The following is a 52,023-nucleotide window of genomic DNA, read 5'->3' as shown; positions in this document are numbered from 1 at the left end:
CATGAGCTCACTGCCACCACCACCATCGTCATCATTATCATCATTATGGGTTAAATGTCTGGGTCAGGTTCTGCTTTCTGCAGCCGTCTTCTGGTCAGTGTTTTGTTATTTGGTTCTGGGGAAGGCTGTGTTAGCTGGTTTCACTTCTTTCAACATCATCATTTTTCAATCTGACCTCATACTTATTCTCAACAACAGCCAGTCAGTGTATTCTCATCTGTCAGCCTGTTATATGGTGCATTTATCTAAAATGAATACAGTCTAATGCAAAACAACCTACTTTCATGATCAAATTACTACGTTTATAATGTTCAATTTTAGTTGAAACTGACTAAGAGAGGTCCTGAATTAACTTTACGGTTAACGTTGGAGGCTGCAGCTGAGTTGTGTTAAACAGAGAGTTGTTGCTATATCATATAAATGATGTGATATATGAAACCGTCTTGTGAGGCTGGAAAAACAGCAGACATGGACAACTTCTAAAGTCAAGAAGCACTGAACTGAAGTCACTTTTTCTTCCAGCAGGTGGCAGGAAAACATCAAATAACCTCCTCATCATGTTGAGTCACACCTGATGAACCAACACTGATCACACAGGAAATGGTGTTTCCCTCGTTGAAAAATACTTGGCTGAAAATCTTCTCTTACAGGGAGATGATGATGATGACGTCTGACTGTGAACTGTGTGTTATGTTAGGTTCAAACAGTAGAGGCTTTCACACATACAGACACTTAAAAACTCACTATTGTGCTTAATCCAGGGAAAAGACCTGTTAGTGTCCAGTCAACCAGGAGCTGAACAGTGGTGATGTGTGATAAATATACAATACAGATTTACAGTTTATATATATGAAAGCTGAAGTTGTTCAGAAAAAAGGAAACAAAGAAAATATTCACCAGAAATAAGCGGAATGTTTGTGTTAATATAAGTCTTAAATAGTTCTATCTTCCGACAGCAATCACTTCTATAGAGTGTTTGGTCTGAAACACGGGTCTGTCAGTCACTCTGCTCTGCTCTGAGCCGAGGAGAAAACTTTCCTTGTATCCTACAACCTTTATCCAATGAGGAGAGAGAACGGCATAAAGGGGCAGCCCTCTCTGTGTGTGCAGCCAAGGGATGCGCGTGAATGTGGTGACGTAGGGACGAGGACGGGGACTGCTAACTCCATTGGCTGACACACTGCAAAATCTCAAAATCTTTCCAAGAATATTTGTCTTATTTCTTGTCAAAATGTCTCATTTCTCGTCAAAACTAATCTCTTTCCACTTAAAATAAGACTCATCACCTAAAAATGTACTTGTTTTTAGATAATTTTCACTCGTTTCAAACAAATTTTCACTTGAAATAAGTAGAAAAATCTTTCTTTCAATATTTCAAGTGAAAATATGCTTGAACGAAGTAAAAAGTGTCTAAAAACAAGCTACTTTTTATGTGATGAGTCTTATTTTAAGTAGAATTTGATTTGTTTTGACTAGAAATTACATTTTGACTAGAAATAAGACAAATATTCTTGGTAAGATTTTGAGTTTTTGCAGTGCAGGAAGTTAGCCAAAACCACCGGATTGCTTACTTCTGCTTTAACACAGTTCAACTAAGACTAAGGAAAGCTCAAATCCAAATTGCAGTCACAGTGGAGAACACAAATTCATACCTGGCTGTGGATGGATGGTCAGGTGTGCTGCAGGGGAATCTGGACTGGGGATGGGTGGTCAGGATGGAGACAGGGCTGGACACAGCTCAGAAAGGGGTGCAGATTATTCTGGGATGAGGAAGCAGAGGGATCAACCAAGGGCGCATGACGTCTGTCCGACTACCCATTTCTCCGACCATACATTTCTTTATTTTTGCGTCCATTAGTCCGACCTCCCACTTCTCCGACTTAAGTAGCCCTAACCCTTAACCTTACCCTAAACCTAACCTTAAAGCAGAAGTGAGTGATATATTTGTGTTAATATAAGTCTTAAATAGTTATATCTTCCGACAGCAATCACTTACATAGAGTGTTTGGTCTGAAACACGGGTCTGTCAGTCCCTCTGCTCTGCTCTGAGCCGAAGAGAAAACATTTATCGTATCCTACAGTTTTTATCCAATGAGGAGAGAGAACGGCATGCAGGGCTGTGTGTGCAGCCAAGGAACGCCGTGAATGTGGTGACGTAGCGACGAGGACTGTTATGGTGCGTTCAAGGAAACTCGTATTTTTCCGACCGTGAAGTGGTACCAGTTCGATCTGGTACGAGTTCACGGGTCGGAAGTTACGAGTGGCCGTTATAGTGACTTTCACCGGTAAAACAGGTCGGAAAAACACGAGTGGGTTGCCTGGAACGCTACAAAGTCGTAAGTTGTGACTTGAAGCTGTAATTTACGATTTCAAAAGCCTGCCTGGAACGCAGCATTAGCGAAAACGACCGGATCACTCACTTCTGCTTTAACACTGTAGAATGGGTAGTAAAATGAGCCGTCGGACTTTTGGCCAGTCGGACTGATGTATGCTCCCCATCAACCAAACAGAAGGGAGGCAACAGAAAACCATACATCTTTTTATGTGCCGGCCAAGTATACGACAGGACAGTAGAAAACAAATTGGTGAGGAATGGAGGTGAAAACTGGGATCAAGACCTGCAGGTGATTGGTGTGACGGCAGAAAACTGGAAAGAATCCACAAGGACAAACCTCATATTGTAAGATGGAAAGGGAACGGAGAGCCAATGATCCCAATAATTGGTTTCTGATTTGCATAATTCTCTAGTTCAGAACAGTTTCAGGCTTCAGGCATGTATCAATGTCAGATAGATAGAAAAGATAAGGAGATAAAACAAGAATGTGCAGTTTCATTGCACCTACTTATACAATTAGAGGAAATGCCAGTAACACTTGCAGAACACTAAGTCCTGGAAAGTCCTTTCCTGGAAAGTGCCTACAGTAATTACTTTAATTATTTCCCACTATTAAATACTTAATAATTATTAGAGATCGTGACTTATAATACAACATTTAGAAGACGGAAAACAGCTGAGGTTCTGGTGTCATTATCTCCAGTGAGTCACTGGCAGGTTTATCTATTGACAGTTTGAGTATCAAAAAATTAACGTCACGTTTCATAGCTATATGCTACAGTTATATTTCATATAGTATTAGACAAAAGTAAAAGATTAACATAGAATTTACCTAAACGTTGCATTCCTAAAGACACTGATAAACAGATCAATAAACATTGATTTCTACTTCCATCACAAAATCCAAAATCCATCACATTAGATATTATCAGACAGACTGACAGTGACATTTGAGCACTTATATTCTGGTTCCCCGTTTGATTCACGAGATCTTCTGCAAATCATGTGAATGTCTGGCACAAATTTACAGACAAATGTTACAAAAACTAATGCATTTATTAAAAGAACAAATGGGGGCCACTGCTTGTCTGAAAAGTAGACAACACATTTTAGTTATTTTCTAACAGTGAATTTCTCAACTTAGACAGTCACTGATTTGAGTGTGAAACAAAAAGAAGCTTTAAAGTGCTTTATTTTTTATTCTATTGTGTGATTTTTCAAAATGGACTTGGTATAAGAAATGCATTTCAGAAAATCCCTGTGAAAAAATCACCACATGAATTCATTGCCTGTAAAGTATTAAGCATACCAGACCCACATAAAATAATACATATATAGTGCAATATTTAAAACTGCACGCTTGTCATGTCTTACTTATTCCTGTAAAAATGTACCTAGTTCCTCCTTTACCTTTTTTCTGGACTTTCCAACATACCAGAATGAAAATCTGAGAAAAAAAACAAAAAACATGGAGCTATGACCATGGAGAAAAGAAAGAAAAAAATACAGATTTGAATGCAGCAGTGAAAGCCAAACTGGTGCACTGCAGGGCATGTGTTGACAACTCCTCTAACAATCTTAAGAACATCAGTAGTCGTAGTAATGTTGCCTCCAGGGCTCAGGCTAGTACCTGCAACACAAGCACAATGACAGGCCAACATAGTTTTCTCACCTCCACCTCAGTTTGATTGACAGCTTCTTACAAAAACACCCTGAAAATCCCCATTAATACACTTCACCTGAACAAAAGAGGAGAGATACTTTGATGTGATAGCGGTTGAAGAAATACTCTGGTCTTTACGCAAAAGTACCAATATCTTACTGGAAATCTTCTTCAAGATACCCATTGTTCTTTATTCCATAAAGTGTAAAAAGAACCATGTATCTCCAAGAAAAAGAGAAAGAAGAAGCCTTGTTTTTTAATCAAGTTTATTAGGGGCTTTTAAATGACTAGATGAGAGCTCTTGGTTAAACCTTTTTATTTATCCTTTTAACACCTTGCTTGAGACTGCCATGGTTCAATGCTTTGATACGAGGAATAATGTGTGTGTGTGTGTGTCAGACACAAAGGAAAGGAAGAAAAAAGAGATGAAATAGTCGTGTTTAATGTCTTTAACACACTTGGACTCTCTGAAATCCAGTACTTGTTAAGCTAAAGTTTAGTCTTAAAGTTTAATCTCAGTCACAAATGATGCTGATATCACAGTTTGTAGATGACGTGTCGTGTGTCATTGTCAGGTTACATTATGAACAGTAACATGACAACATTCTGATCTCCTCCATTCCCAGTGTATAAGTAATGATTACTTTTAAATTAAAAGTAATCATAAATAAATAAAGGAACATTATTTTGCAGACCTCAAAATGTTAAGGAACTGGGGGAGCATGGAGGTTGACTGGTTGAGCACACGTCCCTTGTTGGCCCCAATAAATGTCATTCCCCTAGTCTCTCTCTGATTTACATTGATTAATTAACCAACATGTTTTTTTTCCCAAAGATATTCTTGGGGTATTTGGCTTTAATGGATGGGAAAGTAGGCGAGAGACACAGTGCGGCACAGTCCGGAACCGATAAACCGATCGCTGCATTCATCAGGTTGGGGGCAAAGCGGACCCAAATGCAGACAACTTGGTTACTTTCAACAAAAGATGTCTATTAAATAACTAACGGACAAAACTCAGGGAGCAGGAACACTGGAGGAAAGGTATTAATGCAGATGATCACACAAAGACAAAGGGAGACACTGAGGCTAAATAAACAAGGGAAGACACAGGTGGTGCAACCAAGACAGGTGAAACACATTGGGGGAATCACAAGCAGGGAGCACACAGGAAGACAGGACCCCAAACTTCAAAATAAAACAGGAAACAGGAACTCAACAGGGACCAAAAGACACAGACCATTAAAGCATTAAAGCATCGCCAACATGGGACATGCTCTTAACCAGTTTGTTTATTTTACAGTTTTGGTGCATTTGTTTGTATTTTACACATGTCTATTAATGTTGTCATTCATCCAGGTCATGAAGTTATTGCTATGTTCAGCTGACCTAACCCATGTGAAACATTGTTAACTATTGAGATGGTGTTCATGTTGCTGCTGAGCTGAGAGAGACTGACGTGTTTGCAGAGGAACAACCTGCCATGATCAAGATTTATATAAAAGTCTTAAGCTGCAAAACTGTCCTCATGTCAAACAAACACATTTCCAAAAGATGTGAAATGGGGCGAATGTAGCTACAACAAGAGGAAAGTGCTGTGCTGTGTTCATCAGGAGAGGGCGGAGACTCCCGACTCCGGAGTCTCTCTCCCAGTAAAAGGAAACCCGAGCAGGGTCAGTACCGCACTGGAATCTACCACACTGGCATCTGCCTGAGCCAAAACCTCATTCTGGAAGTTTGGAAAGCAGAACGGAGTGACAGCATTTCCTGCATCCATTTAGAGTCCCACAATATGGAAAACATTTAGACCTCCTCAAGAAGAAAAGTCAAGTAGTACATTGGTTTTGTTATGATATTTTTCTGGTGGCATTTTGGATGAATGCAAGTTTTTTTTTTTTTTTAAAGGAAACCTTTTATCCATGAACAATAACAAATTGAAGACAGAAGGGGAGTTGGTTTGATACTTGGATTGTGCGGTTTCCGGACAGAATTGTTTTATGTTATGCATTTGTAAAATGAATCACATTAAAACTTCTATAAAAGTTGTCAAACATCCTCTGTGTCTCTGGCAGTGTGCTGCCGCTTTTGTTTGGGTGGTGTGGCCCAGAGCCAAGATAACAAGGCATGATATTTACACTAGCCACTATTGAACCACTATTTAACTTCCATGTTGTCAACATTTTCATTGTTTTAAAAACTGAAACTACATCCATTTCAAAAGTATGCAGGCAACACAAGAATGAAATGTTGGTTCTGCACAGTGGAGAAGAAGCTTTCTGCTGATTCTATAACCTCTGAATCATCTCTGCTCATTCCCAATTTTATTCAATATGCTGCAGAGTGTGATAGGTATAACACACACAAAACATTTCCATATAAAAATCTATTACTGGTTATGGCCACACTATTATAGAGAGCCTAAAATACAGGTAAATGTTTTAAGTTTTATCTGCAGTAGTTTTTCCCAGCAGGTGAATAATTCAAACCAAAATCTAAAACAATCAAAAACTATACACATAAAGATGCATAACATTTCTAAAGAAAATTGCAAAACACTCACAGCCAACATAGTTTTATTTGCTCATCCTTCAAATCCCTCTCCTGGCAACTAAAGTAGGATTCACATTTTTGTGGTTGTGCTTAGGTATCTCAAATCATTAGGTCAAAGTTAGGCAGAGGAAACATTTTCTGCAGGTGACATGGCTTGTTTAGGGTTAGGGTTAGGTAAGGATAAGGATAATGTGTGACGTTTCCTGTGCAGTCAACATTGAAGGCTAACTTGTGTTAAGGTTTCACAAAGTTATACTTCTGACCAGGGCCGTTGCTAAGAATTCTGGGCCCCCTTAAATAATACTAAAGTGGGCCCCTACCCCCTAACTTTTCCAGTTTTTTTTTCTTAGACTACGTATGTATTATCATTTTTTATTTAGCCTTCTTTGTTTTGATGCTAATGCAGCATTACTATGAGTACTAGTCAGGGTCTTATGCAGAATAAATCAGTAATACAAAGACTACTGGGGTTTTTTATGGGCCCCACTTGGGCCCCTAGAATTATTATCACCTTTCTCCCCTATACAACGGCCCTGCTTCTGACATATTTTGGCAAAAATTGAATTAAAAACGAATTAAAAGATTCTTAAAAAAATCTTAAGGCAGAACAATAAATTAAATGCAGCATTTCAGGTTTCATGACTAATTTAAGAACTAAAAGTTGGACATTTTTAGACATGGCATACAATTGCTCATGTATAGACCGCTCCAATAAATGTTGTGTCACTTACTTTCCATGACCTCTTGCAGTTTGTCTCTGCCCCTTAGAGCTATTTTGAGGAAACTGGTGAATTGGGGGGAAAAAAGAGCTCTCTGGGAGATCTAAGGGGTTAAACAGGAGTCGAAGAGTCTCTTGGCTGCTGTTCAAGAGGTGAGCAGCTTCAGGCAGTACTGGTTGGTTGCGGCTCACAGCAGCTGAAAGACAAGGCTGTCTCCAACACCCTGAACCCCCCCACCCTCCGTCTTCTGAGTCCCTGTCTCCATATAATTACACTACGGCTGACAGACACGGTGCTTAAAGTAACAAAACAAAGACTGCCTGGAAAATAAATAGTACCTCACTCATTCATTCATTCATTCATTCATTCATTCATTCATTCATTCATTCATTCATTCATTCATTCATTCATTCATTCAAAGGTTGAATCTGAGATGTGTACATTGCTGAGTTTTTATACCAATAGTTAAGTGGAGACGGAAAATAATTTACAGTGAAAGCAATGTGGCAGAATGTGCTTGGAGCAGCCATAAGGCAGCAGCAGCTCAATGACTGACTTACATGTGTTAATGAAGTAACAAATATCTCAACCACACCTACTAATATTATTTTATTTCCAATGACATGTGGATCGTTCGTCTTAAAATCTGTACTCAGAGGCTATAATGATTTCATGCTTTCAATTTGGCAGACGGTTGTGTTCATATTTGTGTGTGTGTGTGTGTGTGTGTGTGTGGGCACAGGAACACCTATTTTAAATGTGAGAAAAAGAGATGTGACAAGGACAAATTGTGCATGAGACTCACTATTGTCTAATTACAAATGACTGCACATCTATGATGTTTGTCGCCTGAAAAATAATTGGACAATAACATATGCATACATTTTTATTTATTTATTTTTATGCACATTAATTGACACTACTGTAAATGAGCCAGTGTTAGCCAAGTGAGATGAGGCATCAGATGAGGTCTTCTATTTGCCATTGCAAAATAACTTCTTGCAATAGCTCTCAGACAGAGCAGGTTTGTAGCATGAAGTTTCCTTTTATGCAGATGATATGTTGTAATTTCTATCAGATTCTCTCTTAAGCGTCGCTAAACTGTTGATCGGACATGAAAAATTGGGAGGATTATCTGGCTAAGAAGTGAACCTCCCAAAAAAATCTGCAGAATTAGATGCATATCAGGTCAACCCCCTTTCAAAATTTGCCTTAAAATGTTTAGATATTTAGGTATATGGGTAACATACAGTCACAAAGACCTCCACAAGGCTAATTGTGAGTCTCTGCCTTCACATGTCATATAATATAGAATATATAGATCACTGGGATGTCCTGCCTCCCTCTCTAGGAGAGAGGATCAATGGGCCTCATTCACAAACACATTTATAAGTCCCACTTACGAAGTTTTTTACGAAGACCGTGGCATTCATGAATGTTTTCTTATCCAGGATTTGTTCTTAGCTAAGAACAAAACCTACGCACACTCAGGAGCAGAGCAAACGTACGCACATTTGAAAGCTGACACTTGTGCAAAAGAATTGATTATTGCAATTTCTTCGGTTCTGCAGTTGTATAATATACAGTATATACCCCAATAGTCCTCTCTGCTGCCCTCACTACTCTCTCAGGGTCTTTCTGTCTGAGGTGCAGGAGCTCTGGTACCAGAGAGAGAGATTCATCCCGCTTGTCAACACACTATCTGGTGCCCCTGTAGAAGGTGGTGATTAAAGAATTATGTCTATTGATTTAGCTGCTGCTCCTTTTTCCTTCACCGCCTCTCTCTACATGGAGCTTATAGACACACACTGTGGTCTTGTGCAACGTCCTGCCCACAGCACTGATTGTTTAAACATCAAACAGTGAGAAGTATTGAGCCAAATAAAAGTAAAAGCTTGTGCACAACTGCATGAAGTCTTTTACAAGGAGGTAGAGATGAGTCTGGTGAGAAAAAGTGGAGGGAATTTGAATAAAAATAAAATAAAATAAAGTAGTGAAATTCTTCAGTGCCTTATCAGATAATAGCTATCTGTCATAAAGTACTATTAGAAATTCACAAAAAAAAGGAGTGAGTTTCTAAAGTGCATTGTCAGATGAAACTATTAGTGAATTAAAAACTTCCCTTAATGATCACAGTTCTGGTTTTTACTGAAACATGTTTTAAGATGTCTCTTAAATGAGATGTATGTTGTGCTTTCTCTTATAACCAACAGTAATGTATTTCATTTCACAGCCATAAATCAATAGTAGCTACTTTATGTGCAAATGTAGTGTTTCTGAACTGTACTGTACCTCTCAGTCCCCCCTGGAGGCTGACCTAATTCTTCTAACACTATTTTTCCTTTTAATTAAATCCCCCAGGGGCGGTGCTGTCAACCCATTCACTGATCTATAAACAAGACAGGTACTCTGAATAACTTAAAATACTAAAAAATGTAAGGATTTATGTTTTGTAAAGAGATGGGAGGACTGAGGACATCAGCAAGCAACCAGGTTGTGAAGCAATATTCAATATGAGATACAATCATACAATGGAGGTAGGATTTTACAGTCTTGGTTGTAATAGAATAGAATAGAATACTTTATTTGTCACTATACCATTGTACAATGAAAATATGTGTGGCTCTAATCTCGGCTACTTACACCAATAAAGAAATTTAGTGAAGTTCAGCAGTCCAAAAGAAGTTCTCATGTATTACATGTCTGTGTGGAGTGATGGATGTCATCGCTCTTGGGTTTAGAGTCAATCTCTACTGCAAATAAAAGAAAATGAAGCTATGTGGTATATCATACTTAATGTGTATGTCCTGAAATGAAAGTAACTCCCCCGGCTTCCCATAAATATCACCATGTGTGCAAATGTCTTTTTCTTCCCAATCAGGAAAACGAATAGGATGGCCCCCAATGAGCAATGAATCTATCGTTCTTAAATAACGGAGAGTGTGGGCCCCACCCAGGAGAGCAGCCAACTAGTTTCTCCATCTTCCTCCATATCGATATGAAATGTGAAATCATAGGACCGAATTTCAGCAATTTCAGCAACAGCAATGGTGGACTGAGATCTTAGAATGCAGAATGTTAAGAAACGAGTATGGACCCATCATTGCATCATCTAGAGCTTGCCATGACACCAGTTTGAAACCAGGTTAAAGGGATAGTTCACCCAAAATTGAAATAGAGGGCTGGGAGAAGTTTCAGAGTCCTCCGTGGCTTCTCTGAGTTACAGGGGGTCTCGGCGTAGCAGTACATGTCCATATAATGGTTGCAAATGGATACCAACTGTCTTCGTAACAAAAAGACACACCAAAAAACATCCAAATACCTCCATGCTGCTCGTATGTAATGTCCGTCATGTATTGAAGCCCTGAAATGCGAAAGTGTCCCGAAATTTTAAAAAAAAGTCTATATTTCAAGCTCGTTTTGTAGCGGAGGCTTCTCGAAGCTTCTCGAAGCTCCTCTTCCCGAGTTGAGTGAAGGTGAGGTCTAATTGTGAAGGCCTTGAGATGGTGCACTTTTTAATGCTGCCAATTTCCTGTTCTACTAAGACCAAGTGTGTCAGGGTTCAGATCTGGTGACTCTGGTCTTTACCGTTCTCAGTAAACTCCAGATCAGCACTTTCAGAAATACTCAAATCGACCCGTCTGGCACCAACAGTCTATACGGTCGAAGTCACTGAGATCACAGTTCTTCTTTTTCCCCAGTTCGGGTGCATCGCTCCGACATAATTAGATTATTATGTGAATAAGAAAGTCTAAGATGTTACTTACACCTGCTTGTGTTCTGTGCTTGTAATAAGTTGTTTTTCAGTAAACTGCCAGTGGCTCATTTCCTGGTTTGGAGCCAAGGAGAAGCTACTTAGGACTTGGCTGTCATCAGTCTTTGGTTGAGAGGATGACATTAATAAACACTGATTTGCACTCAGCAACAAGACAGTGAAGAGACGTCTGAGCTGTCTGCGGTTTCACACGAGAGAGGGCTCGCTCACAGTGGAAGTATTGATCCATGTGCAATCTGAGCAGAAAAGTGACAAAACACTGTCAAGCTGATAATGCAACAAATTGCCTCTTGTCAGCCCGGCGTTATACACCGAGTTAAGTAAAATCAACTCGTCAGATTCAGGTTCAGTTGGATTTGAGCACTCTCTAGTCTGTGCACATTTTAACAAATGTCTCTCTGACAACTCTACTGCGACCAGGCAACACACAGCTGGACTTATATCACATAGTTGTACCATTTCTGTTGTACTCTTAAATGTATTTTTGATAATTAGGGCCACGGGGTAAACACACAGAAGCACTGTGGATTTTTTCTTTTTCTTATTATTCATCTTCCGTGTAATTGACAAACTCGACAAATTTTATATCAAAACGTGTGGTTCGATCGAGGTTGGTGTGCTATTAGCCTACTTTTCTCTACAGAATACGAATCTTTCGCAACATAAGACATACTTTCATCTAGAGACTCCATTTAAACTTTAAATTGTAGACAAAAGTCTTGTGTATTGGTGTATTATTCCATGTTTTGATAGGTATTATAGTTAAGCAATATATCACGACAGGCCGTGGTATACGCTCATTATACCACGGCTAAAGGTGCGTTCACACCGGACCTTTTATTTTACATATTACATATATTTTACCCCCCTTTAAACCCATTGGAATTGAGGTTTTTTGGTTTGAGGTGTTTTCAATCGGTTTGGTCTCCCAAAGCTATTTGAAACTATTTAAAACTACCCACCAACTAGATGAGGAGGACTGGGTTCACCCTGGACACATAGCTACATTTACAGGGCTGACACTTACTGTAGAGACACACACATTTACACCTGTCTTTGGACTAAGACTGTGGGTCAAACCTGGAAGTGGACATTTAATTGCACTGTTGCCATTACTTTCATGCATATTTTGCTGTTTATGTCTTAAGAATGAATTCAAACTGTGTAAATCATAATCAAGTTGGACTATACTGGCGCTAAAAGAGGCTCAGCAGCACTGGAAAACAGCAAAATGGCCTCAGAGTGCCAGTGGTAAGAAAATAAAGTGCATAACTGAGAGATTACACAACAAACCACAGCAGTACAGGGCACTCGGACCGGAACGACTCTAGTAGGAGAAAGTTCGGTGTTTATAGCGCGATGGCATCCTGTTTGAGTCTTCCAAAAACACAATTATTTATGGAAACTAAACAGTTGCAGTTTCGAGAGATTATTTGGGAGCGAGGAAAACAGTAGTGGGATGAAGCAAGGAAAGGAAAGGAAGGAACGAATGCAGCAAAGGGTTCAGTTAAAAAGCTATAACCTTTTCTGGAGACATGTGTTTAAGAAGCAGCAGTACCTCACTCGGCCAATACAAGGCAGGCAGGCATTTTTGTTTCGACCCTGAACCTCTGCAGGCTTCTCGCTCGCTCGCTCGCTGCAACCTGTAATTAACTTTAGCAAAGTAAAGAATAAGGGCTTATTAAAAAGTTGCAACGCTTCTGAGGAAAAATGAAGCAGTAGAGAGCATTCAAAAATGCCTCTGTCGTTGTATCTGTTCAACTTGAATATGACACCATACATCATGAACAAATAACACATTCCCATTGACCCACCATCCCAAAAAAAAAGATAATTCCAACATATATTTGAGCAAAGTCTTGTCTCTGCTTTTCCAGGCAAAGCGTGGGATTTGTGGTCAGCGTACAATGGAAGGATTCAGAGGAGGGGCTGGGGTGGGAGGACTATAGCCCCCAAAAAATACCATGTTTCTTTTCCATTTCTTTTTTGGTTTTCTCATCTGAAAAAAACACCCCTGCCCAGTCTCTTTTCTTTTGTTTTTTGTTTTCCTTTGTCAGGATTCAGAGCCATGGAGACGATGAAATGGATCCCAGGCAGCGAGCGGAGCGGTGGAGCGGTGGAGGAGGAGGAGGAGGTGGAGGAGGAGGGTTTCTGGGTTTCTGGCCCTCGGCTGCCGGCTGCATGGCTGCGGCGAGCGCTGACCTCACTGTGAACTGAAGGAAAACTAATTCTGCCACTGGCTCACGGGCTCCACCCCTTCACTATGTAATTATCCCTTGTCCAAATTATGATGTTAAGATTGTGTTAATTAATACATCAGGGGGAGTGTAATTGATGCGGGACTTTGTTTTTTGCTCCAAACAAGATGAGTGATGGATAAAAGGAACATATACAACCTGTTTACACCTTTTCTTGTCTGTATACTACATCTGTTGCCCGTCCTGGGTGAGGGGTCCTGCCTCTGCACTGCAAAAACTCAAAATCTTTCCAAGAATATTTGTCCTTTTTCTTGTTAAAATGTCTCATTTCTAGTCAAAATGTATCTCTTTCCACTTGAAATCAGACTCATCACCTAGAAATGTACGTGTTTTTAGATCATTTTCACTTGTTTTAAACAAACATTCACTTGAAATAAGTAGAAGAATCTGCCAGTGAAAGCAAGTTTTGTAATAAGAAAGAAAAACTTGCTCCATTATCAGTTTTTTCTACTTATTTCAAGTGAAAATCTGCTTGAAAGAAGTAAAAACGGTCTAAAAACAAGATCTGTTGCCCGTCTGCACGTCCTGGGTGAGGGGTCTCGTCTATGTCACTCTCCCTGACGTTTCTCCTGTTTCTTTTTTTCTGGGGAGTTTTTCCTCAGTCGATGTGAGGGTCCAAGAACAGAGGATGTTGTTATGATGACTGCCATGACAAATAAGTGGCGTGATGCGGTGGTAAGCACTGTTGGCTCACCGGGTAAAGGTTCATAGCCTGTCGCAGGTTTTAGCTAGTTGCAATAAACAGAGCTCACTGACTGTCTGGCTGAGAGCTATAGGTCTTACCTAACAAAGGGGGTGGCAGGTTTCAACATTTGAAAGCCCCACCAACACTAGCTGTATTGTACATGGCCAGGCAGTGTTGTGCAGTAATTATATTCCACACAGTATAACAGCGTTCATTTTGTGTGATGATGAGTGACAGTGGGCTGTTCTCATACTCTTTAAGAGCTGGAGTTACACCAGATTACCTGTGTTATTATGGCCTTGACTCATTCCTGAAAAGAAGACGTGTTCCATCAGTCACCGTTTGCGACTATGAGGCTTTAATCATTTCACTTAGAGGGATAGTTCACCCAAAATTCAAATGTCATTCATTATCTCCTCCCCCTCATGTGGACTAAGGGCTGGGAGAAGTTTCAGAGTCCTCCGTGGCTTCTCTGAGTTACAGGCGGAGCAGTGCATGTCCATATAACGGTTGCAAATGGATACCAACTGTCTTCGTAACAAAAAGACACACCAAAAAACATCCAAATACTTCCATTTATACCTCGATATGCGCCGGCGTCAGTGCAATTACTGACGCAAATCACACGAGATTTGGACGGACCAGGAAGAGAAGCTTCCGCTACAAAACAAGCTTGAAATATAGACTTATTTAATTTTTTTCGAAACAATTTCACATTTCGGGGCTTCAATACAAGACGGACATTACATACGAGCAGCATGGAGGTATTTGGATGTTTTTTGGTGTGTCTTTTTGTTACGAAGACAGTTCGTATCCATTTGCAACCGTTATATGGACATGCACTGCTATGCCGAGACCCCCTGTAACGGAGGACTCTGAAACTTCTCCCAGCCCTTAGTTGACATGAGGGTGAGTAGATAATGAGCGCAATTTGAATTTTGGGTGAACTATCCTTTTAACTTCTAAACACTCTCCACCAGAAATGGAAACTTCTGATAAAAAGCATGAGTGGTCTTGTTTTAAATCTTCTTTAATGCCCTGAATTTGTAGTTTTACTTCATGCATACATCTATTTGTTATAAACTGCATCTTAACATTGCATGCAACACTGCAAAAACACTAAGATAATCTAGAATTGCCTCAAAGTTGCTCATCTCTGCCAACAAGTTACAGGAAGCACGGCCGACTCTCCCCTCTGAGGTTCAGCGTTGAATAATGTCCAGAAGTGTTGTTTGTAGAACATTATGATTAATGTATGGACTTGTCCAAAAATGGGATTTAACCTTTGACCATCACATCGTAATCAGTTTACTTGTTTAGTCCAAATAAATGTCTGTGCCGGTTATAATAATGACCTTGAACTTTGGCTTTGGGTCAAAGTGAATGTTCAATGTTCAATGTTTATGTTGCTGCGTGTCATTCCTCGTCTCTCTGCCTCCTCATTTCCTGTCTCTCTCAACTAACCTGCCAATTAAAGGCAAAAAGCCCCAAAAATATACTCATAAAAAAAAAGTGAATGTATGTGACAAATCTGAATCAGTTCCCTCAGCAACGTCTTCACCTTCCACATTCAAGAGGCCAAACATGTTGGTCAAGACACAGCAACCTTTGACCACAAAATCAAACAATTCATTGTTGAGTCAAAATGGAAATTTGTATTTGTAAACTAATAATTTGGGAGCGTTGCAAACTAGAATCTGGACGTTAGATGTCTTGGTTTCCCCCCCATTTTACACACTGGACCTTTAAATCTATCTATCTATCTTCAAAGACAGTCAAATATTTTTGAAGTCTTTCATTTTTTTTCCCACTTTACAGCCTATCACTGTAATAATCCAATGGTTTAATGTCTGTTTAATATGAAGCTACAGCCAGGAGAGCAGCCTGTGGTGTACACAGAAGAACATGACCAGCACACAAACATACTTTCAATACAAATTCTTTATTGACACTGTGTGTATGGCATGTGATTTAAAGGAAAATCATGAGAACACAAACCAGGTTTGTCTTTTTTGCATTTTTTTTATCTGCAAAATGACACTGAGAATCTGTAACGTAGATAATATACAATCAAAAGTGCATTTTCTTGTTCCTTTTTATTTTGTCCATATACACATTACACTATACATAAATAATTGCATTGTAGAAATAACTCAACGTATTTACATGTATAATATATTTTATATAATATATAAATTTTATATTAAATCTAGGTAGATTACAATTAGGGTCCTGGGCCAGGAAGCCTGCACTGCAAAAACTCAAAATCTTTCCAAGAATATTTGTCTTATTTCTTGTCAAAATGTCTAATTTCTGGTCAAAACTAAACTCTTTCCACTTGAAATAAGACTCATCATCTAAAAATCAACTTGTTTTTAGATCATTTTCACTTGAAATAAGTAGAAAAATCTGCCAGTGAAAGCAAGTTTTGTAATAAGAAAGAAAAACTTGCTCCACTATCAGATTTTTCTACTTATTTCAAGTGAAAATCTGCTTGAAATGAGTAAAAAAAAGTGTCTAAAAACAAGCTACTTTTTAATGCAATGGGTCTTATTTTAGGTATAATGAGATTTGTTTTGACTAGAAATAAGACAAATATTCTTGGTAAGATTTTGAGTTTTTGCAGTGTGTTGTGAGTCTGCACTGCAAAAATTCAAAATCTTACCAAGAATATTTGTCTTATTTCCAGTCAAAATGTAATTTCTAGTCAAAATAAAGCTAATTATACTTAAAATAAGACTCATCACATTAAAAAGCAGCTTGTTTTTAGACACTTTTTTTTTACTTTTTTCAATCATATTTTCACTTGAAATAAGTAGAAAAATCTGACAGTGGAGCAAGTTTTTCTATCTTATTACAAGCACAAGAAACTTGCTTTCACTGGCAGATTTTTCTACTTATTTCAATTGAAAATTAGTTTGAAACAAGTGAAAACTGTCTAAAAAAAGTTAATTTTTAGGTGATGAGTCTTATTTTAAGTGGAAATAGATTAGTTTTGACTAAAATTGAGACATTTTGACAAGAAATAAGGTAAGATTTTGAGATTTTGCAGTGTGTGAGAGTGTGTGTCTGTGTGTGTGTGTGCTATCTGTGGTTGTTGAGCAGCACCTCCAGCCAGCAGGGGCAGGAGGTGATGAACTGTCTGGAGTAGCACGGCCCCCACCCTTTAGCGAAGCTGATGCGGACGCTGTGGGGGTCCCAGGGCCCCTCCTCCTCCTGGTCCCGGCTGCTCTCCGGCTTCACGCCGCGCTCGGCCATCCAGCTGGAGCGCTCGAAGTCAAACACCTTGAGCGAGAAGCCCGGCATCACCCGCTTCACGCTCAGCCCCCCCCGCCCGCTCCCCGGGGGGTCCAGGGTGGGCGAGTGCACAAACACCGGGTGCTGGCTGCGGTTGTAAACCCACACGCCGTCCGGTTCTCGACTCAACACGATGCCAAAACCGATTTTACTGCGTGTTTGTTGCACACTGCTGCTGCTTTTGTTCCCTGCGCCTCCATGATGATGGCTGTGTTGGTAGTGTGAGTCTGAGTTTGAGTGTGACTGAGCGCCGCCATCGTCGTTGCAGCAGCGGCGGCCGTAGCGGCTGTAGGCGTTGGCGTGCAGCTGGCCGAGGCAGAGGCCCGTGCCCTGAGGTAGGTCGTAGAAGATGCTGAGCGAGGGCTCGTAGGCCGGGTACAGGCGGCCCACGCGCGTGCGCTGCTCCCAGTAGGCCACGCTGCACCAGTGGGAGCGAGAGCGACGTCCGCCGCCCGAGGCCGACGAGCCGATGGAGGTACCAGTGTCTGAGGAGAGGAGAGAAGAGGAGGAAGGATGAGTGTTGGCAGCATTGGTAAGCACTGTAAAAACTCCAAATCTTTCCAAGAATAGGCTATTTGTCTTATTTCTTGTAAAAATGTCTAATTTCTAGTCAAAACTAAACTCTTTCCACTTAAAATAAGATTCATCACCTAAAAATCTACTTGTTTTAGATCATTTTCACTTAAAATAAGTAGAAAAATCTGCCAGTGAAAGCAAGTTTTTTGTGTTTGTAATAAGGAAAAAAAAAAACTTGCTCCACCATCAGATTTTTCTACTTATTTCAGGTGAAAAATGCTTGAAAGACGTAAAAAGTCTCTAAAAACAAGCTGCTTTTATGTGATGAGTCTTATTTAAAGTATAATGAGATTTGTTTTGACTAGAAATAAGACAAATATTCTTGGTAAGATGTTTGCAGTGAGTGCACTAATTATTTACAACAGTAATTCCTCTTGAGGGGAAGAGAATAATATTATGTTACAGGGGAAGAAGATGGAGGTTGGAAAGGAAGTCTTTATGCTCAATGGGGTGGGTGACAACGTAAAACCACTGATATCACCACCGACATGTTTATGTCCTCTCATGCAGTTGAGAGCCATGTGTCATGATTTATAAGATGAATTCATAATTTATTGGCTAGAAGGAATTTATTTTGATTACCACATGAATCATTTTTTATTCCAAACGCCAAAAAACTACTTACAAAACATGACAGTTTGCATGTTCTTGTACAACAGTACAGTTACAAGTGTGTTCATGTGTGCAGAGCATCCTTAGGGCCCTATAAATTCAGTTTTTTTCTGTTTAAATTTTTGGAAATTCTGTTTTTTTTTACCTTTTACTCTTATTTTACTGCCAAAAAGAGTGTGTATTTAATGTTAATCACTAAAATGTACACAAAATACATAGAAATTACTTTACATTTATTGAGGTAACAAACAATCAACACTTTTTCCTCCACACCTGAAGAGCAAATACTGCATGATGCAACACAACACTGCACTATAAGAACTTCAAGTACCAACAACATATTAATGCTTGTGAATTTTAAACTGTGTCCTGTGAAAACAATATTATATTTCCCTTTTTTCCCCACATGGCTTTTAGACAATAGGTAGTAGTCATTGCATGTATTTTTTCGCTTCCAGTCCAGGGAACTGCTCAGCTCTGTATCGAGGGGTTAGTGTTCACTATGTGCAATTTTCCCCAGACATACGTTGCTCATTTCAGCAAAATCATGTCAAATTCTGCGATATTCCGCATTAAAAACCGATTCTTCCATGCTTGTGGAAATCATAGGGCCCTACATCCTCAATATCTTCGCTATCTACAACAATAATGATATCCCTCCCACCAAATGCACCTCAGTCACACAGTCCACACTCAATAAAATAAGTTAATTGACAGAACTGTAAAGACCACATCTAGTTTTCACACTGCAACAGAATCTATATGCACTTCCTGCGAAATAAGCAAATTAAGTGAAGGAATAAATGGACACAACTAATGCGTGCAATGATAATCGTTTCATAAACCACCTGTAGCATCCCACATTCACTGTGTTTCCTCATGGATTCATGTTTGCACTTTAACTTTAACCTCCCCTCCGTCCGTCTGCTCTGGGTAAAACTGTCAACAGCGATCACTCCACTTCCTCCACTGATCTGATACCCGTTCACCATCTCCCTCCATCACACTCCTTCAGGACTGAAGAGGAGGTTGAGAGCAGCAGAGAAGGGAGGAGGAGGAGGGAGGAGGAGGGGGGAAGGAAAGCATTCAGCTCTCTGTCAACCTAGCACAAGCCCATGAACCCTTGACCCCCCAGCCTTCATGCTATCAGCTCACATTAACTCCCACACAGAGTGATGCCATTATTTTGCTCCAGAGACTCTATTGACACAGAGGATTTAAAGAGCCATGTGCCTGTGGCCCCATTCCTTTCACATCCCATAGTAGTGGACACTTCTCCTCATCCACACGGGGGCCAGAAACGGCCGTGGCCCCCCCTGTCACTCACACACAACACACACAACCCTCTGAAACCAGGACTGTCGGTGCAAGCTATTTTTAGAACGGCGGAGCAGAACCGTGAGCTGCTCAGAGCTACGCTACGGAGGCTCATGGGATTTCTTGGTTTCCCTCATCAAACTCATCAAATACACAATCCAACAACTCCACAACGCTCTGGTGGACAAGTTGTGACCTGCACATTCACCACGCTATGAGATAATAACACAACGTTACCAGACAGAGTTGTTTTAGAGGTAAATTCATGCAAAACCACTGATGCGTGTTGCCTTCAGGGACAGTTTTTCATCAAGCAGTCTCTGCATTTCCCTCTAAAACAACTCTGTGTGGTAACGTTGTGTTATTATCTCATAGCGTGGTGAATGTGCAGCTCACAACTCGTCCACCAGAGCGTTGTGGAGTTGTTGGATTGTGTATTTGATGAATTTGATGAGGGTTAGAAATCCCATGAGCCTCCGTAGCGTAGCTCTGAGCAGCTCACGGCTCTGCTCCGCCGTTCTAAAAATAGCTTGCACCGACAATTAAAGGTAACGAACCTACTGCTGTGACTATAGGGATTATGGCAATGGGCCAATTTGCCAAAATGTTGAACTATCCCTTTAAAAAAATGTCAATCAGTGTTTCCCAAACCAAAATCAAATGTCTTGTTTTGTCCACAAACCAAAGAGAGACTCGGTTTATTGTCATAAAGGAACAAAGAAACTAGAAATATTCACATTGAAGAAGCTGAAATCAGAGAATTTGGACTTTTGTTCTTTTTCGATTATCAAAATAGTTGATGATTAATTAATAACTGTTGCAGCTCCAGAGGAGATACAGTGATTGTACACAAAAACAAGTAGACACCCACACACTACACTACACGGTGGGTGGCACGGTGGCACAGTGGTTAGCACTGTTGCCTCACAGCAAGAAGGTCCTGGGTTCGAATCCCAGGCTGCCCAGGTCCTTTCTGTGTGGAGTTTGCATGTTCTCCCCGTGTCTGCGTGGGTTTCCTCCGGGTGCTCCGGTTTCCCCCACCACAAAAACATGCCAGCTAGCCTGATCCTCCAGTCAGTGCCCCTGACCAAGGCACTGGCTCATAATCTGGAGTTGGTCCCCGGGCGCTGCACCGTGGCTGCCCACTGCTCCTCAGGGATGGGTTAAATGCAGAGAAAGAATTTCACTGTACTAGCTGTATATGTGACCAATAAAGTACCTTTACCTTTACATGATGAGTTAGGGCCTCACGCATGCACACACACATTCACACACAAACTGGGCCCTCTGATCCAAACAGTATGACTATAACACACACACACACACACACACACACACATGCATGCACACACCCACACAGACAAAATTGCACTTCTCATCTGAGGCCCACGTGTGTCATTAGTGAATTCCAGGCTGGCAACTCCTGCGGTCTGGAGTTTTTACAGCTCTTCAATAAGAGAGCTGGCTGCTCGGCTCGCAGCATCTCTTTCTTTCTCTCTTACTCCGATTCTCTCTCTCTCTCACACACACACACACACACACACACACACACACACACACACACACACACACACACACACACACACACACACACACACACACACACACACATACAAACACACTTTTACAAGCTATGCTCTTCCCTGTAATAAGGCAACACAAACATGTCTGGGGGAAACACAGGGAGACTTTATGAGCTCACGATTAAATTAATTCCCAAAGAAGACATAAAACAAACTAGGACTTTTTTTTATATACATAACACACTTCACACTTTAATTTCTAACATATAATGAATGATGCAGAAAAGGATATTGTATTAAACTCTGGCCTTTAAGTTTTATGATATGTGAAGAATTCATAGCACCACCAATAGTGACGGATAGAGAGCACGTACACTTCATAACATGATGCCTTTCAGTTCCCAGGAAACATCTATACTTAAAGGGATAGTTCAACATTTTGTCAAATTGGCCCATTGCCATAATCCCTAGTCATAGCAGTAGGAATTGTCGGTGCAAGTTATTTTTAGAACGGCGGAGCAGAGCCGTGAGCTGCTCAGAGCTACGCTATGGAGGCTCATGGGATTTCTTGGTTTCACCTCATCAAACTCCTCAAATAGAAATACACAATCCAACAACTCCACAACGCTCTGGTGGACAAGTTGTGACCTGCACATTCACCACGCTATGAGATAATAACACAACGTTACCAGACAGAGTTGTTTTAGAGGGAAACGCAGAGACTGATGATGAAAAACTGTCCCTGAATCAGCGGTTTTGCATGAATTTACCTGTCTGGTAACGTTCTGTTATTATCTCATAGCGTGGTGAATGTGCAGGTCACAACTTGTTAACCAGAGGCGGCTCTGCTCCGCCGTTCTAAAAATAGCTTGCACCGTCAATTACTGTAAAGGTAACGAACCTACTGCTAAGACTATAGGGATTATGGGCCAGTTTGCCAAAATGTTGAACTATCCCTTAAATATTAATCAAATTTGGGACTAAGTTTTCATATCCAGTAACTTTACTGTCCTATTCATCGGTTTCACCAACTAAATTGGGCACCATTCACATTATCCCTCTAGTTGATTTTTTTTTTCTTCCCCCAATGGAGCTTGACTGATATTCTGTGAAGTGAAAAACACTCCGTCATGATTCCCACCGGTGTTTGACAGCTCGAGTGGAACAGCATGTCACAATTATTGTATCTGGCACAGTCCTTAGTGTCATCATGCTCGGTCTGGCTATCATCCAGCTAAAGGTAGAACGAGCTTGTGTGGGAATGAGAATGAGGGAAGAGGAGGAGGAGGAGGAGGAGGAGGAGGAGGAGGAGGAGGAGGAGGAGGAGGAAGGAGGGGAGGGGAGGGTGGAAAACTGGAGGTTATCAGTAGTTTATATTCAAGCAGAGGAAGTAAAAAAGAAAAGAAAAAAGCTGTGTGTGACTGTGAATGTGCATGCATGCATCTGTATGTATGGGCTGGCAGCAATTACAGCATCCTGCAAGCGTTTACACCAACCACCATTCATCTGGTCTGTTTACCAATTAGATAAGTAGCCTCTGTTATTTCATTTCAAAACCACTGTCTCTTAGTGCCAATCTCAAAGCAGTGCAAACCAGGGTTATTATAGTAGTTCACTAAAACTAAAACTAGCAGTGAAAACATAATGCAGTAAACTGAAATAAAAATAAAGAATGCTAAACTGCAGTAAAGTAAAGTAGAGTCAGATAACATTATAGCTTAGTTGTAGTTTTCTTGTCGATGTCTAAAGCTGCAGGAAGAAAACGCCACATAGCTCAATATGGGACGACTTGGAGTACGACCCACAGGTGGATAAGAGTGAATGGAACCTGATGAGGACTGATGGGAACATTATGGGATGGATGCAACCGAAAAGGGAACAAGTTCATCTTCAGAGGTCTGACAGAGGCTTTCTCCTAAAACCTGAAAAACTACAACTAAGACTTAGGCTAATAAAAACTAAATAAAAACTAAGACAATAAAAACTAGTCAATTCCTCAAAAATAAAAACTAAACTAAAACTGATTCATCACTTGTTGAACTCACTAAAACTAAAAATTTTAAAACTGTAATAACATTGGTGCAGACACGCTTCACAGCTCTTTTAAGCCAAAGCCTGAACAAAATAGAGGGGAAATGGGTGTAAATAGAAAGATAATCAACAATCTATCAATCTATATCAGAGTTTAGACTGATGAAGAGCAGCAACATTCAAGATGCAGATGTCAGAGACCTGCATAGGACAGGACAGGACATAATAACCTGTCCTTTCATTGTTGCTGCATCACCTGCTTTTAAACTTAAACTTAAACAGTGCGTAACTTCTACTTGTCTGTAAATATCCATTTCACTCAAGCCGCTACAAGAGGAGATGATACAACGCTGATGAAGCCGTTCGGCTCCTCTAACACCTCGCGGTATTTTTCACATGTTGTTCTTTTTGTATTTGGTGTCTTTAGCGACATTCCCGCACTGGCACACAGGAAATAACGCATTCTACTCTGTTTTACCTGACGACGAGAAGGGAGGGGGAGGAGAGCGCTGCTAGAAGCAACATGGCGGAGAACACGAAGACGAAGGAGCGACCAAGAGGTTCAGAAGTGGATCCTACTAAAAAGAAAAAGCCGTCCCGTTGGGCAGAAGGTCTGTTGGTGAGAGACAAACGGTAGCGGTGGAGAGTATCATTGTAATAACGCAGAAATCCTCTAGGGGGCGATAGAAGTTACGCACTATAGCAGATGCACTATAGCTTTAAACTTGAAATGCTTTTTACAGGGTTGCTGTTAAGATTTTTTTTTCACATTTTAAATATTTATGGTCAAGTTTTCTCCTTTTTTCTTCTATTTTTTTATTTTAAATGTAAAATTCTGCACTTTTTAAAAGAAAGAAAGCTAAAAAAGAATTAAATAAATCAAATCAAATACAATCAAATAAAAGACCGTGCATTTCAAATAATCACCTTTCTTTTCCCTCCTCCCATCACAACCTAATAGAAGAGTTGAACATTTTTGGGAAATAGCCTTGTTAGTTGAGACTGATACTAATGTGTCAGGGTTACACATCCCATATGCACAGAATCTGTCCGGAAGCAGTGATCGCCAGTTTGATTTCTCATGCACCGAGACTATCTTTACTGTATATGTCAGTTATATTCTCTCTCTCTCTCTCTCTCTCTCTCTCTCTCTCTCTCTCTCTCTCTCTCTCTCTCTCTCTCTCCATTCTCCCCCAACGATCTCACTGTGTTCATAGTTTAATATGTCATCATCAACAAACATGAACGTGGTGTCTATCCTCCTCCTGAAAACACAAACAGCCCATGTTTCCTCTGTCGCTCCTGGCTGAGTGGGGAGGGAAGGCTTCCTCCTCCTGCACGGAGAGCAAGAGAGGGGGAAGGAGAGAGGAAAAAGAAGAAAAAAAAGAGAGAGACTGAGAGAAAAAGGGAGCGGGAAAATGAGAGGGGGAGAGAGAGAGAAAGAGAGAGAGAAAACCTGCCAAGCATAACCAGTATCCATGGAAAAAATGGAGAGAGAGAGACTGTGAGAAAGAGAGGGAGGGAGGGAGGGAAAGAGGGAGGGAGGGAGAGAGGGAGGGAGGGAGACCCCTGTCTTTCATCCAGTGCCAAGGATTAGATTCCCCTCCAGTTATTAGACTCTTCCACTGTGCTGAAAGAAGTGGGTGGGGAAGGGGAAGAGGAGGGGGAATAAGGATTGTAGTGTGTTTGTGTGTGTGTGTGTGTGTGTGTGTGTGTGTGTGTGTGTGTGTGTGTGTGTGTGTGTGTGTGTCATGCACAGTGGTGGACAGTAACGGAGTAAATTTACTTGAGTATTAGATTTCTTTGGTACTTATTACTCTTACTTGAATACATTTCCAAGACAAATATTTGTACTTTTACTCAAGTTAATTTCTAGGAAGGCTGAAAAGGACTCGTTACTTTCAGGTCTGCTCTCTGGTCTCTGGTCATGCAGAGGGACAAGAGAGGAGAGCAGGATTCACCTGCAGACCATCATGGCTGCCGGCCGCTGCCTTTAATATGCTTTGTTTTGGTTCATGGGGAGACACTACACTACAGGTGAATAGGGTAAAAAAAAAAATTAACTAACAGATATCACCATGAAACTTCCCAAGTTTATCACTTACATTAAGACAAATATTTTTTGTATTACAAGTTTTGTCAAATTTTATGTTTAGATATGTAAATGGGGCAATATCTAATGAAATATGCGCTGATTTGCATACAGGTTTGGTGTCTGTAAGTGCTGCTGAAGTGGAGATTTCTAGCTCAGAGTCTGAGTCTGAAAAACTCTTTTTGAGAAAACAACCTTTAAAGACTTGTACTGTAAAATTCCATAGATTGTTAATGTAAATCGTACTTTTATGATTGGTTGCAGATACAGAGGAAACAACATTTTTTGGAGCCTACATCATTGTTCAGGAGAGAAAGAGCTTTATAATGATACCTGACATGACATGGGTCAGACAACAGGCACAGCACAGTATGTCACAGTAGCTGTTAACTTTTGGTGAATTTAGGAGAAATTTACCAACAAAAGAGACAAAATGAAGTAAAATAAAAACCTTAATGTGGATTTTCTACCATTTTTTTTTCTACTTTTCTGAAAGAAGACATGTTAAGAAAGAAAAATAGCCCAAAATCTCAAAATTGCATGAAAGAAACAGTGTTTTTGCCTGTTAGTGTCTCGACTTCTGCAAATTTCCTCCACAAATTCTAAAAAAGCAAGACACTAAAACACCATCAGGGAGTGAAAGAACAACCCCCCCCACTCCCCTGGTGGAGACAGGCGGTACTGTTGTAGCTGCAGCGTTTGTTTGAGACAACTATCATTACAGAGCAACTTCAATCCAGCAGGCCACAGTTAAGCTGGCGTCTCCACTATCTCTCCCATCAGAGGCCTGCGTTATCGCCAGACACGGCCTTTACAGCGAAACACAACAGGCTTTTGCTCACATCCACACACACACACACACACACACACACACACACACACACACACACACACACACACACACACACACACACACACACACACACACACACACACACACACACACACACACACACACACACACACACACATTTTTACACACACACACACACGTTCCTTCCTTCATCCTCTTTTTCCATTGTAAAGTGGATCTTGTGATGTCGCCCACTGCAGTTATGCAACTCCACATCTTTCTTTTTGCTTATTATTTTAAACACAAATCTCAACCACAAATGTTTTATTTCATTTAAAAACCAACTGACCGAATTGTAGCATCCAAAGTTAAGTTGCCTCCTTCTGAAATCCCATGGTAGACGAGTCGACGTACTTGGAGGCAGATTTAAAAGCTCCTTGCAGAGGAAGAGAGAAAGTAACCAGCTTCCTGCATTTCTGCTGCGACTTCAAAGTGCCACGCGACTCGTGCCAAGGAAGGAATGTCTCAAGGTTTCATACATCAGTTTATCCTGGACGGCTCTGCTGTCATTGGCTTGTATCATCTACCAATATACCAAAAACCATGTTGCCATAGGGGACGTAAAACTAGAAATACATGTGAGTTTGATGTTTTCACTCCAAACGCTTTGTGCTTGTGATAATGCACCACTCTACAGTATATGCTGTTGCCCTTTAAATAACATGATCTAATCCACCATGTGATCCTGTCTCATTCCCAGAGGCATCAAATGGTTTTTCTGCAAAATCTTCATTAAAAGGGATAGTTCAACATTTTGGCAAATTGGCCCATTGCCATAATCCCTATAGTCATAGCAATAGGTTTGTTACCTTTAATTGTCGGTGCAAGCTATTTTTAGAACGGCGGAGCAGAGCCGTGAGCTACTCAGAGCTACGCTACAGAGGCTCATTATGGGATTTCTTGGTTTCCCTCATCAAACTCATCAAATACACAATCCAACAACTCCACAACGCTCTGGTGGACAAGTTGTGACCTGCACATTCACCACACTATGAGATAATAACACAACGTTACCACACAGAGTTGTTTTAGAGGGAAATTCATGCAAAACCACTGATGCACGTTGCCTTCAGGGACAGTTTTTCATCAAGCAGTCTCTGTATTTCCCTCTAAAACAACTCTGTCTGGTAACGTTGTGTTATTATCTCATAGCGTGGTGAATGTGCAGGTCACAACTTGTCCACCAGAGCGTTGTGGAGTTGTTGGATTGTGTATCTGATGAGTTTGATGAGGGAAACCAAGAAATCCCATGAGCCTCCGTAGCGTAGCTCTGAGCAGCTCACGGCTCTGCTCCGCCGTTCTAAAAATAGCTTGCACCAACAATTAAAGGTAATGAACCTACTGCTCTGACTATAGGGATTATGGCAATGAGCCAATTTGCCAAAATGTTGAACTATCACTTTAAACAAACATTTGAGGCAAATGCAGTTAATCTATTGTTCTTAATCCCATTTTAATTAATGAATACATGAATGAAGATGCTCTACATGACATATCAGTGCAGAGAGTAGAACATGCTCAACGGTACATAAACATCACTAGTGTTAAGCTGTTGTTCAGCCCTAACTGACTCCTCTATGCCATTGGAGATTGATTGTGAATTGTGAAATATTATGCAAGTACTGTAAAAGCAGCGATGACACGAGCAGCTCGGCTTAGAATAATAATAACACAGGAAAATATTCAAAATTGAATCATAGCAAATGCACTGCCAAGATGGCTTATGTTATCATTCCTATTTGGCAGCTAGCTAAGCTCAGCAGAGGGTAATATTAGGTTAATGAGCATAATAAAAGTTAATGTGTGTTTTCAGTTGGTGGAACGACTTCTTTGGTTTCTGCAGGAATAGGCTGAAACTGAGTGAATCAATGCGAACAGACTGAGTGAAAAATAAAAACCAACTCAGCTCTGTCACTCTGTCTCACTGTTGCAGCAACAATAATCCACACACCACAAGTAGCTTTGCTTGATGAGGATACGCTAATGTATAAACTGATGAGAGAAACGTTTGTGCTCACATTCAGCCTGATCGACGTTGTGTTTACCGTCAGCAACACACAATTCAATCACAAAGGGATAGTTCAACATTTTGGCAAATTCGCCTATTGCCATATCGTCATAGCAGTAGGTTCATTACCTTTAATTGTCGGTGCAAGCTGTTTTTTAGATCGGCGGGGCAGAGACGTGAGCTGCTCAGCTATGTAATGCAACAGAGGTGCACGGTATAGTTTCACTTTTCCTTCACCGAACTCATCAAATACACAATCCAACAACTCCAAAACGCTCTGGTGGACAAGTTGTGACCTGCACATTCACCACGCTATGAGATAATAACACAACGTTACCAGACAGAGTTGTTTTAGAGGTAAATACAGAGACTGTTGATGAAAAACTGTCCCTGAAGGCAACGCACATCAGCGGTTTTACATGAATTTCCCTCTAAAACAACTCTGTGTGGTAACGTTGTGTTATTATCTCATAGCGTGGTGAATGTGCAGGTCACAACTTGTCCACCAGAGCGTTGTGGAGTTGTTGGATTGTGTATTTGATGAGTTTGATGAGGGAAAAGCGAAACTATACCGTTCACCTCCATTGCGTTATAGCTGAGCAGCTCGCATCTCTGCCCCACCGATCTGAAAACAGCTTGCACCGACAATTAAAGGTAATGAACCTACTGCTATGACTATAGGGACTGTGGCAATAGGCGAATTTGCCAAAATGTTAAAAACTATCCCTTTAATAATAACAACTGTGCCTTTAGCTTCTCACAGATGACTCAGAGAAAGCTGAACAGAGACAAAAGCAGACACAGAGGAGCAGCCTCCCCTCCCAACACATTCCTGGACAGGCCCTTTTCCTCGACACTTCCTCCCCCCGCTCGGCCTCGGCCCGTCACCGGGGTCAAGTTGACAAGTCTCTCTCATTGAGACTCACATGGTCCGACTGTGTGGCCTTCACTCCTCACAACATAATAACACAAATTATCTATTGGTGGAATAGAGATCTATTTCTCCCACAATGAACAATGAAATAGTGAAATTCCTTCCAAAACTTGATTTGTGGTGGGGGGGAGTGGGAGAATTATCTGAATGTGAAACTCAAGCGCAGAGGCCAATAATATAGAAATACAAGACTGTGAACTGAATATTATAGCTATAAAATGCACAATCATGAAACTCTCAGAGGCTGAAGTGAATGAATGAAATGTGTAGAAGTGCCAACGCATGGAAGAAGAGGAGCATGTTGACATGGATAAGAGCTATGGATGAGCACATTTACCATTTCCCACATTTTCCAAGCACTAAATGCTTTAAAGGACAATTCCGGGCAAATTCAACCTATAAGTTTCCTATTTTCAGTCTCTAAAAGAATGAATCTGCAGATTTTCTTTTTAATATCTCCTGTTCTGCAGTAGTTCTGTCTGTCCCTGCAGCGTATAATGGGAGCAGACCAATTTTAGGATGTTTTAGGTTGTTTACATCCCATAAAACCGCAATTTTTTTCCACAGACAATAACGTCAGAGAGAGGGCATCATGCAATACAACTCGGCACCTATAAGCACCTCTGCACTTTAGCACTCGTCTCTTTAACCCAGCACTTATATGCACTTTACTTCCCAAAACAAAACTCTTATGCCCCCATTTTACACACTGGACCTTTAACTGAAAAGTATCAAACATGATGCACAATGTAAATGGCAGAGTCAGTGGTTTTCAAGAAAAAAAAACTGCACAATAAATATAATGGAAAGCTCTGTGTAAGAAAAAGTCTGCATCCATGCATACATTACATACACATACATATATATGGCCTTATAGCCTTTCTTATCAAACTCACACAGTGAAGCTTAGATACTCTCTGTTTTTGCTTGTCAATGTGGTTTTCAATATCATGGGTGAATGCTTAACTCACACTTGATTGTTCTTAGTGACAACAGGCAGCTACATCTCCCCAAAAAACGCCTTAAAGTCTTAATTCAGCGTCGCGTTCAGAGTGCACAGAGCAGGCGACAGTTTTCTCCGTTTCGTACAGTCAGAGAGCCTGTCGACATCTGCAAAGAATCTTTAGGTTCAGCAGCATGGCAGGATTCCATTAAAAGCCAAATTGCGAGTTGGCAAAAACTCTGAGGGAACAACGGAAAGCCACAGCCAGTCCTGTAATTTAAACCTTATTTTAAATTGTGATGGCCTGACAACATGGACCAAAACAGAGAGGGAGTTAGAAAAGACAGAGTTAGAGGAGGAGAGGAGAGGAAGGGAGGACAAGTAAAAGAAAAGTGAGTACAACTAACAGTGTGGGGCTAAAAATGTGGGTTTCACCAGTAAAACAAAAGCATAGTGTAACGTAACGCTGCAAAAAACCATGAGAGGTTTAGCAAAAATAAGACAAAGATGTAATTCTGATAAAAACATATTATTGTCATATGGAGAAACAAGATCAATATGCAACATTATCTTATGATTAAATGTGATATTTACTCAGCATTAACAGTGAAGTAACTAAACATTATAAGTTTCCTTGTTTCATTTATTTATTTTTTGCGTTTCATGAGATATTGATACAACATAATAGAGGGAAAAGGTTTCTTTCTTAAAGGGATAGTTCAACATTTTGGCAAATTGGCCCATTGCCATAATCCCTATAGTCACAGCAGTAGGTTCGTTACCTTTAATTGTTGGTGCAAGCTATTTTTTGAACGGCAGAGCAGAGCTGTGAGCTGCTCAGAGCTACGCTATGGAGGCTCATTATGGGATTTCTTGGTTTCCCTCATCAAACTCATCAAATACACAATCCAACAACTCCACAATGCTCTGGTGGACAAGTTGTGACCTGCACATTCACCACGCTATGAGATAATAACACAAAGTTACCAGACAGATGTTTTAGAGGGAAATTCAGAGACTGATTGGCGAAAAACTGCCCCCGACGGGAACGCGCATCAGCGGTTTTGCATGAATTTACCTCTTTTGGAGTTGTTGGATTGTGTATTTGATGAGTTTGATGAGGGAAACCAAGAAATCCCATGAGCCTCCGTAGCGTAGCTCTGAGCAGCTCACGGCTCTGCTCCGCCGTTCTAAAAATAGCTTGCACCGACAATTAAAGGTAACGAACCTACTGCTATGACTATAGGGATTATGGCAATGTGCCAATTTGCCAAAATGTTGAACTATCCCTTTAAGATGCAATATAAATGTCCTCTTATGTTAAAGAGGATTGAACAATATCTTGGTGGTTTACCTGGTAGATTGTGTAGCCTACCTACATCCACACCACTGTGTTTTCCTTTATAAACTGCGATTTCAAACAAAAACCATCCCAGTCCAGACAATCCAGCATTTTAGTTCCATATCACAATCGATCTCTGTCCACGCGGCGTGGTGGGCGAGCCAGTGTAAACACTAGGAGAACTTCAGGAGACCCACTGAGGGAGCGACCATTCGGTGTCTACTCCAACGCTTCCAAATGCCTCCATTTTTTCGCCAAATCCAAACTACAACACAACCCTAGACTTTTTTTTAAACTAGAACCGGGTCAGCAGCATTAACAGAAGTTGCTATTTTCAATGTTTTTCAATGCACTTCTATGTGGCCATCAAAACACAGACAAAAACACCTAGATAAAAGACTATTTTCCATTCTATTAGATGTAATAACACAATGCAGAGCAGTCTTTTCTGTCACATAGGCTTGTTTTTACTGTCCAGGCTTACTGGTTTGTCACCTATAAACATATTAAAATTATTTAAAAATGGGACAAATTAAAGAATATCTTATCTTTACATGGACTAAAGAAGAGACACTAATGATTCAATAGTGGGGAAGTAAAAACATCTCTTTCAACTTTTTATCCATAAAAAGTCTTGTAATGCTGCACTAGGAGCTTTTGGGTGGAAACAAGATGTCAGTAACTTATGCAACACTTTTCTCATTATTTTAGTAGAAAACATAATCGTTCCCTTCAAAATAATGCTTTTTTTTTGGTCACAAATGAATGTAATACAATGTCTTCATTCTGGCATTCAGCCTAAAATGTGAAATAAAACAAAACAACAACTAAAATACTTCAGCAAAGAGACTTAAAAAAAAAAGCTCCGTCCTCAGCTGCTTGTATAAGTGAAAAAGCACCATGTTGGAAAATATTTGAGGAAATTGCAAATGGTTAATGGGCCAGCACTTGATGTTGAATTCCATAGTCTAATGTGTCTCAGTCAGGCATAAGAGCAAGTGTTGTACGCGTGCCAGCAAACAGGCTGGAGGTTCAGGTCACCGAGAGGACCCGAGTCCAACTCAACCAAGCAGAATGTGCATGATTACGTTTTGTTTTTGCATCTTTAGACATTGACACACTGTTAAAATTAACTGTGCAAAGGCTTATAGCCATCTCATTTGATGATATAGTACAAAGACTTGTCCAACTGTGTAACCCCGGACTGACCTGAGTGCAGCTTCACACGTTCTGAACTCTACTGACTACACTGCAAAAACTCAAAATCTTTCCAAGAATATTTGTCTTATTTCTTGTAAAAATGTCTCTAGTCAAAACTAATCTCTATAAGTCTCATCACCTAAAAATGAACTTGTTTTTAGATCATTTTCACTTGTTTCAAAACAAATTTTCACTTGAAATAAGTAGAAAAATCTGCCAGTGAAAGCAGGTTTTTTGTAGCCTGACGAGCCAGACTATATCACTAAAATGTATAGTCTGGAAACGACCGGTAGACTTCGGCTCAATCCAGGGGGCGGGATGAAGGCTGTCTTTCAAACTGCCTCTGCACGCAATAGGGTAGCGCTAGCTAGCGCTACGACCAATCAGAGCAAAGAGCAGGATGACGTTAGCCTGACAAGCCAATTAAAATGTATGTCGTCATCACGTTAAGCCCGCCCAACGACTCTCTAAACAGATAGAGCGCTGTGATTGGTGAACACAATCGGTGTTCGAGACTCAAAAAGTTCCTATTGCTCGTTTCTAGACCCACCTACGGAGCAAATATTTTTGCTGCCGCTAGGGTGCGTCTAGATTTCTAGGCTAGGTTTTTTGTGCTTGTAATAAGGAAGAAAAACTTGCTCCACTGGCAGATTTTTCTACTTATTTCAAGTGAAAATAGGCTTGAAAGAAGTAAAAAGTGTCTAAAAACAAGCTACTTTTTAAATGCGATGAGTCTTATTTTAAGTAGAATGAGATTGTTTTGACTAGAAATTAGACATTTTGACTAGAAATAAGACAAATATTCTTGGAAAGATTTTGAGTTTTTGCAGTGTAAAACAGTCAAAGCTCTTAAAACCGTCCTCTCTAAACTTCCAAGAATGTCGGCTCAGCTCTGTGTGTTTCTTAAGTATTAACAGCGATATGTTCAAACATGTATCAGATGTCACTCTCTCCAGAGCCAGACCCCCTTATCCCCCCTCCCAACTCTTCTACTCGGAGAGAGAGAGACCCTACTCCCCCTCACCTTCCCAATTTCCCAACATTCCTGGGCCGTGCCCCATCAGTCAAAGGGCCGATTCATGGGGTTAACGCTGCAGCGAGTGCCGACAGGGCTTTGAGACAGGATGTTTGGTTGATACCTTGCTCTGCTTAAGCAAACAAGCCACCAAAATATGATTACTGAGAGGGCAGAGAGGCAGAGAGGGAGGGGTCGTCTTGTCTCACACCACACCACACCACACTAATGTCCACTAAGTCTTATTGTTTTACTCGTTTCCACATGTTCAGAAGCCGGAGCAACAAGGAGGAGACACATGTTGGACATTTAATGATGTCATATGGCAAAAGCTGAGAAGGACATCGCTAACTAACTCTTTGGCGTTGTCCCTCTAGACTCTCAATCTAACATGTTAACGAGCATGTTGACATGAGCTACTGCCTGTTAACTTGGTGAAAATGTAGTAGGAGGATATCCACTGTTAAAGGACAGTTCCAGGCAAATTCAACATGAGGCTCTATACTGTAGTTAAAGGGACAACGAGGAGTTTTGGAAAAGCGAAGCGTTTCCACACTACATTTATGAGCCTCCGCACCGTAAAATTCTTTTGACCGGCGCAAGACGGACTCATGTTTTCATTCATCAAGAATTAAAGTCAGAGGTTCAAAGAGGTTCACATACCGTCGGAGTTCCGACCATAAACGGCGATTCAGCTGCGTTATTCTCATGACTCCTTGCGAAACCGAAAGTAAAAAACGCTGGTCGGCTCGACCAGCATCTCCGCCACCACTAATAATAACAAAATAACGATAGAGACAAAATGATATATTTATCGAAAATGGGCCCATTAACAAGTGTGGGTAGCGGAGATTCATCCACATTAACGTGAGACTTTTTTTATAACCGAATAGAAACTCCTCGTTGTCCCTTTAATCTAATATTTCAGCTCTAACAGCACTGCAAAAACTTTTGTCTTATTTCTTGTCAAAATGTCTCATTTCTAGTCAAGACTAATCTCTTTCCACTTAAAATAAGATTCATCACCTTAAAAATCAACTTGTTTTTTTGATAATTTTCACTTGTTTCAAACTAATTTTCAATTGAAATAAGTTGAAATAATCTGCCAGTGAAAGCAGGGTTTTTGTGCTTGTAATAAGGAAGAAAAACTTGCTCCACTATCAGATTTTTCTACTTATTTCAAGTGAAAATCTGCTTGAAATAAGTAAAAAGTGTCTAAAAACAAGCTACTTTTAATGTGATGAGTCTTATTTTAAGTAGAATTTGATTTGTTTTGACTAGAAATGACATTTTGACTAGAAATAAGAGAAATATTCTTGGTAAGATATTTGAGTTTTTGCAGTGAAGTCTTAGCCTTGCGAGCGAGACTTAGCGAGACTTTGTATTACACCCCTCGGTGTGTGTTTGAAGACGCCTGACGCTGTCTGTTTTGTGGGATGTAAACAGCATAAACAGTGTGAGATATGTCCACTGCCATTCTACGCTGCTGTGGCGATGCAGGGACAGACAGAACTACTGCAGGACAGGAGACATTAGAAATAAAACCTAAACATTCATTCCATTAGAGCTGAAATATTAGGAAACTAGAGCCCCATGTTGAATTTGCCCGGAATTGTCCTTTATAGCATCTTAGTATGCTTTCTTTCTTTCTTTCTTTTCTTTATTAGGATCCCCATTAGCACCTGCCACAGCATCGGCTATTCTTCCTGGGGTCCGACTGCTAATGTTAGCATGCCATATTATGTCATGAATTGGAGCATATCTACCCTCATAAAGTTTGCATAATAACCTTTAGCATGTTTTGTTTTGTCCAGTAACAAAGTTGCATGTTCTGTTTGTTATAATAAGGATGTTTTACCACCATGATTTTTTGCCCCGATACGTCCAATGTCCCATCGTCTTACAAAGTATGTCTCCTCTTCTTATAGCATCTCTGTTGTTTCAAATTAAACGCACTGTGCAGAGTCATGTAATTGCTACTTCATGACATTGCAGTGGCTGCGGTAATTTATGAAGGCCTGGCCTCCTATATAATATAATATGATATGATTGGAAACATTTTGTTGCTTAAATGAATAGCTACAAATTTTATTGGGCTCATGAATGTCAGGGAAGTCTCACAGAAATGAGTTCCTAAAATATATATTAAAGTTGTACAACCACAGCAAAGACGACTACTTATTGCAGGTTCTGGTTAAAGCTTGAGCTGGTAAGTTAATACACACTGCAAAAACTCAAAATTTTACCAAGAATATTTGTCTTCTTTCTAGTCAAAATGTCATTTCTAGTCAAAACAAATCTCATTATACTTAAAATAAGACTAATCACATTAAAAAGTAGCTTGTTTTTAGACACTTTTTACTTCTTTCAAGCAGATTTTCACTTGAAAAAATCTGATAGTGGGGCAAGTTTTTCTTATTTCTTATTTTCTTATTACAAGCACAAAAACTTACTTTCACTGGCAGACTTTTCTACTTATTTCAAGTGAAAATTTGTTTGAAACAAGTGAAAATGATCTAAAATCAAGTTGATTTTTAAGGTGATGAGTCTTATTTTAAGTGGAAAGAGATTAGTTTTGACTAGAAATGAGACATTTTGACAAGAAATAAGACAAATATTCTTGGAAAGATTTAGAGTTTTTACAGTGCACAGAAGAAAGGGAGCAAGATAAAGAAAGAAAATGCAACACAAGCCATGTTGAGTATAGTATAGTATAGTATAGTACACACTACACTACACAACAGCAGACAACTCCAATACATCCATAATATAAAGTAAAGAAGCATAACTTCTCCTCCCTCCCAACGAATCGCGTGATCGTGTGTGTTTGTGTACGTGTATGTGTATGTGTATGTGTGTGTGTGTGTTTGTCCTGATAGCACCCCTATGTAAGTACTCTGAGACGATCTTATCACTGAGTCAGACAGAAATTCCTCCGTCTGCCGGTCTCACACACACACACACACACACACACACACACACACACACACACACACACACACACACACACACACACACACTGACAACATGCGACTGAATGACATGTTTTGTTGGAATCACAGAGGGACGGTCTGAGGTCTGAGCAGATAGAAAGAAAGAAAGAAGCCTTCTAAACTTCCCTGTTCAAAGCCCAGTGCTGTTTTCTGTAGTTTAAAGGGAACGTGAACTGATTCAGTGATAAAAGGGGCAAAGGTATGTATGGGCCACACCCTGCACGCTGCACGCTGCACACTTCTCTTTTCTTTCTTTCTTTCTTTCTTTCTTTCTTTCTTTCTTTCTTTCTTTCTTTCTTTCTTTCTTTCTTTCCTCCTCACAGCCAGGGAGCATAACTGGCTTTAAAAGAATTTTAAAAAGATGCCCATGCAAGCGCAGCAGCACATGTTAGTTTAACCCTCCATGTTTGACCCAATCTGTTCCCTTCCTCCATCCTTCTTCCTTCTTTCCTTCCTTTCTCCCTTCCTTCTTTCCACAATCCCTTTTCCCTTCTTCCTTCCTTCTTCCTTCCTTGAACGAATCTGTTCCTTTCCCCCATCCTTCCTTCCTTTCTCCCTTCCTTCTTTCCACAATCCCTTTTCACTTCCTTCTTCCTTCCTTGAACGAATCTGTTCCCTACCTTCCTCCATCTTTCTTTCCTCCCTTTTCCCTTCCTTCTTCCCACAATCCTTTTTCCCTCCCTTCTTTCCTTCCTTCCCTCTTCTTCCTTCCTTGAGCGAATCTGTTCCCTTCCTCCATCTTTCTTTCCTCCCTTTTCCCTTCCTTCTTCCCACAATCCTTTTTCCCTCCCTTCTTTCCTTCCTTCCCTCTCCTTCCTTCCTTGAACGAATATGTTCCCTTCCTCCATCCTTCCTTTCTCCCTTCCTTCTTTCCTCCCTTCTTCCTTCCTTGAACGAATCTGTTCCCTCCCTCCATCTTTCTTTCCTTCCTTCTTTCCACAATCCTTTTTTCCTTCCTTCCTTCCTTCCTTCCTTCCTTCCTTCCCTTCGTCCTTACTACTTCCTTCCTTCATGACCCAATTGACCCAATCTCTTCCCTCCCTCCTTCTATCTTTCCTTCCTTTAACCCTTCCTTCTTTCTTCCCATCTTTCCCTCCGCCCATCCTTCCTTCCTTCCTTCCTTCCTTCCTTCCTTCCTTCATCCTTCCTTCCTTCCTTCCTTGTTTCCTTGACCCATAGGACAACAGGAGTGTTAATTCTTGTGTTTGCAGATGAGACACCAGAGGATCACCTGCACTAAAACATTAATTTAAACTCCAAACCGGCATCGAGGGGTTTTTAAACTCACTCAGTTCTCTGATACATGTCAAACTCTGCAGCTTTGAGCTTCTTTGAGTTCAGTTTATTTCCTGTTATTCCACCGACTGTGGAGCTGAAAACAGGAGTTTTATAACCTGTCAGAGTTAATAACAAAAAGCTACTTGCAGATTTCTTGGCTACCTCCGTTCAGCCGAGTCTCATTCCTACTCACGCTCTTGGCCTGAGCTCCAGCTCTCGGCTCCAGTGTTGTGGTGTGGGTGGGGGGATATAAGACCACACACACACACACACACACACACACACACACACACACACACACTGACTCACCCAAAACATTACGCACTAAACTGATCTATTCCCCTCTCACTCCTCAGCCTGGTGACAGCTACAGCAACACTAAAGCTAAGCTGAGAACTTAAAACTTTATCTAATTTCTTTTATTTTACTTTTATTTGCTCTTGCTTTTAACTCTGTTTTGTTTGTTTTTATTCTGTCTTATGCTTCTTTTTTTAATGTTTTGTCTTTATGTAAAGCACATTGAGTTGCCTTGGTATGAAATGCGCTATATAAATAAAGATGCCTTGCCTTGCCTTGCCTAAAGCTAAAGCTGGAGGATTTTAAAATGTGTTTTTCAGTCCAGCTCATGCTCGATGATAACCTGGTGTCACATCTGGTGTCACATCTGTTTGTGTTTCAACTTCTGCTCGGCTGGCACCGTATTGATCCTGCATGGGACTTTGTTAGATGAGTTAAAACCTAAAAATGGCATTGCATCCTCACTTTTTATTCCGTGTTTAGACGAGGGTCTTTTGGGGGGAAACCTGCGTGCACACGGTGACGCAAAAGGATAAAAGGATAAAGGTACAATGTGTAGGAATTCCCCCCATCTAGCGGTGCGGTTGCATATCTGAACGTATTCTTGATGTTGCATTCAGGTGAAATCGGGCAGACGTCAGACAGACAACAGACGCTGCATGTAACAGGATAAACAAGCGTCTATGTAAACAAGTGACAATATGTTGTCATGGTGATGTGGTATTGTTTTACCGTCTTTCTCTGGTGGAGTAAAATGACATCCGGTTGGTTTGCCGACGGCCGTCTGCCTGACTGCACCTGAATGCAACACCAGTGCCTCCGTCCTTCCTCACACTACACAGTGGTGACAGTTTTAACAGGCCGAGCCCACAGCTCCGCTCAGTTTCCACGGTTACCTACGGTCACGATGCAACATGGCCGCCTCGGTTCGGTGCGTCGCCCACTTATGTATTTGTAACGACTTGTAACAACTCATTCTAAGGAACCAGAAAGCTTTCATTTGTAGCAGCTGTGATTCCACTTCAGTGAAATACGGATTTATGAAAGACAGATTTGATTTTTGCTAAAAAGAAAAATAAGTTACACACTGGGGCTTTAAAGCGATAGTTCACCCAAGATTGAAATTTCACTCATTATCTCCTCCCCCTCATGTGGACTAAGGGCTGGGAGAAGTTTCAGAGTCCTCCGTGGCTTCTCTGAGTTACAGCGGGTCTCGGCATAGCAGTGCATGTCCATATAACGGTTGCAAATGGATACCAACTGTCTTCGTAACAAAAAGACACACCAAAAAACATCCAAATACCTCCATGCTGCTCGTGTGTAATGTCCGTCTTGTATTGAAGCCCCGAAATGCGAAATTGTCCCGAAAAAAAATAAATGAGTCCACTTTTCAAGCTTGTTTTGTAGCGGAAGCTTCCCAAAGCTCCTCGTCATACAGTATCTGGACGAACTGGGAAGAGAACAGACCCTGGTTCGTCCAAATATGACGAACCGGGAAGAGGAGCTTAGAGAAGCTTCCGTTACAAAACAAGCTTGAAAAGTGGACTCATTTAATTTTTTTCGGGACAATTTCGCATGTCGGGGCTTCAATACAAGAGGGACATTACATACGAGCAGCATGGAGGTATTTGGATGTTTCTTGGTGTGTCTTTTTGTTACGAAGACAGTTGGTATCCATTTGCAACCGTTATATTGACATGCACTGCTACGCCGAGACCCCCTGTAACTCAGAGAAGCCACGGAGGACTCTGAAACTTCTCCCAGCCCTTAGTCCACATGAGGGGGAGGGAATACTGAGTGCAATTTCAATTTTGGGTGAACTATCCCTTTAAAAGAGAAACAACCCCAGTAAAAGTCTGATCCTGCTCTGTGATCCTGTGACTACACTACGTCGGCTTCATCGCTGCTCATTCACCTCTCAGTGCTCAGTCCGCAAGTCCACGAGCCCTCGGAGGTTTGATTGAGTGGGTTTGTGGGTTTCTTCTAACGCTACCAGGACCTCTCCACCCGACCCCAGCGCGTAAACAAATAAAGCTCCAGTTTCATCATCTAGAGGGGGCTGTTTCCTGTCCAAAATGCAGCCCGTCTCGTCTACATATACACACACACAAAACTCTACACCTCCGCCTCATCAGAGCTGCTCGTCTCCCCCGCCCCCAAAATGCCAGGCTCTTTCCACTGCTCAATTGCTGAGAGGAATGGAGGGATTTGAGGGAAGAAAGAGGGAAAGAAAGAGGGGGATGGGTGGTTTTCACAGGCACAGGGATCTTATTGCAGCTTCATCCCGATGAAATATTTTGCAGAGGAGAAAGCGTACAGAGAGAGAGAGAGAGGCTGCTGTGCCATCTAGATAGTGAGAGACCCCCAGACCCCCACTGAGCCCCCGAGCCTCTGACAATAGGAGCTTTATGCTGCGGACTTGTTGGTTATCTTAACAGCCCTTTGAACATAGGAAGGAAAGCACCAACATAATAACACCAGTAAATGTAATTCACCCTTTTATATAAACATCCAAAGAGGATGCATGCTGTGTGTTTGCGTGCAGAAGAACACACACACATACACACTCAACTTTTTCCATTTGTGGTTCCAAACTCAATTGTGTGAACCTCTTTGGGAAAGCAATTTTTTTCAACATTTGCAATTAAAGGGATAGTTCAACATTTTGGCAAATTGGCCCATTGCCATAATCCCTATAGTCATAGCAGTAGGTTCGTTACCTTTAATTGTCGGTGCAAGCTGTTTTTAGAACGGCGGAGCAGAGCCGTGAGCTGCTCAGAGCTACGCTACGGAGGCTTATTATGGGATTTCTTGGTTTCCCTCATCAAACTCATCAAATACACAATCCAACAACTCCACAACACTCTGGTGGACAAGTTGTGAGCTGCACATTCACCACGCTATGAGATAATAACACAACGTTACCACACAGAGTTGTTTTAGAGGGAAATTCATGCAAAACCGCTGATGCGCGTTGCCTTCAGGGACAGTTTTTCAGCAAGCAGACTCTGTATTTACCTCGAAAACGGCTCCGTTTCGTAACGTTCCATTATTATCTCATAGCGTGGTCAATGTGCAGGTCACAACTTGTCCACGAAAGCGTTTTGGAGTTGTTGGATTGTGTATTTGATGAGTTTGATGAGGGAAACCAAGAAATTCCTTTAGCCTTTTATTCCCATAGCATAGCCCTGAGCAGCCTGCTGCTCTGCTCCGCCGTTCTAAAAAAGAGCTTGCACCGACAATTAAAGGTAACGAACCTACTGCTATGACTATAGAGATTATGACAATGGGCCAATTTGCCAAAATGTTGAACTATCCCTTTAACATGTAGCCGTGTTCACTGCTGACTGAGTCACATGATGCAAGAAGCCACTCACCTGTGTAGTCTCTTGGCATAATGTGAGGCGGACTGGAGGAGTGGGGGGGCGCAGCTTCAGTGTTAGACAGAGTTGAGTCTGATAAATGCAGAAAAAAGAGGAAGAGTCAGATCCAGATTGTTTCTTCTAACAAGTTTTGTAACTTCAGTAATTCATCAAGAAAAGAAAAAAACTTTGTCAAAATGATCAATAATAATGAGAAGAAACACTGGCTGCAGACTGATAAGGGTTCTGCCTCAGAGTTCCTGTTATAAACCATAGATGTAACCCTCACACTAACCCTCAGATAAGGTGCTACTACTACTGTACTAGTGCTCTTACTTTTTTACCACAATCAGCTTTCCACAGATAATCTGTTTCCAGTCTAAAGTTACAATGGTGACACCTCCTTCAGTCGCATTTATTGGTTTATATGATATAAACTCACCCAGTGGCTTGGGTTCATCTGAACGGGACAGAGAGTATGGAGGGGGCGGCGATTCTGGAAACACAACAAAATGAAGGTTACATTAAAGGCTGTGTGATCAAATTACATAATTATAAAATGGATTCATCAAATCTCACAGGATAAGTCGTTATAGAAGCTGGATGAAGCGAGCAAAAGATCTTACAGGCTTTACACAACAGTGAAAACACAACTTACAGTTGCACAGTCATTTAGCTACATTGTCCAATGAAGTTTCCACTGTGTGGGATTATATGACAACCAACAGTAAGATACCTCAAGGGCTGTAACTAACAATTATTTTCATTATTGATTTATCTGTTGATTATTTAAACAATGAATTGATTAGTTGTTTGGTCAATAAAATGTTAAAAAAAAATGTTGAAAAATATCAATCAGTGTTTCCCAAACCACAAGACGACATCCTCAAATGTCTTGTTTTGTCCACAAACCAAAGAGAGACTCAGTTATAGAAACAAAGAAACGAGAAATATTCACATTTAAGAAGCTGAAATCAGAGAATTTAGACTTTTTTTCTTTATAAAAACTACTCAAACCGATTATTCGATTATCAAAATAGTTGACGACACTACACTCAACAACTACAACTCAAGCTGTACAAGCTGACATAGATGCTAAAGTCTTGGCTTAATTGTTCTTCACATAAGACCTATGTACTGTTAATAGCCTCCCTGCTCTCCTTATCTGTACTGAGAATATAACTGCAAGGCTTTCATTATGTCCACTACAATATCATAACTCAGATTTCATTTCATTTCATTTTTGATTTATTTCATTCATGGTTCTCACATAGTTGCACATATAGTGTACACATTTTCACCATGAATGAAAAGGAGCAGGATGAAGAAAAAACTTACAATACCTGCCCCTCTCTGTTGTTACAAATTTCATTGGCTTACTTCAACACCAGTATTATTCTCTGTTTCAAAATATTAAAGATGATGAAACATAGTCTATCTATCTTTTTCTTTTTTCCCTTCTTTTTCTCTTTCTCCTTCTTCTTTTTTGTAGATACTTATCTTTTATTTTTTAAACATTTTCTTAAACTGAGACATACTTATACAACTTTTCAATTCCTTGCTTTGTGAATGCCATAGTTTTACACCTGCAACAGAAATACACATTTTGTTTTAAGCTTAACCTTGCAAATGTATGTTTAAAATCAAGTTTCAGTCTGTTGGTTGTCCCCTTCCTCCAATTTAAACAAGCTTTGTAAATGTTCTGGTAATGATCTGTTCTTTGCTTTAAACATTATTTTTAGGGTCTGTAATTCTATTATATATTCAGTGTTATAGTGTGTGTTTCTTTGAAAAGACAAGTGTGATTGTGTTGACTGTGTGTGAGAGCTAAGCAGTGCTGCTGCTGGGATAGCTTAGCTCCAGTAGAAGTGGACAGGGGTTTGTGGCCGCGGCCCCTTTAAGAGCAGAGCCAGTAATTGCCGGAGTCCTCAGTCAGTCAGATACCCAGCGAGTCAGTCTGGCGCCAGCGCTACGCAAACTGTATATTATCGGCACTCCTTCACCTAAATAACAAGAGGAGGACCTCCTTGTCAGAGGAAGAAAAAGAGCCTTAGTGCAACTTGAGAGCGACCTTCAACTGGATGATGTGGGAAGCTGCTGCAGTTTTTTTCTTTTCTTTTTTGCGCAAATTTAAAGAAGTGTGTAATGTGTTTGGAATGTGGAGAGGAAATCAAAGTAATGATATATGGATATTGAAAAGCTGAGTTATAAAAATAAAATATTTCCTCTTCGTTTTGGTCTAATCACTTAGAGGCCTAGACGTCTCCATCTCCTCTGTGATAACTGAACTTAGAGTAAAAGATGAAACATCTCTGGTGTCTGTGACGCTGTTTGACACTTGTATCAACAACAACAAGCTGCAGCCTCTTTAGACTCTCATGCTCTGTTGTAGAGAGCTGTATGTGAAGTTACAGTTAGCTACATGTCATGCACTTTCACACGTTCATTAGACTAGACAGCTGCATGAACACTAGTGTGCACTGCAAAAACTCAAAATCTTACCAAGAATATTTGTCTTATTTCTAGTCACAACAAATCTCATTCTACTTAAAATAAGACTCATCACATAAAAAGACACTTTTTACTTCTTTTAAGCCTATTTTCACTTGAAATAAGTAGGAAAATCTGATAGTGGAGCAAGTTTTTCTTCCTTATTACAAGCAAAAAAAAAACTTGCTTTCACTGGCAGATTTTACTACTTATTTCAAGTGAAAATTTGTTTGAAACAAGTGAAAATGATCTAAAAACACGTTAATTTTTAGGTGATGAGTCTTATTCTAAGAGGAAAGAGATTAGTTGAGTTTATTTTGAGTTTTTGCAGTGATGCTGAGTTTACTGTCTAACTGTCTGTAATGACATATTTACTGGAAGTTGACAGACCTCAGATCCATCTGATTTAACCCCTTAGTCCCCCCCAGTGTCCTCACCTGGCCCACAGAGCCGGCTGTAGTGGTAGGGGTTGCAGCACACCTGGTCTCCGTCCGCTGCGCCGCCGAAGCTCTGACAGCCGCTGAGCGCTTTGAGCCGCGCGGCCGGCGGCAGGTCGCTCCAGCGGAACAGCTGGCACAGGAGCAGCGGAGGAGAGACGCGATGCGCTCCGAGCCGCAGCTCCGTGCTCGGCCCCGTCGGCACCATGACGCACGGAGACCCCAACCCCAACCCTCCTCCTCCTCCTGCTCCTCTGGCCTCCACGGCCTTGGCCAGCGCGTCCAGAGACGTCTCCTTGAGTCTTTTCAAAAACCCATGCGCGGTGCTCGCCAGTTCATCCTCCGGTCTTCCGTCTTTCCTTGGTCTGACAACATCCCATTCCCCAAACAAACAACACGTCACAGTCCGGCCGTCGCTCTCCGGGTCCTGTCGGGAGCCTCTGTGATCCGTTACGCACATGGATGATCCGATTCCTCTGTGATCCTCACCAGGCTGCTCCTCTTCCTCCTCCTCTCTCTCCGTCGGTGGCTCTGCAGCCTGAGCCGCCTCGCTGTGTGTCACCAGCGGCCGCCTGTGGAGCTTAATCCCTGTCCCTGTCCCTGTCCCTGAGTGCTGCCTGGTCCTCTGCCCTCCTCCTCCTCCTCCACCTCCTCTTTCCTCACCTCTCCTGCCTCCATCCCGCCCGTCGCTGTCGGTGACCAGACGGCTTCTCCAGAGTCGCCGTACAAGACCTGAGCGTCTCGACTTGAACATAAACGACAGACAAACGGACTCTAGACAGTCTTGGAGGATGCAGATGCGGCGGCGGCGGCGTCCTGCTGCTGCTGTCGTCGGTCCCGTCCACTGGGTCTCGTAAGATGCCACATCGGTTTATCCTTCTTTTTCTTCTCCTACACTACTACTACTACTACTACTACTACTACTCTACTACACTACACTCGTCCTAGTGTAGTGCACGGTGCGCACAACACGCGCCAACACGGTGGTCATAGTCATACCGGTCCTCGGTGTTCCTCCAGCAGCATTAGAGCGTAAAAAGACTCAGTCACGCATCGACATCGAGTTAAACATCATTTGACCAGATCAATTAATTAAGCCACAACTCCTCCAACTCCAACTCCAACTCCTGGGTCTGCAACTCCTCGACTCTCTTCTGACTCTGCAGATCCAGACCGTAATCCACATCCACAACCACAACCCATCGTCAGCGGCGTCAGAAACAGAAACAACTCCACAACGGTTTTCTTTCTTTCTTTCTTTTTCCTTCAGCCCCCCGATCCTTCCTTCATTCACCCCGAGATAATAATAAATCCTCTCCCGGTGGTTTCTCTCTGTGAGGGAAGAAGCAGCAGCAGCGAGTCAGTCCGGCTGCAGAGAGAGAGATGAGATGGTCTGAGACACTAGAGCCAAACTCCAGGACCGATTCCGTGCTGAGAAGTTGTTTTAAAGAGAGCTGGACTGACTCCACTGGTCTCCGCCAGGCTGCACACACACAAGCACGCATGCACACACACACACGGACACACTCACACACACACGCTCATACACAGTCAAGCCAGACGGAATTAGAATGGGGGATTGATTTTCAAAATAAAACCGTATTGCTTACATACACTTTATATTGCTACTTATAGTGCTCTTACCACGGTGAATTTATGAGGTGTATGTATGTGCTATGTTGTGGGATGTGTGCAATATGTGTTATGTTATGGGATGTGTGCAATATGTGTTATGTTATGGAATATGTGCTATGTTATGGGATATGTGCAATGCTGGATGTTGGATTAATATGGCTGAGGTGTATTGTTCTTTTTGTTTTTTGTTTTTGTCATTGTGGCCATTAAGGCATTTATGGCGCAGCTACAGTGTCCAAGACATATTTCCCTGAACGGGACAATAAAGTTTATCGTATTGTATCGTATCGTATATTGAATGAGCCAGTTTGAACCAGGGTTATTATAGTGCACTAAGACTAAAACTAAAACTAGCAGTGAAATAATAATAATAACGTAAACAGTAAGATACCTAGGGCTGTAACTAACGATTATCAATTTATATCAATAAAATGTTAAAAAATGTTGAAAAACATCAATCATTGTTTCTCAAACCACAAGACGACGTCCTCAAATGTCTTGTTTTGTCCACAAACCAAAGAGAGACTCAGTTATAGAAACAAAGAAACCAGAAATATTCACATTTAAGAAGCTGGAACCAGAGAATCTGGACTTTTTTTCTTGATCTAAAATGTTTGTCCTTTTGCAAGAATGTATAGTTGTTGTCGCCTTTGTCACATATGAAAGCAAGGAATTGAAAAGTTGTACAAATATGTCTCAGTTTAAGAAAATGTTTAAAAAAGAAAAGATAAGCATCTACAAAAAAGAAGAAGGAGAAAGAGAAAAAGAAGGGGAAAAAAGAAAAAGATGGATAGACGAGTGTCTACCGTTATTTTGTTTTGTCTTTTTTGTCATTACTGTGTTTCATCATCTTTAATATTTTGAAACAGAGAATAATACTGGTGTTGAAGTAAGCCAATGAAGTTTCTAACAACAGAGAGGGGCAGGTATTATAAGTTTTCTTCATCCTGCTCCTTTTCATTCATGTCGAAAATGTGTACACAATGTATATGTGCAACTATGTGAGAATGTATACCATGAGTGAAATAAATCAAAAATGAAATGAAATGAAATAGTTCAATCCATATTCACTGTGAACCCATCCTCAGCCACTCTGCATGAGCACATGTAAACTGGGACGATGTTTAATAGTCTAAGTTTCCTTCCAGAAAAAAAAGAAAAAGAAAAAAAGAATTGACACCTTGGAGCCGTTTCATTAAAAAAAAAAGGCTTTTATTTTGAAGGCCACATGATTCACTCGACCCAGCAGCCTGTGTTGTTCAGTCTGACTTGACGCCCCCCTCTTCTCCCTCTCTCTGCCTCGCTCTCTCTCTCGGGCCCCAGAGGAAAGCTCTGGAGCCATTGGTTGATTCCCGTCATCATGTGCCAGTCTAGACACTTTGGCGGCTGGAGAACTGATTGTTGCGCAAACACGGTTTCAAGTTTCTTAACTCTTAAAGACGCAACATCCTGTTCTCTGCTGCTGCTGCTGCTGCTGCTGCGACTGGAAAAGCTGCAGATCAGAGGGAATCGCACCAACACAACAGTTTACACATGTACATCAGCATATGTTTACACAGAGCCACATAAAAGAAACAACTCTACACGGATCCATAGCCTATAAATATAACTGTCATATTATTTCAGACAGCCTGAGGCTTTAATCTGCAGCATTTTAATGTTGTGGTTGTAAAAAGAGGAGATAGTTTAATTGCCTGTAATGTTGAAAATGTAAACCTATGACATTAATGCATTATATTTTAGTATCTCTTCATGTGTTTATATATAGATCAGATTGATAATACAATATTATATTATTACTTTTAATTGTAATGCATGTATTCAGTTAGTGCAGTTAAAACTATGAATAGTTAATTAATGATAATAGCCTACTTAAAGGGATATTTCAACAGTTTGGCAAATTTCCCTATAGTTTTAGCAGTAGGTTCATCACCTTTAATTGAAGGTGCATGTTGTTTTTAGATCGGCGGGGCAGAGACGTGAGCTGTTCACGAAACGGTACTTTCGCCTTTCCCTTAAAACTCATCAAATACACAATCCAACAAGTGCAAAACATTCTCGTGAAGAAGTTATGACCTGCACATCGCCACGCTGTGAAATAAAATAATAACATATATAGAAAGCCTCAACGGATGCAGAAGAGAAGCTCGCCATGGGACCTCAATTCGGAAAAAATCTCCATGTAAGTGAACGGGAGTCAAAATTTTATTTTGTGATCCGATTGAATTGTGTCATGAGAAAAATCTCTGACCTCTACCTGTTTAAAACATCACGTTTCATGCCAAACAATCAGCAGTTTGTTGTAAAAACAGCAAAGAAAGAATGTATTAAGGGTGAAGACAGTAACAGGCAGTGGAGCAGCTGACACGGGAAAGGGCAGCATGTGGTGTGTGACGTCAACTATGCCACCTGTAGTCTTTCTGGTTACGGATTCTTCGTAATTTTATTTTATAATAGTTTTACAACAAACTGCTGATTTCTTGTCATGAAACGCAATGTTTTAAACAGGTAGAGGTCAGAGATTTTTCTCATGGCACAATTCAATTGGATCATGAAATAAAAGTCTGTATCCCGTTCACTTACATGGAGATTTTTTCCGAATTGAGGTCCCATGGCGACTGTTACTTCCTGCTTCCACTTCCACCTCTCTATATGAAGTAAATACTCAGAACGACTTGCGTTTTTGAAATCCATCCGCCCAGCCATCAGCCGTGTCTGGAATGTAGTTCCGGCTGCATTTGCCAACATGCATCAGCGGTTTTGCATGAATTTCCCTCTATAACAACTCTGTCTGGTAACGTTGTGTTATTATCTCATAGCGTGGTGAATGTGCAGGTCACAACTTGTCCACCAGAGCGTTGTGGAGTTGTTGGATTGTGTATTTGATGAGTTTGATGAGGGACAGGTTGACCTGTACCGTTCACCTCCATTGTGTTCGCTGAGCAGCTCACGTCTCTGCCCCGCCGATCTCAAAACAACATGCACCGATCATTAAAGGTGATGAACCTACTGCTGTGACTATAGGGGTTATAGAGAGAGGAGGATCTGACTAAATGTTGAACTATCCCTTTAAGACATTCTTAATTGTAAATACATCTAAACTCTCAATTACAAACATAGAGTCTCAACATTTGGAGCCACTGGTTAAATCTTTAGTGCAGCTCTCAGTCGTACCACTGTTCGCTCAAGCTCATTTTCATCTGAACACGAGTGAATGGACTTTTCATTGCTTTGTTCTGTGATTAGACAGAGAGACATATCTGTGATGTAAAATAAATTCAATTGAATTAAATAAAACACTGGAGAAGTCCCTTATTGCTTTTTGGAATAAACGTGTTAATAAGAACTGATGTTGGGAAAGGATTTGGTCCCTTCCTAATAGATATTTACTAGTTAACAAGGTTAAGGCAATTTCCTTTAAAACCATTCATCGCTGTTGTCAAATCTTTTTTTTTAGTAAGATTCAACAAGGACATTGATGCGTCTTGCACTTTTTGTTACATGCACCAAGAGACTGTCTTCCATTTATTCTGGACCTGTGACCACACTCAGGAGTTTATGGCATCTGTCGATTTACACTGGACCATATTTATATTATATGCCTTTGTACAGCTTGAACGATGTAATATTTGGTTTCACAAACTAGAGGGTAAGATAAAGATTTTTTTCCCCCAATCTTATCATATTGCTCACCAAGTTTTATATTCATAAGTGTAAAGAATTAAAATTGAAACCCTCTTTCTGTATCTTTAAAAAAGAGATTGAATCCTATATATTCACCACGCTATGAGATAATAACACAACGTTACCAGACAGAGTTGTTTTAGAGGTAAATACAGAAACTGCTTGATGAAAAACTGTCCCTGAAGGCAACGTGCATCTGCGGTTTTGCATGAATTTCCCTCTAAAACAACTCTGTGTGGTAACGTTGTGTTATTATCTCATAGCGTGGTGAATGTGCAGGTCACAACTTGTCCACCAGAGCGTTGTGGAGTTGTTGGATTGTGTATTTGATGAGTTTGATGAGGGAAACCAAGAAATCCCATAATGAGCCTCCGTAGCGTAGCTCTGAGCAGCTCACGGCTCTGCTCCGCTGTTCTAAAAACAGCTTGCACCGACAATTAAAGGTAACAAACCTACTGCTATGACTATAGGGATTATGGCAATGGGCCAATTTGCCAAAATATTGAACTATCCCTTCAACATAGTCTACAATTTGATGTTTGTATCAAATACTTGTCCTTCTTTTTATTCATTGTCTTGAATGTCATATTTTGGCTCTGTAAGACATAGAGGCGGGGGGTTGGTTGGTGTGTGGTGTGTAAAGGTTGGTGGGAGAGTAGAGACAGGCTGTCCGGCACCAAACTACCTCCTAAAATAAATGGCGTCCCGGTCTGTGTGTGTGTGTGTGTGTGTCCGGGCTGCGGGTCCCAGCGCTCCGGCAGCAGCAGCAGCAGCAAGGGAGTCTGGGAGCTGGCGGCTTGTCACAGGAACAACATGTCATCAGCTTCACTGCTCCTCTAATGGCTCTCTGCTAGACCAGAGGCAGGGCAGACAGTCTGTTGCCCCACCAAAGCGGTAGTTTACTCTGTGCACACACACTCACACTCACACTCACACACACAGTCACACACACACATAAACATTTGTGCACATACAAACACTCACGCTGCCCACTCCCAGCCACTTACAGGCCAGCGCTGGAGAGACTGGGAGGCCCCCGGCCCTTATGAAAACATGCAGGGGTGCTGCTGGAGATAATGTCTACAGCCAGACCTCTGGACTCACGCCACGCTGCTGCCGTCTTAGCCCGAGGTCCAACCAGTCAGAGCTCTGTGGTCAAACATTGCCAAGTGTCAGAAACATTAGCCAGCTACAATATTTATCTGCTTTCAGCTGCTCCCGACTTACCTGACTTAAAGAAATGATAGAAACTAAGTGGTAAGCTGAGGCAAAGGCAAAAAGTTTGTCTTAAAGTAGAAGTAAGTGGAATATTTGTGTTAATATAAGTCTTAAATAGTTGTATCTTCAGACAGCAATCACTTCTATAGAGTGTTTGGTCTGAAACACGGGTCTGTCGGCATAAAGGGGCGGTCCTCTCTGTGTGTGCAGCCAAGGGATGTGCGTGAATGTGGTGACGTAGGGACGAGTGCGGGGACTGCTAACTCCATCGGATGACAGGAAGTTAGACAAAACCACCGGATCACTTACTTCTGCTTTGAAGAAATGATAGAAACTTAAAAACAGAGACTCGTAAGCTGAGGCAAAGGCAAAAAAAGTTTGTCTTAAACCCTCTCACATTTTTTTTTTTACAAAATTGTTTGAAATCAATCAATTAATTAAATGCTTTTTTACAAAAATGAAAAAAGTCAGTCACCTGTGGGACGGACAATCCTGTAAAAACAGCATCCAATCATCGCAAATGCAACATTAAAGGGATAGTTCAACATTTTATGGCAAATACAATTATTGCCATAATCCCTATAGTCATAGCAGTAGGTTCGTTACCTTTAATTGTCGGTGTAAGCTATTTTTAGAACGGCGGAGCAGAGCCGCGAGCTGCTCAGAGCTACGCTACGGAGGCTCATGGGATTTCTTGGTTTCCCTCATCAAACTCATTGGAGACGCACCTTGATTATGCACTCGCGGCCTCGGCTGATGTTTCTTTGCTCCCGCTTTGTCCGTTCGGTTGTGTCTAATAAATGATAGTCTTGTCTGCAAAAACTTGGTTGAATATGTGCAGATCCATTTATTTTCAAAACAATAAAACAAAAGTGTACCGAACAAAGAACTCAAAACGCCGCC

At 41.0% G+C, this 52,023-nt stretch overlaps 1 protein-coding gene across 1 annotated transcript; it reads right to left on the bottom strand.

Moving 5' to 3' along the window:
• Positions 1–16,957: 16,957 nt before the first annotated feature.
• LOC311004800 (mothers against decapentaplegic homolog 6-like) lies at positions 16,958–45,840 on the bottom strand. Its single transcript, XM_083996969.1, has 4 exons — positions 44,584–45,840; positions 42,099–42,152; positions 41,672–41,749; positions 16,958–17,765 (listed from the first exon to the last, which is right to left on the bottom strand). The coding sequence occupies exons 1-4, from the start codon at positions 45,335–45,337 to the stop codon at positions 17,068–17,070; spliced, it is 1,584 nt and encodes a 527-aa protein (XP_083853095.1). The 5' UTR covers positions 45,338–45,840; the 3' UTR covers positions 16,958–17,067.
• Between the last annotated feature and the right edge of the window lie 6,183 nt (positions 45,841–52,023).

The sequence above is a fragment of the Trachurus trachurus genome (assembly GCF_905171665.1).
Source record: "Trachurus trachurus genome assembly, chromosome: 3".
NCBI classification, from domain to species: Eukaryota; Metazoa; Chordata; class Actinopteri; order Carangiformes; family Carangidae; genus Trachurus; species Trachurus trachurus.
The sequence above is the reverse complement of the archived record's forward strand: the minus strand, read 5'-3'. Positions and strand labels throughout refer to the sequence as shown.

Excerpts from the sequence above, each read along its gene's own strand:
- LOC311004800 (XM_083996969.1), bottom strand. The coding sequence starts at position 45,337 with ATGTTCAAGTCGAGACGCTCAGGTCTTGTACGGCGACTCTGGAGAAGC. Across the intron at positions 42,153-44,583 it reads CAGCCGGCTCTGTGGGCCAG|AATCGCCGCCCCCTCCATAC; the intron begins GTGAGGACACTG and ends TTGTGTTTCCAG. Across the intron at positions 41,750-42,098 it reads AGATGAACCCAAGCCACTGG|ACTCAACTCTGTCTAACACT; the intron begins GTGAGTTTATAT and ends TGCATTTATCAG.